Source organism: Phoxinus phoxinus (assembly GCF_949152265.1).
Source record: "Phoxinus phoxinus genome assembly, chromosome: 2".
Classification (NCBI taxonomy): Eukaryota; Metazoa; Chordata; class Actinopteri; order Cypriniformes; family Leuciscidae; genus Phoxinus; species Phoxinus phoxinus.
The window spans coordinates 16,291,415-16,352,362 of record NC_136877.1 but is presented as its reverse complement, the minus strand read 5'-3'; the positions used below and the strand labels follow the sequence as shown (position 1 = coordinate 16,352,362).

General features: G+C 36.6%; 2 protein-coding genes and 1 long non-coding RNA gene across 11 annotated transcripts; 1 reads left to right on the top strand and 2 right to left on the bottom strand.

Annotated features, from left to right (window-relative positions):
* Positions 1–748: 748 nt before the first annotated feature.
* Positions 749–16,252, top strand: LOC307012761 (uncharacterized protein). 5 transcript variants are annotated; one of them, XM_079639794.1, is made up of 28 exons: positions 749–900; positions 1,127–1,198; positions 1,416–1,516; positions 1,602–1,695; positions 1,796–2,080; positions 2,268–2,651; positions 2,942–3,040; positions 3,245–3,477; positions 3,573–4,116; positions 4,244–4,369; positions 4,502–4,618; positions 4,901–4,964; positions 5,923–5,977; positions 6,154–6,236; positions 6,416–6,533; positions 6,662–6,769; positions 6,857–7,298; positions 9,327–9,636; positions 10,349–10,573; positions 11,575–11,731; positions 11,942–12,034; positions 12,181–12,255; positions 12,560–12,646; positions 13,036–13,122; positions 13,226–13,252; positions 13,492–13,568; positions 15,225–15,268; positions 16,104–16,252. In XM_079639794.1, the coding sequence occupies exons 18-28, from the start codon at positions 9,592–9,594 to the stop codon at positions 16,138–16,140; spliced, it is 954 nt and encodes a 317-aa protein (XP_079495920.1). In that variant the 5' UTR covers positions 749–900; positions 1,127–1,198; positions 1,416–1,516; positions 1,602–1,695; positions 1,796–2,080; positions 2,268–2,651; positions 2,942–3,040; positions 3,245–3,477; positions 3,573–4,116; positions 4,244–4,369; positions 4,502–4,618; positions 4,901–4,964; positions 5,923–5,977; positions 6,154–6,236; positions 6,416–6,533; positions 6,662–6,769; positions 6,857–7,298; positions 9,327–9,591; the 3' UTR covers positions 16,141–16,252. The 5 variants fall into 5 exon arrangements, with proteins under 5 accessions (XP_079495920.1, XP_079495921.1, XP_079495918.1 ...); XM_079639793.1 differs by lacking the exons at positions 749–900; positions 1,127–1,198; positions 1,416–1,516; ... (12 more) ...; positions 6,662–6,769; positions 6,857–7,298 and adding an exon at positions 8,651–8,816; XM_079639795.1 differs by lacking the exons at positions 1,127–1,198; positions 1,416–1,516; positions 1,602–1,695; ... (12 more) ...; positions 6,857–7,298; positions 9,327–9,636 and having other exon boundaries at positions 766–900.
* A 3,022-nt stretch (positions 16,253–19,274) lies between these two features.
* LOC306989663 (uncharacterized protein) lies at positions 19,275–24,951 on the bottom strand. 4 transcript variants are annotated; one of them, XM_079595569.1, is made up of 14 exons: positions 24,724–24,951; positions 24,450–24,628; positions 24,269–24,320; positions 24,085–24,162; positions 23,832–23,957; positions 23,583–23,699; positions 23,237–23,300; positions 22,224–22,278; positions 21,965–22,047; positions 21,668–21,785; positions 21,432–21,539; positions 21,185–21,344; positions 20,903–21,073; positions 19,275–19,990 (listed from the first exon to the last, which is right to left on the bottom strand). In XM_079595569.1, the coding sequence occupies exons 7-12, from the start codon at positions 23,273–23,275 to the stop codon at positions 21,271–21,273; spliced, it is 477 nt and encodes a 158-aa protein (XP_079451695.1). In that variant the 5' UTR covers positions 23,276–23,300; positions 23,583–23,699; positions 23,832–23,957; positions 24,085–24,162; positions 24,269–24,320; positions 24,450–24,628; positions 24,724–24,951; the 3' UTR covers positions 19,275–19,990; positions 20,903–21,073; positions 21,185–21,270. The 4 variants fall into 4 exon arrangements, with proteins under 4 accessions (XP_079451695.1, XP_079451694.1, XP_079451692.1 ...); XM_079595568.1 differs by having other exon boundaries at positions 20,903–21,021; positions 21,155–21,344; positions 24,085–24,628; XM_079595566.1 differs by having other exon boundaries at positions 20,903–21,021; positions 24,085–24,628.
* A 3,651-nt stretch (positions 24,952–28,602) lies between these two features.
* LOC306989509 lies at positions 28,603–32,984 on the bottom strand. Of its 2 annotated transcripts, none has more exons than XR_013795654.1 (8): positions 31,584–32,984; positions 30,776–31,073; positions 30,478–30,549; positions 30,160–30,260; positions 29,981–30,074; positions 29,596–29,880; positions 29,025–29,408; positions 28,603–28,734 (listed from the first exon to the last, which is right to left on the bottom strand). It is a non-coding gene; the product is annotated as an uncharacterized lncRNA (long non-coding RNA). The 2 variants fall into 2 exon arrangements; XR_013795655.1 differs by having other exon boundaries at positions 30,782–31,073.
* Between the last annotated feature and the right edge of the window lie 27,964 nt (positions 32,985–60,948).

Below are 60,948 nucleotides of genomic sequence, written 5' to 3'. Positions count from 1 at the left end.
GACGGCGAGACGTCACACTTCCTTGCGCGCATCCTAGAATTTCTGCGGTTTTTCCAGTCATTGCGAGGATCCCATCTACAAATCGGTATGTATCTCAGACCTGCGTTGCTTATTTACTATCTATAAATGTTGAGTTATACGTTTTGATACGTTTTAGATGGGTTGTATTGTTCATTACTAAAAATTCGACAAGATATTGTGACTTTTTACATTACAAACATCTCGGCCTATGGAAGCATTTAGGCCGGATCCTGAAATCCATCTGACATTTATTTTTTCATCTTGTGTGTAAACATAAGTTTTGCACCTGGCTTTATCATATGTTCAGATTTATGTTACCGAAAATATATGCAAAATTGCGCATTTTTAATTAGATAATGCCTACTATGCATAATTAAACATACAAATTTCAAAAACTTGTAATACATTGTTTTTATATACTTGTGTATAGTAATCAACTGAGGACGTTTCATGGTGATATCTATTATTTTAAAATTGTACCCTATTCACCTGTCTAGTGTCTCGCGTTAATGTAGACATTATTATATATTTTCTCAGAGATATATCTAATGATGCTTTCTTGTCTGTTCTACAGATTTTTTGCTGTTCTACATCATATCTCCATATCTCTATCTCTTGTATACATAGAACACAAAGGCACTTTTAAGAGCCACTCTTTCAATCTCACTCTGTTTTTCTCTAGTTCTCCCTTTCTCTCTCTCCCCCACATCACCCCTGCCCCCCCCCCCCCCCCCCCTCTCTCTCTCTCACACACACACACACACACACACACACATCTTCATATCTGTATTGTGTGTCTATTATTGTCTGTATTTTTGTATTGTATCTGTGCATGTACCATGTCGGAAAACCACCCAGTCTTTGAAGATCAGGGTAAGGGTAAGACATTTTGATAATTTTACACCCATGTCTATGAAAATCACTATTGGTATTACATATTGTTCTCATAGTGTAATAACGATACTTATCTAAATGTTGTGAGTGAAAAGATGGTTTGAGCTCACTGAGCCAGATGTATGATTGAATTTTGTGAATTTTCGGGACTAAAATATATGATGCTTTAAGACCCTGATAGATAGATAACCAAATGTATTGGCCTTTACAGCTTCCGAAATTCAATTGAACACAGTGTCTGAGGAAGTCCCTTAGATAGAAGAAGAGTTGACTGCAAGTCTTGGTGAGTATGTCTATTTTATCACTATGACTACATTTCCTATTCCTCCATATCAACAACTTTTCTAATGACTTTGCTAAACTTTTCCTTGATTCATTGTTGTTGATGTCTCACACTTCTCCACCTAACTACATTAAAAGTGGATTGTGTTTGTATTTTGTTGTTGTAGACATGAATGTGCATTATATAAAGATTTTTGACAATTCTGCACTTTTTTCAGAGCTTTTGGAGAGGAGTTAATTCTTGCCTAGTTTGGGAAGTAATAGACACTCCAACTCCCCTTCATTTCAAACTGGTCTATTATTGGAAGCATATTACATGGTTTGTGATAACATTGTGATACAATGGTTCGTGATACCATGAGCAAGGCCATATACAGTACATTAAATGATGTTTTATTAACAAGGTTCGGGAGGAACACGTTCTAATGATCAAGCAATCAAGTAACTCCAACCAGCTGTCATCAATCAGTAATCAACAGATCCACTCAATCAGCATGAGTAAAGCCTATAAATATTCAGTGTCAACTCAACCTTATTCCTGTGTGTGATTAGAATTTTTTTTTATTTATTTTTTTTTTTTTTTTTTTTTGGGACCTAGATTGTAAACCTATCGTCTGATTCACACTCCGGAGCAGAAGGTGGCGGTAATGCACCGAAAGCTGGTTGCCAACCGCCGTTAAAAACAAAAAAGAAGAAGAAGAAGAACCTTATTCCTCGACAGTTTTCAGCATCCCTCCACCACCCCATCTCCTCACACTTGCATGGCTATCTTCCTAACCAGAGACGGGGGGAGTACTCTGGGTTCGGGCCCAATTTCCGAGCTCGGAGCCCTCCCCCCGGACAGCACGCCAAATACGCATAAACCTTTACTCTCTGATCATTCGTAAGTGTGAACTCGTGAAACCAACATTGAATGGACACTGTAGTGTGTGGCAAAATGTAACCAAATCAAAGTCAGTTTTTAGTCATAATTATTGTCGTACCATTCACTATTAAGTATCTTTTATCTATTGTGCCTTCACTCAATCGAAGGGTTGTTTAGTTATTTATTTATTTTCATTTATTTTCAGAAACACGTCTTCAAGAGTTGAGGGACACTCTTGACTCAGTTGAGGTAAATGTGGCAGCAGAAAAAACAGAATGGGCACAGCCGCAGCTACACGCTGATGCAAGGGCAAAAGCAGCAAGGCCAGTGCTGCTCGATGCTAAACTGTCCGCTGAAAGAGATGTCAACCAAAAATGCCACAGGTGCGGCGCTGGAGAGGCAGTAATTAGGTGCCTGGATTGTGTGCCACTGGACATGGAGTTTCTATGTGGAGAATGCGACTTGGAGGCTCACAAAAAGAATGTGTTCCACGGCAGGGAGGCACTATTCCATGGCTACCTGGAGCCTATTCCCCCCACTAAGGCTGTGGTGATGGGTGAAAATGGCCAGCCTCACTTTTGTGAGCAGGGTATGTGTTTATTATAAATTTCTGTTGACTAGTAAAGAGTTACACACATATTCTTGATTGATAGACTTTGTCAGTGGAAAAGGTTTAAACTCTTAATTTTAATCACTCTTTGACTGAAGAAATTGTTTTTGTTTTTCTTTGACTATGAAACGTGCTATTAGTAAGAAAACGGTGATAATGATATGGTAGAGTTGTCTATTTTGTACATGTTGGTTTTGAATCACTAGTATGACAAGTATAGATATACCTTCTCGATTAAGGAAAAATGTAACAACCTCTTTGCATTGCAGTATGTCAGTTGCCATTGCCTGCACGTAGGGCAATATGTGAGTGCACCCATGAGATTGAGGTCACCGCTGGCAAGCATATTTCTGTGGTCACCATGAATGGTAACTTTGGAATGTCCTGCTTTTTGTTTTGTTGTACCGCAGAAGTTAACAATTGCAATCAAGGCAAAGCTTTTCTCTTGAGAAATATGCCAATTACCAAATGTTAATGTGCCATATCAAATACTACAATGAATGTATACTGGTCAGTTGAGTTGGAAAAAGTTGATTCTGTGAAACACATTTAATGTGTTTCTTTTTTCACAGGACGATATGATGTCTGTTTGCCCCGTAAAGTTTGTCCTACCTGCCTTGTGGAATGGACCCCAGGGGTGAAAGAGCTCATTAGGTACCGTTACTGGCCAAGCACAACAAACTGCCAGACACTATATAGTTTTGACGTCTTCGAAGCTTTTGCTCACAATTAAGTATCGGCTCCTGCGATGTCAAGGCATGCCTTTTTTAAGCTACTGGAGCACCGTTCTGTTAAGGCTGGAAGGGTAAATATGCTTTAATCATTGTAACACATAATCATATTACTGTGTCTGTAATGTAATATTTATTTTCTGTAAACACAAATTTTTTTATGTCATAGCCGGGGAATGTCTGTGCAGATACGTTACAGAAAAGCTTTTTCAAATATTGTTTTTGCAAGCATACAAAAGAGGTGATGTGTGAAGTAAATCACTTTTATTGTCCAGCATGTCACCCAGACATGTTGGCAGTGTGTTGCGATGGCAATCGCAAACATTATCGCTTCAAAAAATCAAGGAGGTATGTTAATATTACACAAGCATTAATGTCAATATCAAAACCACAGCCTTGTCATAGAAATAGTTGCATGTAGAGTAATGTTTGGTCAGTTAAACGTGTCTTTTTTTTGTGATCAATTTTAATGGACAGGAATGAGGAACCCTCTTTGTACAAGGGGTTATTTCTTGCCAAAGATGAGGAGGTATCAGCCTTTATCAACAAAGTCAGAGGCTGCAGCCTGACAAGAGTATGTCTAATATTGCATTGACTTTATAGGCAGATAACAGTAGAACATGTGGTGTTTCAAGGTTCAGGGCGAGTAAGGAGACGTCAAAAAAATCATCATCCAAAATAGATGAAGAGGGGATTCAAGTGGCAGTCTGCAGGTATGTGGGTAGAGTGTGTGTGTGCAAATGGAATTAAGCTTTGAATAGAGGGTTTTGATTAGCTTTGTTTTCCACAGGTCTTATTGTGTAATTTGATCATTAACCATATTGTCCTCTTGTGTATCAGACACGGGATATTGCTGCGAGGACTGAACCACTACCGTGGCGAGGTCTTCGCCTACCCAATGTTTTTACAGAGGGAATTGTCAGAGAGGGCCAATGTCACTTTCTTCTGCATGGATGTTGTCTGCAGGTCATTTTTCTCTGTCATATTGAAACTCGGTCAACCTACTGTACATTAAATGACTGTTTTTTTTCAGTCGTTTTATATTGATGGCCAGGCAAAGTGTTAGTTAATGCCTACTAATGCTGTGCTTCTTTTTAGGTACTGGCCATACCTAAGCAAAGTGACTGAAGAATCATCAGATCTTCAACCGCTGATGGAAATGAGGCCATTTCTCACTGTGTGATGCATGCCAAAGCTCATACAGCAAAATGCGAGGTACCTCAAATTACTGAAATTCAGATGCAACAGTAGCCAGCAGGCAGCTAATGCGAAAAGTCGGGCAAGGATTGTTTTTTATTATTTTAATCTGGTATTAGTGGCAATAGACTAAATTGTTAGTCTGTGATTATGATATCTGGTGTAGTTTATTATGCAGATAAAATATGACATTTAATGTGAAAGTGATTTTAATGTGCATTTTATGTGCTTTAATCCATGATTGCATAACATTAGATTTTTAAAGTTATGGTATGAAACTAATCAAACACTATGTGTCAGGTGAGATGGGGCGGCAGGAATCAGGATGGAGCAGTGGAGCACTGTTGGAGAGGAAGTCGAGCAAGTATGTTATTACTGACATTATTGTAAATATATATAGGAGACTTCACTGATACATTTATGTGAGAGACAAGCAGAGTGTGAAGGATAAAGTACATCAGGGTATCAAACAAAGACATATGCTTGCTCGAATGACCATCAGAGCACGATCTGAACTATAGTTGCAACACACATTATGTCTGAGTAAAACGTGAAGTCAACAGTTGTGGTGTATGCATGATGCATCACTATTTCAAGCTATGTTCCCTCTGAGCTGCACTATTTAATTATATACACTCTTTTGATCCTGTTAGGGAAATTCAGTCTCTGCATTTAACCTGTGAATTAGAGATGCACATACACTGCACACAGTGAGGTAACACACACTAACTCCTAACCACTAGAGCAGTGGACAGTCAGCTGCAGAAGGGTTTGGTGCCTTGCTCAAGGGCACCTTAGCCGTCGAGGTGGACGGGACAGCGATGTTCAACAACTTTCCCCACTCACTTTCACTTTCCTCCTGGTCGGCATTCGAACAAGTAACATGCCCGAAGCCCTAACCAGTAGGCCATGGTTGACTTTCCAACCTACCAGTAGGACCCCATTTGAAAAACCAGCCTGGTGACAGTGCACAATCATCAAGTTTCATGGGTTTCTATGAAAATGCCGACTGTCACAGCTCTGGCATGCCATAGTGAGGTTTTAAAATGTAGACCCAATTGGCAAAATCCAGCGTTGCTCCCAACTTTGAAAAATTGGGCTCGATCTTTCCAAATTTGCTGTCTATGTCTATGGCTGAAAGGGTGTGTTGTTTTAGTTTCCATGGCATTCTAAGGTGGAGAGCTAGTTGACAATAATATATTAGTTAAACAATAAGTATGGCTACATGTTCACATATACATACTGTATGTTTTTGTTTATTTGTTATTGTTTGTTTGGTAATGTAATATGGAAATACATTCATTTCTATATTGTTTATCTAGGTAAACAGCTTTCTCTCCAGGGCAGCTCTTGTCACAAAGTACATGACAAAGGCAGGTTGGTATGACACATTACAAACCATACGCTATGATGAGGTATTTCTGACTTCTAAAATGTAATTTTCCTGTTCTCCTTGCACTAAAGTAATTGTTGTGTTAGGTCGTGTCTAACTGCAATGGTCTTTCCCATGTAAATTGATCCAATCACGCATGCAGATTAATTTTTTTAAACAGGGAGAGAATATGCTCACTCAACAGGCCATGGAGTGGAACAGAAAAAAAAACGTCACAAAGTCTTGGCCTGCAGATACATCAAAGTAAGGACATTTCTCAATGGTCCTCTTGCCTGACACAACATACATTTTAACAACAAACAGCAGAGCTGGAGTCCATCCATCTGTAATAAGCTCATTCATCCATTGATTTATAAACTGTAGATTAAGGAATTTCTTGATCCCGGTATTGGCTGAAAGCTTGCATGATATATTTTTTAAAGATCTCCGAGAGGGCAAAGCTGGAAACTACCAGCTTCAGTGATTTCTGCCAGAAGAATGACATCACTAAACAAACAGCACAGCAGTGGGTGTGTGATGTTCAGCACTGGGCAGTCACAGGTAAATCATGTGTAGCGCTCAGACTTTTCACAATTACAACTGTTAATTACTTTGTTCAAATATGAACTACATAAGGTGACCTGAAATTTTTTTAATGAAACAATCGCCTAATTGTGGTACCTATTTAGAGCCAGGGAGCACAACAGAACAGGGAGCAACAGAGGATCTCAGGGCTGAGATAGAGAGCATCATAGTGGCCCTGCTACGCAAGAAGCAGGACCTCTATCGTCAGAATGGTTGGTTGACTGATTTTCAAATGGCACATTGCAAATGCAAACAAACAAAAACTGTTTTCATGATAGTTTTCTTATTTCACTTTGCAGATAGCAACCAGACAAGACAAAGAAAAAATAAGAGAATTAAAAAAAAAATTGAAACAAAAGAGCCTGTAGTATAATGCTATTGCAGAGGATACAATTGACGAGGAGTTGGCCTCCAATTTGACAGAGGACTACATCCTGCCTTGGGAGAGATGTGAGGATGGTATGGTAGACCTGACATGTTCTCTAAAATGTATGCCTGTCTGTCTACAGTATTGCAATGAAAATCTCTCTCTCACTTTTTCATATTTCCATCAATTTCCTCTACCTAAAGGCCACTCCTTCAGGTTAAAACGATCTCTTTTTGACCAAATTATGCTAATTAGACGCTTAGACGACGAGGAGGAGCAGAGCATCCTGGTGAAGGAGATGTCTCAGCACATCACGTCTCTCCGTAAGGAGATAAAGGGAGTGGAGAAGCTGAAAGAGAACATCAGAATGGGCTGTAAGTCAAATTTGGATTTTTTTTTTTTTTTTCACCGAAAATATGTATAGTCCCTTTTCTACTTACTGGTGCCAGTTCAACTCACCTCACATGACTCTACTCGGTTTGGTTTCAAACTTTTAATTTTCCACTGCATAAAAGTACCATTTTTGCATTTTATTGCATTGCATTGCATTGCATAGCATTGCATTGCATAGCATTGCATAGCATTGCATTGCATTGCATTGCATTGCATTGCATTGCATTGCATAGCATTGCATAGCATTGCATAGCATTGCATAGCATTGCATACCAGAACTAACTCATTACCATGTGCATTAAAGATATGACATATGTGTTTTTGCATTGCAATAAACGATCTAAAATTGTGAATTGAAAAATATAAGTTATGCACTTGCATTGCATTGCATTTTATTGCATTGCATTGCATTGCATTTTATTGCATTGCATTGCATTGCATTGCATTGCATTTTATTGCATTGCATTGCATTGCATTGCATTGCATTGCATTGCATTGAATTGCATTGCATTGCATTGCATTTTATTGCATTGCATTGCATTGCATTGCATTTTATTGCATAGCATTGCATTGCATTGCATTGCATTGCATAGCATTGCATTGCATTGCATAGCATTGCATAGCATTGCATAGCATTGCATAGCATTGCATAGCATTGCATAGCATTGCATAGCATTGCATAGCATTGCATAGCATTGCATAGCATTGCATAGCATTGCATACCAGAACTAACTCATTCCCATGTGCATTAAAGAGATGACATATGTGTTTTTGCATTGCAATAAACGATCTAAAATTGTGAATTGAAAAATATAAGTTATGCACTTGCATTTCATTGCATTGCATTGCATTGCATTTTATTGCATTGCATTGCATTGCATTGCATTTTATTGCATTGCATTGCATTTTATTGCATTGCATTGCATTGCATTTTATTGCATTGCATTGCATTTTATTGCATTGCATTGCATTGCATTGCATTGCATTGCATTTTATTGCATTGCATTTTATTGCATTGCATTGCATTGCATACCAGAACTAACTCATTCCCGTGTGCATTAAAGAGATGACATATGTTTGTTGCATTTCAATTGCACAAACAATCAAACTTTGTGCATTGAAAAATAACATATTGTAATTGCATACCAGAACTAACTCATTCCCATGTGCATTAAATAGATGACATATGTGTTTTTGCATTGCAATAAACGATCTAAAATTGTGCATTGAAAAATATAAGCTATGGACTTGCATTGCAATGCATTGCATACCAGAACTAACTCATTCCCATGTGCATTAAAGTACTATTTTTTTTTAATGTTTTAATTGACAGATAGGCATATACAGACAACGAAAACAAAAAACAATGAAGACTAATAATAAATTAATATTAAATCGGACTAGTCTGTTGCCATGACGGCGAGACGTCACACTTCCTTGCGCGCATCCTAGAATTTCGCGGTTTTTCCAGTCATTGCGAGGATCCCATCTACAAATCGGTATGTATCTCAGACCTGCGTTGCTTATTTACTATCTATAAATGTTGAGTTATACGTTTTGATACGTTTTAGATGGGTTGTATTGTTCATTACTAAAAATTCGACAAGATATTGTGACTTTTTACATTACAAACATCTCGGCCTATGGAAGCATTTAGGCCGGATCCTGAAATCCATCTGACATTTATTTTTTCATCTTGTGTGTAAACATAAGTTTTGCACCTGGCTTTATCATATGTTCAGATTTATGTTACCGAAAATATATGCAAAATTGCGCATTTTTAATTAGATAATGCCTACTATGCATAATTAAACATACAAATTTCAAAAACTTGTAATACATTGTTTTTATATACTTGTGTATAGTAATCAACTGAGGACGTTTCATGGTGATATCTATTATTTTAAAATTGTACCCTATTCACCTGTCTAGTGTCTCGCGTTAATGTAGACATTATTATATATTTTCTCAGAGATATATCTAATGATGCTTTCTTGTCTGTTCTACAGATTTTTTGCTGTTCTACATCATATCTCCATATCTCTATCTCTTGTATACATAGAACACAAAGGCACTTTTAAGAGCCACTCTTTCAATCTTACTCTGTTTTTCTCTAGTTCTCCCTTTCTCTCTCTCCCCCACATCACCCCTGCCCCCCCCCCCCCCCCCTCTCTCTCTCTCTCACACACACACACACACACACACACACATCTTCATATCTGTATTGTGTGTCTATTATTGTCTGTATTTTTGTATTGTATCTGTGCATGTACCATGTCGGAAAACCACCCAGTCTTTGAAGATCTCAGTGAGGCCAGGGTAAGACATTTTGATAATTTTACACCCATGTCTATGAAAATCACTATTGGTATTACATATTGTTTTTTGTAGTTGCTGTTGAGGTATGATGTTCTAGACATTTAATTTACATTGAAGTAGTGTAGTATTTTATTTTATATTTAGTAGTTTTTGATTTGTGTTTTTTATGGTTACTTACTAAAAAAGCGGCCATCAAACATAACCATCAGTTAGTCTGACATTCAGATGTTTGGAGTAAATCCAGTGTCTTAAAATTGTATCATAACTGAACCAGGACAAAGTCATGTTTGTGACGCTGGTATATACCAGAGAAGGTGATAGATATAAGCATAAAACTTATAAAGACAAGTTAAACTAAAGCATAATAGACAGGCTTGTTGATGCAAATTTCAATCATCAAAAGGTTAAAAATGCAGCGGTGTTATAGCCCTACGTTTTGTCAGCACATCTGCAGTGCATATCTTTTTGTAGCATTAGGGGTGTAGCCTTACTACTAACATGTTTGATGTAGGCACAGAAAATCACAACGATTATACTGGATTCTCTGAATTAGTCACAAACGTACTTCGACATAACTGCAAAATAACTGTTAAAAGATTGACACCATTGTTGTGTAGTTAAAATGTCTTAGCAATAAAAGAATTTGTAGTTTTCTACAATGGTAATATACATGCCTTAATAATAGACAATATGCCTTCTGTCTGATTTACAGCATCAAAACATGTCAAAAGGTGGAGGGCTCAAGAAGACCTGCCCAGCGTGTAAAAAAAAAGTTTTTAATGGCTTCAAGAAGTGCCCCATGTGCAAGGCTCCACAGCCTAAAAATGTCCGCCTAAACAAAAAGATCGAAAAATTTGAGCAAAAAAAACAAACATGGGTTGCCAACACCAAAAAAAATCAGGTGACCTCACATTTGTGGGACGATGCCGTCATTTTGGTAAGTAATTTTTGTTGTTTTGTCACCATAGTCCAGTTATTTTTGGGTACTTGGGGGGACTTTCTGATTTTGACTGAGACAAGATAATGCATTAACATCTTTATGAAAGCTATTTATTCAACAGTTTTAGCATCTTAACTGTACTCTACTGTCATTGAAAAACGTTGCAAACAGACCAAAGACTCTCAGGATCACTGAGCTCAGAGCCTGCAGCACTGTAAGATGTTTCACAGTGCTTCATATGAAGAACAGTTGACTTTCCCCTGTGCACAACAAGCACCAGTATGTAAGCACATGGCGCTCGGTTGACATCACATTTTGTGAGCTATTTGACACGTGAACTGAACTTGGCCAATAAGACACAGGTGCATTAGATATCACACTGAAATCTAATGGTGCTACCATCTGACCTTGTTTGTGACTGTCAGTCAAACTGCATCTCATACGAAATGGCATTTAGTGTTCACCAAAAGTAATACTACTAACACTGTTCTTGATATGAAGCACTACTAACCTTGCGACATTGCTACTTAGACGTTTATGCAGGATGAACACGACACGTGCATGTGCATACTTTTACTCTTTTGGTCTTGTGTTCTTGTCTTGTAGTTTTCTCGCTTGTGTTTATTTTAGGCTTGTTTCAGATGGGTGACTGACTGGCTGTCTGTCTGGCTTAATGCAAAGCATTCTGTGGGTCAATAACACTATTTCAACAACAAAAAAGTCATACCTACCGGTAGTTAGCCTGCTATTCAGCTAAGTTGATCAAGCTAATTTTCTCTTGATCATGCCTGTTAAGTCAGCCATGCAAAGGGCTTCTGGGATCTTGAATACAGCTATTCCTTGTGATGTTACAAAAGTCTGCTTTGACCCTAAGTATTTCGTTTGGACCTGCATTTGTGTCCTAGCTTTGTGATATTGTGATAAACAGACAAAGATCCATACACAGCCACACCAAAGCACTTGTAATTGGTTTAATGTTTTTTATTTTGTATCTTTAGATAGAGAAGCTGCACGCAGTCGGCTGGAGGCCTTTGCTCCTGGTGGAATATCCACAAAAAAAGGCCAAAATGATCTTGCCTAAAGATCAAGTGTTGGGCAAAGGTGCACAGACCTGTGTGCAAAACATTTATGAAATTTTTAAAATGATGGTTGAAGGTAAGACTATATTTATATACTATAAACTTTATCTATGTATTTTTTTATATTATTATTTAGGAGTAGATGGTGTTGAGCAATGATTGGAAATAGTAAGGGCAACTGTGCTTCACTGAGTATCTGAGGCTTGTGGGTATTGTTTTATTTTGCCTTAGCTTTCACATTGTGACTTAATTGCGTATAATAAATTGTTTGTGTGTATTCTTCTAGTAAATACAGACCAGGCAACAGACAGTAGCCATGAACCTGGGGAGGCTACTGTCACTTTAAATTTTGAGATTACCCCATTAACAAGAGAACAAGGTGCGTTTGGCCCAGATTTGGTGCCTTCACTTTATTGTGTTCTCCTTGAGATTTTTGTGAGAATGTGCTTTAGCAGCAGATGTATTTTCACTACACCTATTTAAAATTTTTATGAGACACAACACCATCTCTCCGCTTATCTTCAGAATCAGTAGCCATAATATCCGTGGACCAGGGGGCTGGGACTGTGGCTGTGGCTGATCAACCTCTTACTGGACAAGGTCTTAAGCTCTTCAGCTTTATATCTGTTCTTTATATCCTTGTGAGATGTCCTTTAGCAGCAAATATCTATTTTGACCAGGGGCTGTATTCACAAAGAATTTCATTTTAGCACAAAAATAATTCCTACATGACGTTAAAATGTCCTCACTAAGGCTTAGCGCTAAATTTTCTCCTAAAATCTTGAGATACTTTTTATCCCTAAGATTCTTTGTGAATACAGCCCCTAATTGTACTGTATATTATGTCATCTGTGTATACACTTTGGAGAGACAACATCTTCTTTCCACTCATTCTCATCCTCAGATTTGACAGGCGGTGAGAGTTTGGACCAGGGGGCTGGGACTGAGGATGGTCCAGAATTGTTGCCTAGCCCTCCTCCTACAGTACAAGGTGTTACAGTGTCCGGAGTACTTCCAATCATAGCCCTGTCATTTGAGCTCACTATATGCTGTCAGTGGGAACAAGAACGAGATAATTTGGTACAACATGAGCCAAATAGAGAACAGGAACTTTACACTGAATGGTACCATAAGAAATTAAACTGAAAATTAGCTCATGGTGTCATTGTATTAGCGTAAACAGATGGTTTGCTATGTAGTCTATGCTGTATTAAATTATCTTGTTTTTCTTCCTACCAACAGCACTTGGGAGGCTCAAACAACAGGGCTATGGTTGGATGTACTCTGTAGTATCACTTTAAGCTCTTCTTTTTTTCCAGATCTCTGTTATGAACTAATTGTATATTATGATAGACAAAGCTATCTCTTCACTCATTTCAGATTCAGTAGCCATAATATCCGTGGACCAGGGGGCTGGGACTGTGGCTGTGGCTGTGGATGTGGCTGATCAACCTCTTAAAGGACAAGGTCTTAAGCTCTTCAGCTGTATTTCTGTTCTTTATCTTTGAAAGAATATGCTTAAGCTTCAAATCTCTGTACTGTTCTGAACCAAGTCTATTTGTTTATATAGGGAAAAGACGAAATCAGAGGAAGAGAGGTGAATTAAAATCTGACATCTGATATTCTGTCATCTTTTACATTATCAACTCAGAGTATTAATTGAATTGTTGTGCAGGTCTTCCTAATATTATTGGTTTTATTAATTTCCATATGAATTGTATGCATAGTGTTCGTGCTGTAGATACGTACGTTTTTCAAGTATTACATATTTTTCCAGGCTACATGCATTTGAATTATCATTTATCATTCACTACTCTATGTACTTATGTTTTACAGTGAGTACAAAAGATTGCCCCCACAACAATCGGGATGTGCACCCATACCGTGGGATAATACGGACAAGGCAGAGAAAGGTAGGATTGGAGAGGTAGTTAGATTGTGTTATCTGAAATTGTCTTCCCTACAGAAAATACATCTTGGCTAGCCTAAGCATGTTTTGAAGCTGGTTTGATCAGCCATTTTTTTACCAGTTGATGTTTTTGCATGAGATTTGATGGTTTAGTTGGTTTGACCATCCTATAATGGCCATTCTTAGCCTGATACACAAAACGCTTTCACAATCTTTCACTTTTTTTGCAAAGCACCTGGAACCTATCCATAGGGATATTTGCTTCCTGTTGGGCTTTCTGCTTCAACCAATCGCTACTTGGTCGTGACGTATGTTAAGCGCTGGAGTGCACCATTTTCTCTTTCAGCCCGCCCTAGCTTAGACTAGCTTAGACCATCCAGCAACCAGCATACTTTTTCTGCAAGGTTTAAACTGCAACTAAAATCATATAAAACTGTGAAAAAGGTATTTGATTTAAAAAATACAATCTTGGTGAAAAAAAAAACCTTAAGGCTCTTGCACTGCTAGTTTAGAAGTTGTCCTGTGACAAACTCAGAAAGTAACTGAGAATGCTAGTGCTCCTTCTTGGGCACACACTACTTGAAGCCCAGGTACCCCAGCAGCATGCCACTGAACCATATACAAGTACTCAGTTATCAAGTTAATCATAAATTGAACTAAGCGAACCTTAATTGGTGGGACCCGCATCATCTGCTTAGATGTTAGCAAAGCTAACCACTGTATCTCCTGTAGTCACAGTGGAGTGTGTCCTATTGCTGAATTTCGAATGCATGTCCATAGTGAAATTTAGTGGCAATTGTATGACCAGGGAATTCTTGTTGTCACTTCGATAAGATTTGCCCATGATCCATGTCTCTAAACATTTATTTTTAAATGCCTAGAAATATCCTTTAAAGGTCCTTATATTTTATGAGGAGAAAGGGTGGGAACCCTCTTCCCTGTTAACTACATGATGGTTGCTATCCTGACAGACTATTGCTTGCAAGTAATCAGAATATGGACCTGATTGTTGTTCTGGGAAATATTATTGTTCCTATTATCTTAAGTCTTGTAAGACTGGAAAAACTGGTTGAAGAACGACCACTGCTCAGTAAGACAAAGGACCTTGCTGGAAATGAACATTTGCACTCATGTAGTCTCACCTAATCTACATTTCATTCTCTCTCTAATGCTCAACAACAAATCACACAATAATACATATGGTTTAATGTGAATGATTATCATTGAGTATTATGTTTAGTATCATTTAAAATGTCTCAGAGTGAGTGGTACAAATGTCTAATTTACAAATAAGTAAAGCAAAATGTAATAAGGTTTTTAGAAGTTTAGAGAAAACTGGTACACAAAGGAAGGTAGGCAAAGTTTTTTTTAGATCAATTATTAAAAAGCACACTAAATTGAGTGAGAAATTGTTTGTGTAGGGAGGGAAACTAATTTGTATTGGTGCATTCTCAAAAACAATCATGCATTAGAGGCCCCCTCGAAAACTAGATGTCACATCTCAAGGGGTTTTCATCTTACAATAATTTTGAAATTACTGAAATTATTTGAAAATTGATCACCTAATGTCACTCCAAATCATTCAATTTAAGTTTGCATTGTAATTCTGTGTGCAATATTTTATGTAACACATTTCCATGTCTTTTTTTGCCTTCCACAGGGGAAGACCGAACTCCTGTACGACTGGATGCCCTGCGATCTATGGTATGGTACCCTTGCTTGGACAGTTCACCCTTAGTATACCCCATTTTACATTGCAATGCACAACACAAACCTTCCAGCAACTTCAAAGACAACACGTTGCATGGAAAGCAAAGGAAAATAAACATGTCTCAAGTGTATTTTGACATTTAGAGTCAAGTGGAACTGCTGAATAAGAACTACTGACCTATAGCCGTAGCTTGTGATCATGATGGTTGTAATGGATATACCTAAAGTTGTGTTTACCACACCCTTGTAACCGGGGGTTGGGGGGCGGAGACGTGAATATATAGGGTCGTGTTAATCTAATGACGAACGTTTTCAGCCGCGGCATTTATCAAGGGCAGGTATTGCGTACACCTGGGTTTCAAAGGTATGCACAGCTTCATAAATCAGGCAGTGAGAGGAGTGTAACCATAATCTTACGCCAACATATACGCCCGCTTCGACGCAAGATTGATAAATGAGGGCTTTAAGCGAGGCCAGACAAGATTGCATTATCAAAATTCTGTTTTTAAGTCTTTGTAATCTACTGTATACTACTGTATACTCTATACTACTATCTTAATTGTATTAGGTTATGAGTTACCAGTTACCAGTTGTAAACGGTGTTGTCTAGATATTTTCCTTTGTTTATTAAAAACTCTAGATGCTATTTAAAATGTTTAGGCCTATGGTTAATCTTAACATCTCTCCTATTGAACACCTTGACTTACATCTTAATTACTGTAGCCTACTCTAATATTGTGTAATAGTGTAGTGTAGACGTTACAGCATTGAATGGTAAGTCATTATTCATACCTTTTTCACTAACCACCTATCTCTTGTCTTTTTTCAGCGGGAAAACCTGGCCTCCAACCTGGCAGACGGCTTGAGACACACTCCAGTTTTATTTTTATGCAAATTGGTCCTTGTCTAGTTTAGTTTTTTTATGTTATTTGTTCATTTTTGTTAGGTTTGTATTGATTTAATAAAGATTTTTATTTACTCCATGTCATGTCTAACATCACTCACACTCATGTAAGTGACCTAGCAGAGATCATTGTGTAGTAATTTTAATACTAGGATGTACATGAAGACTTGAATGAATATACTAAGCTTTTCCTTTAGTCCATGTACTAAGGACATGTTCCTTTAGTACAGTCCATGTCATCATACTAACAGCATTTAGGCTTGTTGGTATGGAGAACTGGGGAATAGCAGGACTGGGGACGCATTTGTATTGCACATGGCAGTTTATTTTCTAATCTCTTGAATGTTGACAGTTTCTACATTCTGTTCTACTACAGTTTCTACTTCTAGTCAGTACTGGAACTCCTTTTCATTTCATTCCTTCCTCTTGCTGTCAAAGACTAGTACACACTATATAAAGTCCCTTTGAAGTCGCACACCAGTCTTCATTGTGGTACCAATGGTTACATTGCAGAAGAGTCTGGGCTGTTAAGTAACAAACGTTTACTTTAGTCTCTAAAATGGGAACTCGGGGTCCGGTTCTGTTGCCAGGTAAAAAAAGGACACGCCACTGCAACCAGGCTGTGGGCAGTTGACAGACAGTGACACATTGTCTCTCAAACATGGTTCAAGTTATGTATGAAATGGGGCTCAGCTCAGGTACAGTCAGTACATAATATAGCATCTGCATCCAAGCCTTACATCACCAAGTGCAATGCAAAGCGTGGGATGCAGTGGTGTAAAGCATGCTGTTACTGGACTCTAGAGCAGTGGAGACGTGTTCTCTGGAGTGACCAATCACACTTCTCTGTCTGGCGATCTGATGGACGAGTCTGGTTGCCAGGAGAACGGTACTTGCCTGACTGCATTGTACCAAGTGTAAAGTTTTGTAGAGGGAGGATTATGGTGAGGTTGTTTGGTTGAGTGGGGGGTAATGGTGTGGGGTTGTTTGGTTGAGGGGGGGGGGGGGGGGGGTAATGGTGTGGGGTTGTTTTTCAGGGGTTGGGTTTGCCCCTTAGGTCCCAAACGTTGGGTTAAATAAGTAATTTAAAAAAGAAAAACTGAATTTGTGAACCTGCCAAAAGGCTTCTCTACACCTTCATACACGCACATATATTTTTTATGTACAGTTCATGTCATTTTAAATAAGATTACTAAAGCAAATAATCTTGCTTTCTTCTCACTTCTCACATGTGCTCATGTGACCATATGTCAGAAAAGGACGTCCCACCTTTAAATGGTGCATGATAGTGACTTCCAAACCTTATTGGACTGTTTTTTGATACTTTTTCAAACATGCTAATTGGTTGCAATCATTTAAAGAAAAATGTACTGAACATAGGGCTTAAGAAATATTTCCGTTGCCTGAGGGCAACGCTGTGCAGTAGAGGGTTAATTAGGGGGGAAGGGGGACTACAACAAGACAACCTTTAAATATCCTTTCATAATTGTATTTTATTCACTGGAAATTATGCATATATATTTTTTTTTCTAAATACAGGAGCTTTTGTGTCATTCCTCTCTAATTTTCATCCAGTGCAACTGTCTGTCAGACCTTCCATACCAGGCAGTGATGAATAAGATATATGGCTTTAAAGAAAAGAGTTTGTTTATACATAACATTTCCAGATCATGTCTGATTAATGTTTTTTTTGTTTTTGTGCCTGTTTATAAGATGGGATGTTAATATCCCATTTCAATTCATTATGTCTGATGTGAGACGCCATAAATGTATGAGGTATCAGTGTTATGTACTTGGGCCTCCTTCTCAAGATGAAATTTGCTGTTCGTACTCCATTCTACATCACAATTCACCTCCATGGGGCACTGAGACTCATCTCTGATGGGACTGATGATGGGGGTATCACCTGCAAACTTGATCTTGACAGAGTGGTTGTTTCTCCTCCAGCAAGTCTTGGAGCAATAACTGTACTGTAGCCTACTGTTGCTGGTGGTTTGCACCACTTATTCACTGTCTCGTTACCTGTCCTGCGCCACTCATAAACTGTCTTGAGTATTGAGTTCATACATTTCCCTATAATTTCAGCAGCTAGTCTACACTACTATAGCTAGTTAGGGTTAGGGTTAGGGTAACCCTAACCCTCTGTGGGAACAAAGAGCTGTGGGGACATAGGGCTGTGGGACATAGGCATGCTCCCCACATGGGGCTATATTGCTGTTCATGACTTGCAGGCTGGAGAACAGATTGAGAGGATTTATCATGTTATATGCTAAGCTATGCACGCATGTGTTATTTGACTCCAAATGTAGCAGATTAAACAGCCAGGTTGATGGCATTTTCCACAGCCTGGTAAGCAAACTGATTGGGGTCCATGGGTGATGATACAATGGCGTGTAGCCTGAATGCAGCGGCAGCCCAATCAAGTCAATAAAAAAATGAGTATCCAAATCAAGTTAAATCAGAATCTACTTAGAGTTGGAGCTTACCATAGCCATAGAACCATAGAAAGACACATTCTACTTTGCGTTTTCTGTAAAAAGAGGGTGTCTGGCAGGTATAGGCCTACTCAATGAGGAGTTGGTCGACTGGTAAATTGAGTAATGTCCAGGGATGAGTGATATGAGGCTGTAAAACAACAGTGGTGGTGGACATCTGGCATGCAGCTTTATTATACTTTTAGACACTGGTTACGATCTTGTTGCCGTTTCTAACTCTGAACCTATCACCACCCTTACTGAAATGTAAATTTTTTTCATATTAATTTAAATACTATCCTGCTTAATTACATTGGTTTTGAATATATGAATAACAGATTCATGGCTTCTTATCAAAGCTCTAACCTGTCAAGTCCATCACAGCGTCTGTTAAATACTGCTAAGTGACACCAGGTCCCATGGACAATTAATGATTTTTTTTTTTTTAATTTCACCAGTGACATCAACATCCTGAAGAGTTTTTAGGGTTTTTTCTGTGACGGTATACTGTAAAATGTAGATTTTCAATGAAGACTACTAGGCAATTATGTAGTTTATGCACTTCAATTACAATCACAGATAATTAACGACATTTTCAAATTTATTCAAGTTTATTGTAGCCATTTTCACAGTTGAATCAGTAGAAATCTCTTTGTGTGCTCACATGTACCACAACACACAAGAAAATTCAATAGAGCATAAATGAGCCCCATATTGTCCTTTAAGTGCTGAAGTTGAAGTTGAAAAAGCCCAGTCCCGAATGCATAATACAGTCCATGTTCAACAGTCCATGCAGAGGGCCAATCCATTCAGTAGATATTGCATTGATATAGTGTACACACTCGTGATTGTAGTATATGAAGTTGCAGTGCAAAATAATTCCACATTTAACAACACCTAATGTTGATAACTTAATTATCATAGGATTAGTGCATATTTACATGTCTGATAGCCTGGGGGTAGATACTATCCCTGAATCATAATGTTCCTGCTAGTGATGCCTCTGTATCTTTTGCCTGATGTGTGAGGAATGAACAAGCAATGTTCTGGGTAGGAGTTGTTATTGTTCAGGGGGTGAGAGATAATGGAAAGTTGACAGATTTTAAAAACAAAACAAAACAGAGTGGTCTCCTTCCTAATCTTCTTCTGACTCTGGACTACTAAGGTCATACTCGTCATCAGTGTCCGTTCTGCATTCTGTGTTCTGTATCTGGAGGTCATGAACTATAGCACTATACGTGCTCACAGCTTGTTGGCATAAACTCTCCAGTGCAGACGACCTCCGCATGAGAACACTTTTCAAACCAGATGCAGCATCCTCTGACATGTCACCAAAATCTGTAACATACATAAACATAAGAATTACAAGTATTGTTCCAAAATTATAGCATGTAGAACCACATATGACAGAAAGTTACTCAATTTCTATTTATTTATTTTTTTGTTGCAAGAAAACTTATACACAGAATACAATGACATTTTATTGTCATATGCATATAGTTACTGGGTGTAAGAAATTCATTGAAATGGCATGTGTTTGACATCCTATACTTTGCATAAATTGGGGGTATATAGTGCAGTCGGGGAGGGATGGGGGTTTGCAGAAGGTTTGACTGTCTGTGTGTGATGGGAGGGGGGGCTGTGTTGAGGTGAGGATAGGGCAAACAAAGTGTCAGGGTGGAGCAGAGTGGTATGACTATTATGGGTGTGGGAAAACACAAAAGAAAAAAAAAGAAAACTTGTGGCTCTTTTCCACTGAGTTGTACCAGCTGCACTTGACTCTGGTACCAACTACTTTTGGTTACACCTCTGTTGAAGTTCCAACAATGATGTGTAAATATTGGAGATTACACTGTGGTCATTGTTATTGCTAGCATCATAATGTTAACGTACCGAGCATGCCCTCAACAGCAGCTCAGTGTTAGCACAAAAGAACGGCTGATAGAGTAAATATTGCCATCTCCCCAAAACCGTGTCTGTAGTGTGATGAATTCAGAATACTGTTGATTTTATCTGCTGTAGTGATTGCTGTTACCACCTTTTCCACATTGTTGATGCTAAGGTAGTTTAGTTCAGTGTCGCTATAGCAACCAGTTACATGAAATGGTACTTTTATGCAGTGGAAAATTAAAAGTTTGAAACCAAACCGAGTAGAGTCATGTGAGGTGAGTTGAACTGGCACCAGTAAGTAGAAAAGGGACTATACATATTTTCGGTGAAAAAAAAAAAAAAAATCCAAATTTGACTTACAGCCCATTCTGATGTTCTCTTTCAGCTTCTCCACTCCCTTTATCTCCTTACGGAGAGACGTGATGTGCTGAGACATCTCCTTCACCAGGATGCTCTGCTCCTCCTCGTCGTCTAAGCGTCTAATTAGCATAATTTGGTCAAAAAGAGATCGTTTTAACCTGAAGGAGTGGCCTTTAGGTAGAGGAAATTGATGGAAATATGAAAAAGTGAGAGAGAGATTTTCATTGCAATACTGTAGACAGACAGGCATACATTTTAGAGAACATGTCAGGTCTACCATACCATCCTCACATCTCTCCCAAGGCAGGATGTAGTCCTCTGTCAAATTGGAGGCCAACTCCTCGTCAATTGTATCCTCTGCAATAGCATTATACTACAGGCTCTTTTGTTTCAATTTTTTTTTTAATTCTCTTATTTTTTCTTTGTCTTGTCTGGTTGCTATCTGCAAAGTGAAATAAGAAAACTATCATGAAAACAGTTTTTGTTTGTTTGCATTTGCAATGTGCCATTTGAAAATCAGTCAACCAACCATTCTGACGATAGAGGTCCTGCTTCTTGCGTAGCAGGGCCACTATGATGCTCTCTATCTCAGCCCTGAGATCCTCTGTTGCTCCCTGTTCTGTTGTGCTCCCTGGCTCTAAATAGGTACCACAATTAAGCGATTGTTTCATTAAAAAAATTTCAGGTCACCTTATGTAGTTCATATTTGAACAAAGTAATTAACAGTTGTAATTGTGAAAAGTCTGAGCGCTACACATGATTTACCTGTGACTGCCCAGTGCTGAACATCACACACCCACTGCTGTGCTGTTTGTTCAGTGATGTCATTCTTCTGGCAGAAATCACTGAAGCTGGTAGTTTCCAGCTTTGCCCTCTCGGAGATCTTTAAAAAATATATCATGCAAGCTTTCAGCCAATACCGGGATCAAGAAATTCCTTAATCTACAGTTTATAAATCAATGGATGAATGAGCTTATTACAGATGGATGGACTCCAGCTCTGCTGTTTGTTGTTAAAATGTATGTTGTGTCAGGCAAGAGGACCATTGAGAAATGTCCTTACTTTGATGTATCTGCAGGCCAAGACTTTGTGACGTTTTTTTTTCTGTTCCACTCCATGGCCTGTTGAGTGAGCATATTCTCTCCCTGTTTAAAAAAATTAATCTGCATGCGTGATTGGATCAATTTACATGGGAAAGACCATTGCAGTTAGACACGACCTAACACAACAATTACTTTAGTGCAAGGAGAACAGGAAAATTACATTTTAGAAGTCAGAAATACCTCATCATAGCGTATGGTTTGTAATGTGTCATACCAACCTGCCTTTGTCATGTACTTTGTGACAAGAGCTGCCCTGGAGAGAAAGCTGTTTACCTAGATAAACAATATAGAAATGAATGTATTTCCATATTACATTACCAAACAAACAATAACAAATAAACAAAAACATACAGTATGTATATGTGAACATGTAGCCATACTTATTGTTTAACTAATATATTATTGTCAACTAGCTCTCCACCTTAGAATGCCATGGAAACTAAAACAACACACCCTTTCAGCCATAGACATAGACAGCAAATTTGGAAAGATCGAGCCCAATTTTTCAAAGTTGGGAGCAACGCTGGATTTTGCCAATTGGGTCTACATTTTAAAACCTCACTATGGCATGCCAGAGCTGTGACAGTCGGCATTTTCATAGAAACCCATGAAACTTGATGATTGTGCACTGTCACCAGGCTGGTTTTTCAAATGGGGTCCTACTGGTAGGTTGGAAAGTCAACCATGGCCTACTGGTTAGGGCTTCGGGCATGTTACTTGTTCGAATGCCGACCAGGAGGAAAGTGAAAGTGAGTGGGGAAAGTTGTTGAACATCGCTGTCCCGTCCACCTCGACGGCTAAGGTGCCCTTGAGCAAGGCACCAAACCCTTCTGCAGCTGACTGTCCACTGCTCTAGTGGTTAGGAGTTAGTGTGTGTTACCTCACTGTGTGCAGTGTATGTGCATCTCTAATTCACAGGTTAAATGCAGAGACTGAATTTCCCTAACAGGATCAAAAGAGTGTATATAATTAAATAGTGCAGCTCAGAGGGAACATAGCTTGAAATAGTGATGCATCATGCATACACCACAACTGTTGACTTCACGTTTTACTCAGACATAATGTGTGTTGCAACTATAGTTCAGATCGTGCTCTGATGGTCATTCGAGCAAGCATATGTCTTTGTTTGATACCCTGATGTACTTTATCCTTCACACTCTGCTTGTCTCTCACATAAATGTATCAGTGAAGTCTCCTATATATATTTACAATAATGTCAGTAATAACATACTTGCTCGACTTCCTCTCCAACAGTGCTCCACTGCTCCATCCTGATTCCTGCCGCCCCATCTCACCTGACACATAGTGTTTGATTAGTTTCATACCATAACTTTAAAAATCTAATGTTATGCAATCATGGATTAAAGCACATAAAATGCACATTAAAATCACTTTCACATTAAATGTCATATTTTATCTGCATAATAAACTACACCAGATATCATAATCACAGACTAACAATTTAGTCTATTGCCACTAATACCAGATTAAAATAATAAAAAACAATCCTTGCCCGACTTTTCGCATTAGCTGCCTGCTGGCTACTGTTGCATCTGAATTTCAGTAATTTGAGGTACCTCGCATTTTGCTGTATGAGCTTTGGCATGCATCACACAGTGAGAAATGGCCTCATTTCCATCAGCGGTTGAAGATCTGATGATTCTTCAGTCACTTTGCTTAGGTATGGCCAGTACCTAAAAAGAAGCACAGCATTAGTAGGCATTAACTAACACTTTGCCTGGCCATCAATATAAAACGACTGAAAAAAAACAGTCATTTAATGTACAGTAGGTTGACCGAGTTTCAATATGACAGAGAAAAATGACCTGCAGACAACATCCATGCAGAAGAAAGTGACATTGGCCCTCTCTGACAATTCCCTCTGTAAAAACATTGGGTAGGCGAAGACCTCGCCACGGTAGTGGTTCAGTCCTCGCAGCAATATCCCGTGTCTGATACACAAGAGGACAATATGGTTAATGATCAAATTACACAATAAGACCTGTGGAAAACAAAGCTAATCAAAACCCTCTATTCAAAGCTTAATTCCATTTGCACACACACACTCTACCCACATACCTGCAGACTGCCACTTGAATCCCCTCTTCATCTATTTTGGATGATGATTTTTTTGACGTCTCCTTACTCGCCCTGAACCTTGAAACACCACATGTTCTACTGTTATCTGCCTATAAAGTCAATGCAATATTAGACATACTCTTGTCAGGCTGCAGCCTCTGACTTTGTTGATAAAGGCTGATACCTCCTCATCTTTGGCAAGAAATAACCCCTTGTACAAAGAGGGTTCCTCATTCCTGTCCATTAAAATTGATCACAAAAAAAAGACACGTTTAACTGACCAAACATTACTCTACATGCAACTATTTCTATGACAAGGCTGTGGTTTTGATATTGACATTAATGCTTGTGTAATATTAACATACCTCCTTGATTTTTTGAAGCGATAATGTTTGCGATTGCCATCGCAACACACTGCCAACATGTCTGGGTGACATGCTGGACAATAAAAGTGATTTACTTCACACATCACCTCTTTTGTATGCTTGCAAAAACAATATTTGAAAAAGCTTTTCTGTAACGTATCTGCACAGACATTCCCCGGCTATGACATAAAAAAATTTGTGTTTACAGAAAATAAATATTACATTACAGACACAGTAATATGATTATGTGTTACAATGATTAAAGCATATTTACCCTTCCAGCCTTAACAGAACGGTGCTCCAGTAGCTTAAAAAAGGCATGCCTTGACATCGCAGGAGCCGATACTTAATTGTGAGCAAAAGCTTCGAAGACGTCAAAACTATATAGTGTCTGGCAGTTTGTTGTGCTTGGCCAGTAACGGTACCTAATGAGCTCTTTCACCCCTGGGGTCCATTCCACAAGGCAGGTAGGACAAACTTTACGGGGCAAACAGACATCATATCGTCCTGTGAAAAAAGAAACACATTAAATGTGTTTCACAGAATCAACTTTTTCCAACTCAACTGACCAGTATACAGATGGTACTCAACCAGAATGAGACTTTTACCGCCGCCGTTCCCGCGGCGGTAAAATTGCGGGTGTGTATTTGCTGGCTTTGACCGCTAAGAGGCGCTACAATCGCAGACTTTGAAAAGTGTCAGTTTATTCTCTCTATTGTGTAATCTGCCGCCGCGCCGCGGCTCATTGAGAGTGATTGAAATGTGGTAAAACAGATCAATTCAAGTTAAACATGTAGTTAAATTAATTCATATAATCACAAGACTGAAATTAAATGTAGGCCTAATACATTTAATAAATAATGAAAACATTTCAACACAAAACATTGCAATAGAAAAATATTAGGCTACATCAATGAAGCTTTGCAAGATCAACTTCTCATCAGCGGACCGACGGTAGTGCAGTGGACAACGCACCAGCACGAGCTTCACGGAGCTTCAAGCGATGCGAGATCGAATCTCACTAGCTTTGGCTGACAGCGTTAAATGTTTTACCATTCTTGATGCTTAGATGGGTAACTGTTTATTGAAGTCAAGCGTTTTGTTTAATTATCAATGGCACATTACAAAATAAATTATTGTTTTGTGAATCATCCACGAAATAGAGATGACTGACAATTGATACCTGTCATAGCAAAGGAAGAAATTTTTAAAAACAGATCCTGGACATTTCAAGGTTTAAATAAAGTGTCGGGGCAGTTTATTTATTTAAAACAGGGTTGCATCGAGTTAGAGTTTATTAAGTAAGAAACAGAATCTTATTCTTGCAACATTTAAAATCTGTATTGCCAAAGAAATTGCAGCTAAATAAACAATTAAAACAGTAGGCTATAGTCTACAAAACGAAAATAGTTCAAAGCAACATAAATTAAGATTTTCTTTGCTTCTCTCTCGCGCTGGATCTCTTTTATTTTAGTTTATGTCTCCCTGCACTGCGCGCGCCGGCTCTCTCGAAATTAAACAAGATTTCAGGGTAAAACCCCATTATACAGCTGATAATACTGATGTCGCTGTGTGTCATCCAGACAAATCACGAAAAAAAAACTGTAACATGATTGAGTCTTGCTTCAAACAGAATGCCTGGTTGAATTCACCGTACAATAAAACGAGGTGGATCGCGAATAAGCGCTCTGTATCTGCTGCTCTGCATTCGTTTAGTTGGCAAGAACGCGTTTCGTCGATAGTTCCAACCCGAACGTGTTAAAATTCTACAAAACCGGTTGAAACAAATGGATTGAACACTTCAACTGAAAGTGTGTGTGAAACCCCTTTAAATACAATAGCCTACATAAAACTACAATATTTATAATTTAAGGGCCTACATTTGGACACATCGAGAGATTTATCTTTAAAAGTATTTTGCCTTTGCCTGGTAATCAGGCTCACTCTCCATATGAAAGACGGAACATTTAACACCTCCTGAACCCCCAACCCCCCACAGGCGATCTGAGCTCGAGACCGACTCAAAACAAAGAGAAGTCGCAATTCACACTTAATTCTAGACATAGCATTAGGCTAGTAAAGTGTTGATAATGAAATAATTTAATTATTTAGGCTACATGTAGGCTAATAGGCTAATATTTCTGTCATAAAAGTTTATTAATAAACATTTAATTATTTCAATAATTGAAGAAATAAAACGCTACCTCGGTTTGGGCCAGCTTTTTCCAAGCAAGCCTAAATACAAACGCATGCTAATTTGTTCAAACGCATGTTCATTTGTTGTCATGAATACAATGTTCAACTCAATGTTAAATTCCACGGGGAACTTTGGATCCTTACAACCAGGGTGCGCGATTTGTGAATTATCTATTTTTTTTTTATATATATATATAAATCTCGAACCACAGTGCTTTGTGCTGCTGCTAAACTAAATAACATTTATATAATATTTATGAACTTAAATGAAACAATATCGCAACATTTCGACAAATAAATTATCTGATCTATTTTTACAATTTAATTCAGGGCGATTTAGCCTAGAGACTACATTTAATTATAGCGAGATTTTCACCCTTGTCCGTTCATCATTGGGAAGCGCTCACAGCTTTTGAGTAGATCTGCACCTCTCGGTTTCATACGGATTACCTAATCAGATAACATTTATTAAATATTTAGACATTTAAAAGCTTTAGACATAGCCGATTTCTTATCGTGACTGAGCGGAGGAAAGTGGCTTTCGGTTCATTTTTGTGACGCGCAGTTCCCGAGACAGAGACGACAGATAAACTTTTGAATAAAAGTTTGAATATGAATACAAGTTTACAGTTTTGACCGATGTAGGCTAGGCTACTCTACTCTGATCTGTATGACTAAAAAACTACGGAGTAGCCTATTAGAGCCTAAGTTATTTTAGATGTCTGTTATGAGAAAAATAAATCCAAATGAACGCGCAGCCGCGTCTGCCGAACACTAATTCAACATGCCAGAATAAAACCCGACTTTAGAACAATGGATAGCGCCACTCGGTGTGGTGTGCCAAAATACTTAATTAAAAACTTCAATATTTCATTCAAAATAATCTCAAAACGCTTTGTGACATTTTGAAAGCCGTGCATGCATTAAGGCCACATGGAACCATGAACTGAAACTGGTTCTGATTTTATTGTTTGTCGTTTAAACGTGCCTGTTGCATATCTTTATTTTATATATTTTAAATGGTCTATTGGTGAAGTAATTTATAGCATTGGTTACTGTGGAGGGAGGGGGGATTAAAATAATTCAGCAGAAGCAGGGATGTTTAGACCAGAAGGAAATCCCCGTCCCCCCTGGCAAATCGCACCTTATTAAAACCATGTTTTACAAACTCTATATGAACCAAAAAAAAGGCTATCCTGTATCAAAAAAATGTTTTGTTTGTTTGATTGTCTGCATTAATAATAGGCTATGACATGCATTAATAGGCTAATATAAAATGTACAATAATCTTTGTTTGTACGGGATTCGAACCCGTGTCATCCAAATGACCGATACGCAAGTTCTACGACTCGGCCATGAATATACTCATTTAAAAATGCCCGGTTTATCCAATCTCTTCCAGAAAAGCGCTCATCATTCGTCTCATTCCTCAGTTGAGTAGTAAACAAATAATCAGCTTCTTTGCACCTAATTTATTTTTGTTCGTTATTTTTGTTATTATTATTATTTTATCACGCTGCTCCCAACGGGCAATAGGCTTATGTCGCCCACCGACGTCTAGGCTACAATATGAAATAAAGGCTATATTGTTCTCGTCTCTATTTTAAAATTATGATTCTATTTTTCTGTCCTAAACAATGTTCTATAGTAGCCTATTTCATCTGTTAATTGACATTAACCCCGCTTACATTTCAAAATACGGCAATAGCGGCTGTTTTGCACAATGTCCCTCTGCGCCACCTGGCGGTCATTTCGCGAATGACTTTGAAATGCGACTGGATTATTTTTACCGCGGTAGTTTCGCCGCGGTGCCTGTCGCGGCGGTAATAGGCATTCTGGTTGAGTACCATCTGTACATTCATTGTAGTATTTGATATGGCACATTAACATTTGGTAATTGGCATATTTCTCAAGAGAAAAGCTTTGCCTTGATTGCAATTGTTAACTTCTGCGGTACAACAAAACAAAAAGCAGGACATTCCAAAGTTACCATTCATGGTGACCACAGAAATATGCTTGCCAGCGGTGACCTCAATCTCATGGGTGCACTCACATATTGCCCTACGTGCAGGCAATGGCAACTGACATACTGCAATGCAAAGAGGTTGTTACATTTTTCCTTAATCGAGAAGGTATATCTATACTTGTCATACTAGTGATTCAAAACCAACATGTACAAAATAGACAACTCTACCATATCATTATCACCGTTTTCTTACTAATAGCACGTTTCATAGTCAAAGAAAAACAAAAACAATTTCTTCAGTCAAAGAGTGATTAAAATTAAGAGTTTAAACCTTTTCCACTGACAAAGTCTATCAATCAAGAATATGTGTGTAACTCTTTACTAGTCAACAGAAATTTATAATAAACACATACCCTGCTCACAAAAGTGAGGCTGGCCATTTTCACCCATCACCACAGCCTTAGTGGGGGGAATAGGCTCCAGGTAGCCATGGAATAGTGCCTCCCTGCCGTGGAACACATTCTTTTTGTGAGCCTCCAAGTCGCATTCTCCACATAGAAACTCCATGTCCAGTGGCACACAATCCAGGCACCTAATTACTGCCTCTCCAGCGCCGCACCTGTGGCATTTTTGGTTGACATCTCTTTCAGCGGACAGTTTAGCATCGAGCAGCACTGGCCTTGCTGCTTTTGCCCTTGCATCAGCGTGTAGCTGCGGCTGTGCCCATTCTGTTTTTTCTGCTGCCACATTTACCTCAACTGAGTCAAGAGTGTCCCTCAACTCTTGAAGACGTGTTTCTGAAAATAAATGAAAATAAATAAATAACTAAACAACCCTTCGATTGAGTGAAGGCACAATAGATAAAAGATACTTAATAGTGAATGGTACGACAATAATTATGACTAAAAACTGACTTTGATTTGGTTACATTTTGCCACACACTACAGTGTCCATTCAATGTTGGTTTCACGAGTTCACACTTACGAATGATCAGAGAGTAAAGGTTTATGCGTATTTGGCGTGCTGTCCGGGGGGAGGGCTCCGAGCTCGGAAATTGGGCCCGAACCCAGAGTACTCCCCCCGTCTCTGGTTAGGAAGATAGCCATGCAAGTGTGAGGAGATGGGGTGGTGGAGGGATGCTGAAAACTGTCGAGGAATAAGGTTCTTCTTCTTCTTCTTTTTTGTTTTTAACGGCGGTTGGCAACCAGCTTTCGGTGCATTACCGCCACCTTCTGCTCCGGAGTGTGAATCAGACGATAGGTTTACAATCTAGGTCCCAAAAAAAAAAAAATAAATAAATAAATAAAAAAAAATTCTAATCACACACAGGAATAAGGTTGAGTTGACACTGAATATTTATAGGCTTTACTCATGCTGATTGAGTGGATCTGTTGATTACTGATTGATGACAGCTGGTTGGAGTTACTTGATTGCTTGATCATTAGAACGTGTTCCTCCCGAACCTTGTTAATAAAACATCATTTAATGTACTGTATATGGCCTTGCTCATGGTATCACGAACCATTGTATCACAATGTTATCACAAACCATGTAATATGCTTCCAATAATAGACCAGTTTGAAATGAAGGGGAGTTGGAGTGTCTATTACTTCCCAAACTAGGCAAGAATTAACTCCTCTCCAAAAGCTCTGAAAAAAGTGCAGAATTGTCAAAAATCTTTATATAATGCACATTCATGTCTACAACAACAAAATACAAACACAATCCACTTTTAATGTAGTTAGGTGGAGAAGTGTGAGACATCAACAACAATGAATCAAGGAAAAGTTTAGCAAAGTCATTAGAAAAGTTGTTGATATGGAGGAATAGGAAATGTAGTCATAGTGATAAAATAGACATACTCACCAAGACTTGCAGTCAACTCTTCTTCTATCTAAGGGACTTCCTCAGACACTGTGTTCAATTGAATTTCGGAAGCTGTAAAGGCCAATACATTTGGTTATCTATCTATCAGGGTCTTAAAGCATCATATATTTTAGTCCCGAAAATTCACAAAATTCAATCATACATCTGGCTCAGTGAGCTCAAACCATCTTTTCACTCACAACATTTAGATAAGTATCGTTATTACACTATGAGAACAATATGTAATACCAATAGTGATTTTCATAGACATGGGTGTAAAATTATCAAAATGTCTTACCCTTACCCTGATCTTCAAAGACTGGGTGGTTTTCCGACATGGTACATGCACAGATACAATACAAAAATACAGACAATAATAGACACACAATACAGATATGAAGATGTGTGTGTGTGTGTGTGTGTGTGTGTGAGAGAGAGAGAGGGGGGGGGGGGCAGGGGTGATGTGGGGGAGAGAGAGAAAGGGAGAACTAGAGAAAAACAGAGTGAGATTGAAAGAGTGGCTCTTAAAAGTGCCTTTGTGTTCTATGTATACAAGAGATAGAGATATGGAGATATGATGTAGAACAGCAAAAAATCTGTAGAACAGACAAGAAAGCATCATTAGATATATCTCTGAGAAAATATATAATAATGTCTACATTAACGCGAGACACTAGACAGGTGAATAGGGTACAATTTTAAAATAATAGATATCACCATGAAACGTCCTCAGTTGATTACTATACACAAGTATATAAAAACAATGTATTACAAGTTTTTGAAATTTGTATGTTTAATTATGCATAGTAGGCATTATCTAATTAAAAATGCGCAATTTTGCATATATTTTCGGTAACATAAATCTGAACATATGATAAAGCCAGGTGCAAAACTTATGTTTACACACAAGATGAAAAAATAAATGTCAGATGGATTTCAGGATCCGGCCTAAATGCTTCCATAGGCCGAGATGTTTGTAATGTAAAAAGTCACAATATCTTGTCGAATTTTTAGTAATGAACAATACAACCCATCTAAAACGTATCAAAACGTATAACTCAACATTTATAGATAGTAAATAAGCAACGCAGGTCTGAGATACATACCGATTTGTAGATGGGATCCTCGCAATGACTGGAAAAACCGCGAAATTCTAGGATGCGCGCAAGGAAGTGTGACGTCTCGCCGTCATGGCAACAGACTAGTCCGATTTAATATTAATTTATTATTAGTCTTCATTGTTTTTTGTTTTCGTTGTCTGTATATGCCTATCTGTCAATTAAAACATTAAAAAAAAATAGTAAATTAGTCCAAATATTATTTACACTAAGATGATGGATGGGAGTTTGATAAATCAAGCCTGCCTCTAGTGATCCGGTTATCCGTGTGTCCACCACGAAAGAATCCGTGGTGCCATCACAGAATTTGACAATAAGCAAAAGGCTATACAAACTGATCGAGATAAGATGTTCAGTTTAATTAGGATACATTGCATCGCAAACACAGACAACTTGAATAGCCTACTTAAAATGTCAAAATCAGCAATTTAGGCAATATCGTCCAGTGAATGTGAAAACATCTGTGGCGACCACTGAATATTCCGTGGTCCCGTCACGGAAGAAGAATCCGTGGTGCCATCACAGAATTTGGCAATAAGCAAAAGGCTATAGCCTACAAACTGATCAGGGGAGATAAGAGGTTCACATTTTAATTAGGCTACAGTGCATCGCAAACTAATATGGAATAGCCTACTTAAAGTGTTAAAATCAGCAGGTAATATCGTCCAGTCAGTGAATGTGAAACAATCCATGGCGACCACTGAATATTCCGTGGTTCCGTCACGGAAGAGTTTCGTGGTTCCGTCACGGAAAAAGAATCCGTGGTGCCATCACAGAATTTGACAATAAGCAAAAGGCTATACAAACTGATCAGGGGAGAATAGGTTCACAGTTTAATTAGGCTACATTGCATCGTAAACTCAGACAACTGGAATAGCCTACTTAAAGTATTAAAGTCAGCAGGTAATATCGTCCAGTGAATGTGAAACAATCCATGGCGACCACTGAATATTCCGTGGTTCCTTCACGGAAGAGTTCCGTGGTTCCGTCACGGAAAAATAATCCGTGGTGCCATCACAGAATTTGACAATAAGCAAAAGGCTATAGTTACAAACTGATCAGGGGAGAATAGGTTCACAGTTTAATTAGGCTACATTGCATTGCAAACTCAGACCACTGGAATAGCCTACTTAAAGTGTTAAAGTCAGCAGGTAATATCGTCCAGTGAATGTTAAACAATCCATGGCGACCACTGAATATTCCGTGGTTCCTTCACGGAAAAATAATCCGTGGTGCCATCACAGAATTTGACAATAAGCAAAAGGCTATACAAACTGATCAGGGGAGAATAGGTTCACAGTTTAATTAAGCTGCATTGCATTGCAAACACAGTCAACTGGAATAGCCTACTTAAGTGTTAAAATCAGAAGGTAATATCGTCCAGTGAATGTGAAACAATCCGTGGCGACCACTGAATATTCCGTTGTAACGTCACGGAATTAAGGGTGACCAGAAGTTATCCTAGCGATCAAACGACGACAGAACAATGCAATATCAAGTTAAAATCACTTTAAAACTAAATATTTAAAGTAAAGTACTTTAAGTGAACTAAGAATATTTAAAGCGATACCTTTCCAAATTATAAAACGACGTCTAGTGGGGAACGCATGTGTTGTAACAGTCCGTGTGTGGACCACGGATGCTGCCTGTCATTGACTTACAATAGGCATCACATCCGTGGGCACATCACGGAATTTTCGGCGATTCCGTGAAACTGCCACAGATTTTGAGTTAAGGGGCCGTGTTCATTTCACGGAATTCTGTGAGATCAGGTTGTTCAAGATCGAGGACTCTTTTGCTAGAAAAATGTTCAGTAGATAATTTATGGGCTGCTGTGTGGCTGATGAATCATCATAAGGAGTCTATGAAGCATGTATAAAAAGTTCAAAATTGAGGACTGTTTTACCAGAAATTTTTTCAGCGGGTAAATTATAGCTTGTCTGGCTACTATAACATCGCAAGAAGTCAATCTGTATATATGGAAGTTAAAGTTCAAGAACTCTTAAGTCAGAAATATGTTCATCTGTTCAAAAAGGGACCTCTGTATTACCGATTTAACATCAGAATGATCGCAAGCTTATATCAGTTAAAACCTTTTGAGGACCCTTTGATCAGAAATAAGTTCAATATGGACTTCTATACGGCTTATGGAGCATCAGGAGGAGTCTATATAGTAAAATCAAGATTGAGGACTCTTTGGCCAGAAATATATTCCTTGGGTCAATTATGGACTTCTTTATGGCTAACAAAACCTCAAAAGGAGTCAACGAGTATGTATAGAAAGTTCAAGAACTCTTAGGCCAGAAATATGTTCAGTAGTTAGAAAAGGGGCCTCTGTATTACTGATTTAACATCAGAATAAGTCTATGAGTTTATATCGCTTAAAACCTTTTGAGGACCCATTGACCAGAAATAAGTTCAATGGGTCAGATTTGGAATTTTAAAGAGCTTATGAAGCATCAGAAGGAGTCTATAAGTAGAAAGTTCAAGATCAAGGACTCTTTGGCCAGTAATATTTTCATAAGGTCGATTCTGGTATGGAAAGTTCAAGTTCATGGACTCTTGGACCAGAAATATGTTCAATAGTGAAATATGGACAATTGTCTGGCTAATGTACTACTACCTGAAAAAGTCTATAATCATTAATAGAGAGTTCAAGATCAATCACACTTCAGTCAGAAATATGTTCAATAAGTCAAATCTGAAATACTGCATGGCTGAAGAAACATCAGATTCTAGAGTCTATGAGTGTGTTTTGATTGTTCAAGATCGAGGACTCTTTTTTTCAGAAAAATGTTCAGTAGGTAATTTATGGGCTGCTGTGTGGCTGATGAATCATCATAGGAGTCTATGAGCATGTATAAAAAGTTCAAAATCGAGAACTGTTTTACCAGAAATATTTTCAGCGGGTCAATTATAGCCTGTCTGGCTACTATAACATCGCAAGAAGTCAATCTGTATATATGGAAGTTAAAGTTCAAGAACTCTTAAGTCAGAAATATGTTCATCTGTTCAAAAAGGGACCTCTGTAGTACCAATTTAACATCAGAATGATCGCAAGTTTATATCGCTTAAAACCTTTTGAGGACCCTTTGACCAGAAATAAGTTCAATATGGACTTCTATACAGCTTATGGAGCATCAGGAGGAGTCTATATAGAAAGTTCAATATTGAGGACTCTTTGGCCAGAAATATATTCCTTGGGTCAAATATGGACTTCTTTATGGCTGACGTAACCTCAAAAGGAGTCAACGAGTATGTATAGAAAGTTCAAGTTCAAGAACTCTTAGGCCAGAAATATGTTCAGTAGTTTAAAAAGGGGCCTCTGTATTACTGATTTAACATCAGAATAAGTCTATGAGTTTATATCGCTTAAAACCTTTTGAGGACCCATTGACCAGATGTACTACTTCCTGAAAAAGTCTATAATCAATAATAGAGAGTTCAAGATCAATCACGCTTCTATAAGTTCAATAGGTCAGATTTGGACTTTTAAAGTGCTTTTGAAGCATCAGAAGGAGTCTATAAGTAGAAAGTTCAAGATCGAGGACTCTTTGGCCAGTAATATTTTCAGTAGGTCGATTCTGGTATGGAAAGTTCAAGTTCATGGACTCTTGGACCTGTCTTGCTACTATAACATCGCAAGAAGTCAATCTGGATATATGGAAGTTAAAGTTCAAGAACTCTTAAGTCAGAAATATGTTCATCTGTTCAAAAAGGGACCTCTGTAGTACCGATTTAACATCAAATTGATCGCAAGTTTATATCGCTTAAAACCTTTTGAGGACCCTTTGACCAGAAATAAGTTCAATAGGTCAGATATGAACTTCTATACGGCTTATGGAGCATCAGGAGGAGTCTATATAGAAAGTTCAAGATTGAGGACTCTTTGGCCAGAAATATATTCCTTGGGTCAATTATGGACTTCTTTATGGGTGACATAACCTTAAAAGGAGTCAACGAGTATGTATAGAAAGTTCAAGTTCAAGATCTCTTTGGCCAATAATATTTTCAGTAGGTCGATTCTGGTGTGGAAAGTTTAAGTTCATGGACTCTTGGACCAGAAATATATTCCTTGGGTCAAATATGGACTTCTTTATGGCTGACATAACCTCAAAAGGAGTCAACGAGTATGTATAGAAAGTTCAAGTTCATAGACTCTTATGCCAGAAATATGTTCAGTAGTTCAAAAAGGGGCCTCTGTATTACTGATTTAACATCAGAATAAGTCTATGAGTTTATATCGCTTAAAACCTTTTGAGGACCCATTGACCACAAATAAGTTCAATAGGTCAGATTTGGACTTTTAAAGGGCTTATGAAGCATCAGAAGGAGTCTATTAGTAGAAAGTTCAAGATCGAGGACTCTTTGGCCAGTAATATTTTCAGTAGGATGATTCTGGTATGGAAAGTTCAAGTTCATGGACTCTTGGACCAGAAATATGTTCAACAGTGAAATATGGACAATTGTCTGGCTAATGTACTACTACCTGAAAGAGTCGATAATCATTAATAGAGAGTTCAAGATCAATCACGCTTCAGTCAGAAATATGTTCAATAAGTCAAATCTGAAATACTGCATGGCTGAAGAAACATCAGAATCTAGAGTCTATGAGTGTGTTTTGATTGTTCAAGATCGAGGACTCTTTTGCCAGAAAAATGTTCAGTAGGTAATTTATGGGCTGCTGTGTGGCTGATGAATCATCATAAGGAGTCTATGAGCATGTATAAAAAGTTCAAAATCGAGAACTGTTTTACCAGAAATATTTTCAGCGGGTCAATTATAGCCTGTCTTGCTACTATAACATCACAAGAAGTCAATCTGGATATATGGAAGTTAAAGTTCAAGAACTCTTAAGTCAGAAATATGTTCATCTGTTCAAAAAGGGACCTCTGTAGTACCGATTTAACATCAAATTGATCGCAAGTTTATATCGCTTAAAACCTTTTGAGGACCCTTTGACTAGAAATAAGTTCAATAGGTCAGATATGAACTTCTATACGGCTTATGGAGCATCAGGAGGAGTCTATATAGAAAGTTCAAGATTGAGGACTCTTTGGCCAGAAATATATTCCTTGGGTCAAATATGGACTTCTTTATGGCTGACGTAACCTCAAAAGAAGTCAACGAGTATGTATAGAAAGTTCAAGTTCAAGAACTCTTAGGCCAGAAATATGTTCAGTAGTTTAAAAAGGGGCCTCTGTATTACTGATTTAACATCAGAATAAGTCTATGAGTTTATATCACTTAAAACCTTTTGAGGACCCATTGACCAGATGTACTACTACCTGAAAAAGTCTAATCATTAATAGAGAGATCAAGATCAATCACGCTTCTATAAGTTCAATAGGTCAGATTTGGACTTTTAAAGTGCTTATGAAGCATCAGAAGGAGTCTATAAGTAGAAAGTTCAAGATCGAGGACTCTTTGGCAAGTAATATTTTCAGTAGCTCGATTCTGGTATGGAAAGTTCAATATGGACTTCTATACGGCTTATGGAGCATCAGGAGGAGTCTATATAGAAAGTTCAAGATTGAGGACTCTTTGGCCAGAAATATATTCCTTGGGTCAATTATGGACTTCTTTATGGGTGACATAACCTTAAAAGGAGTCAACGAGTATGTATAGAAAGTTCAAGTTCAAGATCTCTTTGGCCAATAATATTTTCAGTAGGTCGATTCTGGTATGGAAAGTTAAAGTTCATGGACTCTTGGACCAGAAATATGTTCAATAGTGAAACATGGACAATTGTCTGGCTGATGTACTACTACCTGAAAGAGTCTATAATCATTAATAGAGAGTTCAAGATCAATCTTGTCTTTATTTCTTCTTTATTCTTATTTCTTCTTATTTCAATCTTTATTTCAGTCAGAAATATGTTCAGTATGTCAAATCTGAAATACTGCATGGCAATGTCAATGAGTATGTATAGAAAGTTCAAAATCGAGGACTGTTTTACCAGAAATATTTTCAGTTATGGACTCCTGTCTGGCTAATATAACATCGCAAGAAGTCAATCTGTATATATTATAGTAAGTTAAAGTTCAAGAACTCTTAGGTCAGAAATATGTTCATCAGTTCAAAAAGGGGCCTCTGTATAACCGATTTAACATCAGAATGAGTCTATAAGTTTATCTCGCTTAAAACCTTTTGAGGACCCTTTGACCAGAAATAAGATCAATAGGTCAGATATGACCTTCTATACGGCTTATGGAGCATCAGGAGGAGTCTATATAGAAAGTTCAAGATTGAGGACTCTTTGGCCAGAAATATATTCCTTGGGTCAATTTTGGACTTCTTTATTGCTGACATAACCTTAAAAGGAGTCAACGAGTATGTATAGAAAGTTCAAGTTCAAGATCTCTTTGGCCAGTAATATTTTCAGTAGGTCGATTCTGGTATGGAAAGTTAAAGTTCATGGACTCTTGGACCAGAAATATGTTCAATAGTGAAATGTGGACAATTGTCTGGCTGATGTACTACTACCTGAAAGAGTCTATAATCATTAATAGAGAGTTCAAGATCAATCACGCTTCAGTCAGAAATATATTCAGTATGTCAAATCTGAAATACTGCATGGCAATGTCAATGAGGATGTATAGAAAGTTCAAAATCAAGGACTGTTTTACCAGAAATATTTTCAGTTATGGACTCCTGTCTGGCTAATATAACATCGCAAGAAGTCAATCTGTATATATTATAGTAAGTTAAAGTTCATAAACTCTTAGGCCAGAAATATGTTCAGTAGTTTAAAAAGGGGCCTCTGTATTACTGATTTAACATCAGAATAAGTCTATGAGTTTATATCGCTTAAAACCTTTTGAGGACCCATTGACCACAAATAAGTTCAATAGGTCAGATTTGGACTTTTAAAGGGCTTATGAAGCATCAGAAGGAGTCTATAAGTAGAAAGTTCAAGATCAAGGACTCTTTGGCCAGTAATATTTTCAGAAGGTCGATTCTGGTATGGAAAGTACAAGTTCATGGACTCTTGGACCAGAAATATGTTCAATAGTGAAATATGGACAATTGTGTGGCTAATGTACTACTACCTGAAAAAGTCTATAATCATTAATAGAGAGTTCAAGATCAATCACGCTTCAGTCAGAAATATGTTCAATAAGTCAAATCTGAAATACTGCATGGCTGAAGAAACATCAGATTCTAGATTCTATGAGTGTGTTTTGATTGTTCAAGATCGAGGACTCTTTTGTCAGAAAAATTTTCAGTAGGTAATTTATGGGCTGCTGTGTGGCTGATGAATCATCATAAGGAGTCTATGAGCATGTATAAAAAGTTCAAAATCGAGGACTGTTTTACCAGAAATATTTTCAGCGGGTCAATTATCGCCTGTCTGGCTACTATAACATCGCAAGAAGTCAATCTGTATATATGGAAGTTAAAGTTCAAGAACTCTTAAGTCAGAAATATGTTCATCTGTTCAAAAAGGGACCTCTGTAGTACCAATTTAACATCAGAATGATCGCAAGTTTATATCGCTTAAAACCTTTTGAGGACCCTTTGACCAGAAATAAGTTCAATATGGACTTCTATACGGCATATGGAGCATCAGGAGGAGTCTATATAGAAAGTTCAAGATTGAGGACTCTTTGGCCAGAAATATATTCCTTGGGTCAAATATGGACTTCTTTATGGCTGACGTAACCTCAAAAGGAGTCAACGAGTATGTATAGAAAGTTCAAGTTCAAGAACTCATAGGCCAGAAATATGTTCAGTAGTTTAAAAAGGGGCCTCTGTATTACTGATTTAACATCAGAATAAGTCTATGAGTTTATATCGCTTAAAACCTTTTGAGGACCCATTGACCAGATGTACTACTACCTGAAAAAGTCTATAATCATTAATAGAGAGTTCAAGATCAATCACGCTTCTATAAGTTCAATAGGTCAGATTTGGACTTTTAAAGGGCTTATGAAGCATCAGAAGGAGTCTATAAGTAGAAAGTTCAAGATCGAGGACTCTTTGGCCAGTAATATTTTCAGTAGGTCGATTCTGGTATGGAAAGTTCAAGTTCATGGACTCTTGGACCAGAAATATGTTCAATAGTGAAATATGGACAATTGTCTGGCTGATGTACTACTACCTGAAAAAGTCTATAATCATTAATAGAGAGTTCAAGATCAATCACGCTTCAGTCAGAAATATGTTCAATATGTCAAATCTGAAATACTGCATTGCACTGTCAATGAGTATGTATAGAAAGTTCAAGTTCATAGACTCTTAGGCCAGAAATTCAAGGTGTCTTGAAATATGTTCAAAATATAACATTTGAACTACTGTATGGCTGAAGATACATCGGAAGCAGTCAATGAGCATGTACAGAAAGTTCAAGATCATGGTCTCTTTGACCAGAATATGTTCAGTTGGTCAAATATGGACTTTTGTATGGCTAATGTATTATCAAGAGGAGTCCATATGCATTGAAAGTTAATGTTCAAAGACTCTTTGGACAAAAATATGTTGAGTAGTTCAGATATGGACTATGGACTTCTAAATGGCTTATGAAGCATCAGAAGGAGTCAGAACTCTTTTTCCAGTAATTAGTAGGTCAAAAATTTGTCAACTTTCTGCCTGATTTAATATTGAGAGAAGTCAGTTAGTAAGTTAATATTCAAGGTTTGTGGCCAGAAATATGTTCAGTTGGTAAAACATTTATGGCTGATATAACATCCGAACGAGTCAACAAGAATATTTAGAAAGTTCAAGTTCGAATACTCTTTGGCCAGAAATATGTTGAGTAGGTAAAAAATGGACCTCTGTATGCTTGATTTAACATCAGAAGTAGTCTGTGAGTGTATATATTTTAAAACCTTTTGAGGACCCATTGACCAGAAATATGTCAGATAAGGAATTCGAAATGGCTTATGAACCATCAGAAGGAGTCTATGAGTGTGTTTAGAAAGTTCAAGATCGAGAAATCTTTTTCCAGTAATATGTTCAGTAGTTGAAATATGGACTTCTCTGTGGCTGATTTAACATCAGAAGGAGTCTAAAAGTTTATAATAGTAAAAACATTTTGAGGACTGTTTGGCCAAAATAGTGTTCAATAGGTCAAATATGGACTGTATTTGAGTATATTTGAGTAAGTTAATATTCATGGTCTCTTGGCAGAAACATGTTTAGTAGGTCAAAAATTGAGTTTTGTATGGGTAATGTAACATCAGTAGGATTCTATAGCCTATGTCCTTCTGAGGTTTAAAACCAGGGTCCTCTGTCCAAAGAACTCTTTGGACAGAAATATGTTCAGTAGGTCAAAGAGGGACCTCTGTATACCTGCTATGACACATATAACTATACAACAACAACAACTAACTTATTCATTTTTGCATTGACGGGAAATTGCATTAGCTTCTGCGTTACAAATAACATACCTCATGTGCAAGGAAAAGATAACACGATCTAATAATGATGCGTTCAATAATAATGTATTGTTATATCTAACTATATAATTTAGATCTTTTATGCAATGGAATGTTACTCCAAAAATGGTATCTCTTCAATGCACAATCGGAACGAGTTAGTTACTGTATGTATGCAATGCACTCATAGCTTATATGTTAATCTCTTTAATGGACATGGGAATGTTTTTTGTCAATGCACAAAGTTAGATTGTTTGTGCAATGCAATTCAACAACATATGTTGTCTCTTTAATGCACATGGGAATGAGTTAGTTCTGGTATGCAATGAGTGGATTGTATTTTATTTTTCAATGCACAAAGTTAGATCGTTTGTGCAATGCAACAACAGATGTTAATTTCTTTAATTCAAGTGCATAGCTTATATTTTTCAATGCACAATTTTAGATCGTTTATTGCAACACAAAGACACATATGTCATCTCCTTTATGCACATGGGAATGAGTTAGTTCTGGTATGCAATGAAACAAGTGCATAGCTTATATGTTATTTTTCAATGCGCAAAGTTAGATCGTTTGTACAATTGCAATGCAACAAACATATGTTATCCTTTAATGCACATGGGAATGAGTTAGTTCTGGTATGCAATGCAATGCAATGCAATGCAATGCAATGCAAGTGCATAGCTTATATTTTTCAATGCACAATTTTAGATCGTTCATTGCAATGCAAAAACACATATGTCATCTCTTTAATGCACATGGGAATGAGTTAGTTCTGGTATGCAATGCAAGTGCATAGCTTATATTTTTCAATGCACAATTTTAGATCGTTTATTGCAATGCAAAAACACATATGTCATCTCTTTAATGCACATAGGAATTAGTTAGTTCTGGTATGCAATTACAATATGTTATTTTTCAATGCACAAAGTTTGATTGTTTGTGCAATTGAAATGCAACAAACATGTCATCTCTTTAATGCACACGGGATTGAGTTAGTTCTGGTATGCAATGCAATGCAATGCAATAAAATGCAATGCAATGCAATGCAATGCAATAAAATGCAATGCAATGCAATGCAATGCAATAAAATGCAATGCAATGCAATAAAATGCAATGCAATGCAATAAAATGCAATGCAATGCAATGCAATAAAATGCAATGCAATGCAATAAAATGCAATGCAATAAAATGCAATGCAATGCAATAAAATGCAATGCAATGCAATGCAATGCAATGCAATGCAATGCAATGCAATAAAATGCAATGCAATGCAATGCAATGCAATGCAATGCAATGCAATGCAATAAAATGCAATGCAATGCAATGCAATGCAATGCAATGAAATGCAAGTGCATAACTTATATTTTTCAATTCACAATTTTAGATCGTTTATTGCAATGCAAAAACACATATGTCATCTCTTTAATGCACATGGGAATGAGTTAGTTCTGGTATGCAATGCTATGCAATGCAATGCAATGCAATGCAATGCTATGCAATGCAATGCAATGCAATGCAATGCAATGCAATGCAATGCAATGCAATGCAATGCAATGCAATAAAATGCAATGCAATGCAATAAAATGCAATGCAATGCAATGCAATAAAATGCAATGCAATGCAAGTGCATAGCTTATATTTTTCAATGCACAATTTTAGATCGTTCATTGCAATGCAAAAACACATATGTCATCTCTTTAATGCACATGGGAATGAGTTAGTTCTGGTATGCAATGCATTGCAATGCAAGTCCATAGCTTATATTTTTCAATGCACAATTTTAGATCGTTTATTGCAATGCAAAAACACATATGTCATCTATTTAATGCACATGGGAATGAGTTAGTTCTGGTATGCAATTACAATATGTTATTTTTCAATGCACAAAGTTTGATTGTTTGTGCAATTGAAATGCAACAAACATATGTCATCTCTTTAATGCACACGGGAATGAGTTAGTTCTGGTATGCAATGCAATGCAATGCAATAAAATGCAATGCAATAAAATGCAATGCAATGCAATGCAATGCAATGCAATGCAATAAAATGCAATGCAATGCAATAAAATGCAATGCAATGCAATGCAATAAAATGCAATGCAATGCAATAAAATGCAATGCAATGCAATGCAATGCAATGCAATAAAATGCAATGCAATGCAATGCAATGAAATGCAAGTGCATAACTTATATTTTTCAATTCACAATTTTAGATCGTTTATTGCAATGCAAAAACACATATGTCATCTCTTTAATGCACATGGGAATGAGTTAGTTCTGGTATGCAATGCTATGCAATGCTATGCAATGCTATGCAATGCTATGCAATGCTATGCAATGCTATGCAATGCTATGCAATGCTATGCAATGCTATGCAATGCTATGCAATGCTATGCAATGCTATGCAATGCTATGCAATGCAATGCAATGCTATGCAATGCAATGCAATGCAATGCAATGCTATGCAATAAAATGCAATGCAATGCAATGCAATGCAATAAAATGCAATGCAATGCAATGCAATTCAATGCAATGCAATGCAATGCAATGCAATGCAATGCAATGCAATAAAATGCAATGCAATGCAATGCAATGCAATAAAATGCAATGCAATGCAATGCAATAAAATGCAATGCAATGCAAGTGCATAACTTATATTTTTCAATTCACAATTTTAGATCGTTTATTGCAATGCAAAAACACATATGTCATATCTTTAATGCACATGGTAATGAGTTAGTTCTGGTATGCAATGCTATGCAATGCTATGCAATGCTATGCAATGCTATGCAATGCAATGCAATGCAATGCAATGCAATGCAATGCAATGCAATGCTATGCAATGCTATGCAATGCAATGCTATGCAATGCAATGCAATGCAATAAAATGCAATGCAATGCAATGCAAGTGCATAGCTTATATTTTTCAATGCACAATTTTAGATCGTTTATTGCTATGCAAAAACACAAATGTAATCTCTTTAATGCACATGGGAATGAGTTAGTTCTGGTATGCAATGCAATGCAATAAAATGCAATGCAATGCAATACAATGCAAGTGCATAGCATATTTTTCAATGCACAATTTTAGATCATTTAATGCAATGCAAAACCACATATGTCATCTCTTTAATGCACATGGGAATGAGTTAGTTCTGGTATGCAATGAAACAAGTGCATAGTTAATATGATATCTTTCAATACACAAAATTAGATCGTTTGTGCAATTGCAATGCAACAAACATATGTTATCCTTTAATGTACATGGGAATGAGTTAGTTCTCCTATGCAATGCAACAACATATGTTATCTCTTTAATGCACATGGGATTGAGTTAGTTCTGGTATGCAATGCAATGCAAGTGCATAGCTTATATTTTTAAATGCACAATTTTAGATCGTTTATTGCAATGCAAATGCAACAAACATATGTTATCCTTTAATGCACATGGGAACGAGTTAGTTCTGGTATGCAATGCAATGCAATGCAATAAAATGCAATGCAATGCAATGCAAGTGCATAGCTTATATTTTTCAATGCACAATTTTAGATCGTTTATTGCAATGCAAAAACACAAATGTCATCTCTTTAATGCACATGGGAATGAGTTAGTTCTGGTATGCAATGCAATGCAATAAAATGCAATGCAATGCAATAATATGCAATGCAATGCAATGCAATGCAATGCAATGCAATGCAATGCAATGCAATGCAATGCAATGCAATGCAATACAATGCAAGTGCATAGCATATTTTTCAATGCACAATTTTAGATCATTTATTGCAATGCAAAAACACATATGTCATCTCTTTAATGCACATGGGAATGAGTTATTTCTGGTATGCAATGAAACAAGTGCATAGTTAATATGATATCTTTCAATACACAAAATTAGATCGTTTGTGCAATTGCAATGCAACAAACATATGTTATCTCTTTAATGCACATGGGAATGAGTTAGTTCTCCTATGCAATGAAACAAGTGCATAGCTTATATGTTATTTTTCAATGCACAAAGTTAGATCGTTTGTGCAATTGCAATTGCAATTGCAATGCAACAAACATATGTTATCCTTTAATGCACATGGGAACGTGTTAGTTCTGGTATGCAATGCAACAACATATGTTATCTCTTTAATGCACATGGGAATGAGTTAGTTCTGGTATGCAATGAAACAAGTGCATAGCTTTATATGTTATTTTTCAATGCACAAAGTTAGATCGTTTGTGCAATTGAAATGCAACAAACATATGTTATCCTTTAATGCACATGGGAACGAGTTAGATCTGTGCAATGCAACAAAATATGTTATCTCTTTAATGCACATGGGAATGAGTTAGTTCTGGTATGCAATGCAATGCAATGCTATGCAAAACAATGCAATGCAATGCAATGCTATGCAATGCTATGCAATGCTATGCAATGCTATGCAATGCTATGCAATGCTATGCAATGCTATGCAATGCTATGCAATGCTATGCAATGCTATGCAATGCTATGCAATGCTATGCAATGCTATGCAATGCTATGCAATGCTATGCAATGCTATGCAATGCAATGCAATGCAATGCAATGCAATAAAATGCAATGATATGCAATGCAATGCAAGTGCATAGCTTACATTTTTCAATGCACAATTTTAGATAGTTTATTGCAATGCAAAAACACATATGTCATCTCTTTAATGCACATGGGAATGAGTTAGTTCTGATGCAATGCAATGCAATGCAATGCAATAAAATCCAATGCAAGTGCATAGCTTATATTTTTCAATGCACAATTTTAGATCGTTTATTGCAATGCAAAAACACAAATGTCATCTCTTTAATGCACATGGGAATGAGTTAGTTCTGGTATGCAATGCAATGCAATAAAATGCAATGCAATGCAATACAATGCAAGTGCATAGCATATTTTTCAATGCACAATTTTAGATCATTTATTGCAATGCAAAACCACATATGTCATCTCTTTAATGCACATGGGAATGAGTTAGTTCTGGTATGCAATGAAACAAGTGCATAGTTAATATGATATCTTTCAATACACAAAATTAGATCGTTTGTGCAATTGCAATGCAACAAACATATGTTATCTCTTTAATGCACATGGGATTGAGTTAGTTCTGGTATGCAATGCAATGCAAGTGCATAGCTTATATTTTTAAATGCACAATTTTAGATCGTTTATTGCAATGCAAATGCAACAAACATGTTATCCTTTAATGCACATGGGAACGAGTTAGTTCTGGTATGCAATGCAATGCAATGCAATGCAATGCAATGCAATGCAATGCAATGCAATGCAATGCAATGCAATGCAAGTGCATAGCTTATATTTTTCAATGCACAATTTTAGATCGTTTATTGCAATGCAAAAACACATGTCATCTCTTTAATGCACATGGGAATGAGTTAGTTCTGGTATGCAATGCAATGCAATAAAATGCAATGCAATGCAAGTCCACAGCTTATATTTTTCAATGCACAATTTTAGATCGTTAATTGCAATGCAAATACACATATGTCATCTCTTGAATGCACATGGGAATGAGTTAGTTCTGGTATGCAATGAAACAAGTGCATAACATATGTTATTTTTCAATGCACAAAGTTAGATCGTTTGTGCAATTGCAATGCAACAAACATATGTTATCCTTTAATGCACATGTGAATAAGTTAGTTCTGGTATGCAATTCAACAAATGGATAGCTTGTATGTAATTTTTTAATGCACAAAGTTAGATCGTTTGTGCAATGCAATGCAACAACACATGTTATCTATTTAATGAACATGGGAATGAGTTAGTTCATGTATGCAATGCAATGCAACAAGTTTATAGCGTATAAGTAATTTTTCAAGGCACAACGTTAGATCGTCTGTGAAATGCAATGCAACAGCGTACAGTTTATCTCCTCAGAGCACAACGCAATGAGTATGTTATCTCTTTAATGCACATGGGAATGAGTTAGTTTGGTATGCAAGGCAATGCAACAAGTGCAAAGCTTATACGTCAGCCATACAGATGTCCATATTTGACCCAAGGAAAATCTTTCTTGCCAAAGAGTCCTCGATAGACTCCTTTTAATGTTAAATCAGCCATGCAGAAGTCCATATTTGACCTACTGGACATATTGCTGGAAAAAGCCTCCTCAATCTTGAACCTTCTCTACATACTCATAGACTACTACTACTTATTTCTGGTCAAAGTTTCTACAAAAGTTCTTAAACTAAATAAACGAATAGACTCTTTCTGATGTTAAATCAGCTTTACAGAGCTTCCTTTATGAACTGCTGAAAATTTTGTTGACCAAAGTGTCTTTGAACTTTCTCCACAATATAACTTTCTATACATGTTGACTCCTTTTGATGTTCAATCTTGAACATTAGCCATACAATAGTCCATATTTGACCTACTGAACATATTTCTGACCAGAGACCTTGAACATTAACTTACTATGAATACTTCTCGTACTATAAAGACTTCTCGTGATGTTTTACCAGCCAGACAGTAGTCCATATTTGATCGATTGAACATATGTTTGGCCAAAGACTCCTCAAAATGTTTTTTACTATTGTCCATATTTGACATTCTGAATTTTTTTCTGGCCAAAGGTACTCGATCTTGGACTATCTATACATACTCATAGACTCCTTCTGATGCTTCATAAGCCATTTAGATGTCAATATCTGAACTATTGAACTTATTTCTGCTCAAAGGGTTCTCAAAAGTTTATAAACTATATAAAGTTATAGACTCATTCTGATGATAAATCATCAGGTCCCCTTTTTGACCTAATGAACATCTGGCCAAAGAGTTCTTGAACATTATCTTGCTATACATACAGATTGACTTCTTGTTATGTTATATTAACCAGCCAGTAGTCCATATTTGACCCAAGGAAAATATTTCTGGTAAAACAGTCCTCAATCTTGGACTTTCTATACATATTCATAGACTCCTTCTGATGCTTCATAAGCCATATAGATGTCAATATCTGACCTATCGAATTTATTTCTGGTCAAAGGGTCCTAAAGAGGTTTTAAACTAAATAAACTTATAGACTCCTTCTGATGATAAATCAGCTATACAGTGGTCCCTTTTTGACATAATGAACATATTTCTGGCCAAAGAGTTCTTGAACATTATCTTACTATACATACAGATTGACTTTTTGTGATGTTATATTAACCATCCAGTAGTCCATTTTTGACCTACTCAACTTATTTCTGGCCCTAGAGTACTCAATTATTGAAATTTGTATACATTCTTGCAGACTCCTTTTGATGTTACATCCGCCATACAAAAGTAATTTTTTTACCAACTTAACATATTTCTTGCCAGAGTCCTTGAACATTATCTCACTATACATACAGACTGACTTCTCGTAATGTTATATCAGGCAGAGAGTAGTCCCAAATTTGACCGATTGAAACATTTTTAGTCCAAAGAATTTTCTTTACTATTATAAACTTATCAACTCCTTCTAATGTTACATTTTTAACATTAACTTTCTATACTTATAGACTCCTTTTGACCTGCTGAACACATTTCTGGCCAAAGATTAACTTACCATAAATTCAGATCAGCCAGACGCCAGTCAAAATTTTAACTACTAAAAATATTTCTGGCCAAGGAGTACTCGAAACTTTAACTTTCTACACATACTTGTTGACTCCTGATGTAAAGCCATACTGAAGTTCATATTTGACCCAACGAACATTTTTCTGGCCAATGAATCCTCGATCTCAAACTTTCTATACAAGACCCCTTTTGATGCTTTATAAGCCATATAGATGTTCTTATTGAAGTCCATATCTGACTGATTAAACATATTTCTGGTCAAAGGGTCCTCAAATGCTTTTAAATTATATACGCTTTGAGACTCCTTCTGATGATAAATCAGGCAGACAGAATTCCATATTTGACCTACTGCAGATTTGACCTAATTTGATATTACTGAGATTTTTATTGTGTTTACAGGGGCAATGCACATTAATAAACATAAATGTAAATGTGCCAGAATTAGCCTAAAAGGCTATTTTACATCTGTAGACCCTTGACAGAATGTTAAGAAAAAGTCACCCTAAAAACAGAGACAAAACATCACACATATACACATCATATGACCATATATACATATACACATAAATACACACATATATACGCATATACATATATCAGCCTGAAAAATTTAATATTTGGCCTACTTAACATTTTTCTGGCCAAAGAATACTCGAAACTTGAAATTTCTATACATACTCATTGACTTCTTCTTATGTTATATCAGCCATACAGAAGTCCACTGTTGGCCCAAAGAACATATTTCTGGCCAGAGTTCTCAATCTTGAACTTTCTCAATCTGAACTTTCATAGACTCTTTCTGATTCGTCATAAGCCATATAGGTGTCCATATCTGGCGAATTGAAAATGTTTTTGGCAAAAAGGGTCCTCACAAGTTAGCTAACTGAATACTGATAGACTTATTCTGATGATAAATCACTTAAATCACTATGTGACCCTCTGAATGTATTTTTAGCCAAAGAACCATAGAACATTAACTTCATATACATATTGATTCAAGAGTCAAAATTTGACCTCTGTATGGCTGATTTATTATCAGAAGGAGTCTATGATTTTACATAGTTTAAAAACGTTTAAGGAACCTTTGACCAGAAATAATAATAGGCCATTTATGGACATATATATGGCTTATGAAAAATCAGAAGGAGACTATGAGTATGTATAGAAAGTTCAAGATTGAGGACACTTTGGCCAGAAAAATGTTCCTTGGGTCAATTATGGACTTCTGTATAGCTGACCTAACATCAGATGGAGTCACAGAGTATGTATAAAAAAGGTCAAGTTTCGAGTACTCTTTGGCAAGAAACATTTTCAGTAGGTCAAATATGAATATGTAGTAAGTTAATGTTCAAAAAATCTTAGGCCAGAAATATGTCCAGTAGTTCAAAAAGGGGCCTCTGTCTGGCTGATTTAACATCAGAAGGAGTCTATGAGTTTAAATAGTTTAAAACCATTTGAGGACCCATTGACCAGAAATGACTCTTTGGCCAGTAATATTGTCAGTAGGTCGATTCTGGTATGGAAAGGACAAGTTCATGGACTCTTGGACCAGAAATATGTTCAATAGTGAAATATGGACAATTGTCTGGCTGATGTACTACTAACTGAAAGAGTCTATAATCATTAATAGAGAGTTCAAGATCAATCACGCTTCAGTCAGAAATATGTTCAATATGTCAAATCTGAAATACTGCATAGCAATGTCAATGAGTATGTATAGAAAGTTCAAAATCGAGGACTGTTTTACCAGAAATATTTTCAGTTATGGACTCCTGTCTGGCTAATATAACATCGCAAGAAGTCAATCTGTATATATTATAGTAAGTTAAAGTTCAAGAACTCTTAGGTCTGAAATATGTTCATCAGTTCAAAAAGGGGCCTCTGTATAACCGATTTAACCTCAGAATGAGTCTATAAGTTTATCTCGCTTAAAACCTTTTGAGGAACCTTTGACCAGAAATAAATTCAATAGGTCAGATATGGACTTCTATATGCCTTATGGAGCATCAGGAGGAGTCTATATATAAAGTTCAAGATTGAGGACTCTTTGGCCAGAAATATATTCCTTGGGTCAAATATGGACTTCTTTATGGCTGACATAACCTTAAAAGGAGTCAACGAGTATGTATAGAAAGTTCAAGTTCAAGATCTCTTGGCCAATAATATTTTCAGTAGGTCGATTCTGGTATGGAAAGTTCAAGTTCATGGACTCTTGGACCAGAAATATATTCCTTGGGTCAAATATGGACTTCTTTATTAACCTCAAAAGGAGTCAACGAGTATGTATAGAAAGTTCAAGTTCATAGACTCTTATGCCAGAAATATGTTCAGTAGTTCAAAAAGGGGCCTCTGTATTACTGATTTAACATCAGAATAAGTCTATGAGTTTATATCGCTTAAAACCTTTTGAGGACCCATTGACCACAAATAAGTTCAATAGGTCAGATTGGGACTTTTAAAGGGCTTATGAAGCATCAGAAGGAGTCTATAAGTAGAAAGTTCAAGATCGAGGACTCTTTGGCCTAAATATTTTCAGTAGGTCGATTCTGGTATGGAAAGTTCAAGTACATGGACTCTTGGACCAGAAATATGTTCAATAGTGAAATATGGACAATTGTCTGGCTGATGTACTACTACCTGAAAGAGTCTATAATCATTAATAGAGAGTTCAAGATCAATCACGCTTCAGTCAGAAATATGTTCAATAAGTGAAATCTGAAATACTGCATGGCTGAAGAAACATCAGATTCTAGAGTCTATGAGTGTGTTTTGATTGTTCAAGATCGAGGACTCTTTTGCTAGAAAAATGTTCAGTAGATAATTTATGGGCTGCTGTGTGGCTGATGAATCATCATAAGGAGTCTATGAGCATGTATAAAAAGTTCAAAATCGAGGACTGTTTTACCAGAAATTTTTTCAGCGGGTAAATTATAGCCTGTCTGGCTACTATAACATCGCAAGAAGTCAATCTGTATATATGGAAGTTAAAGTTCAAGAACTCTTAAGTCAGAAATATGTTCATCTGTTCAAAAAGGGACCTCTGTATTACCGATTTAACATCAGAATGATCGCAAGCTTATATCGCTTGAAACCTTTTGAGGACGCTTTGATCAGATGTACTACTACCTGAAAAAGTCTATAATCATTAATAGAGAGTTCAAGATCAATCACGCTTCTATAAGTTCAATAGGTCAGATTTGGACTTTTAAAGTGCTTATGAAGCATCAGAAGGAGTCTATAAGTAGAAAGTTCAAGATCGAGGACTCTTTGGCCAGTAATATTTTCAGTAGGTCGATTCTGGTATGGAAAGGTCAAGTTCATGGACTCTTGGACCAGAAATATGTTCAATAATGAAATATGGACAATTGTCTGGCTGATGTACTACTACCTGAAAGAGTCTATAATCATTAATAGAGAGTTCAAGATCAATCACGCTTCAGTCAGAAATATGTTCAATATGTCAAATCTGAAATATTGCATGGCAATGTCAATGAGTATGTATAGAAAGTTCAAAATCGAGGACTGTTTTACCAGAAATATTTTCAGTTATGGACTCCTCTCTGGCTAATATAACATCGCAAGAAGTCAATCAGTATATATTATAGTAAGTTAAAGTTCAAGAACTCTTAGGTCAGAAATATGTTCATCAGTTCAAAAAGGGGCCTCTGTATAACCGATTTAACATCAGAATTAGTCTATAAGTTTATTTCGCTTCAAACCTTTAGAGGACCCTTTGACCAGAAATAAGTTCAATAGGTCAGATATGGACTTCTATATGGCTTATGGAACATCAGGAGGAGTCTATATATAAAGTTCAAGATTGAGGACTCTTTGGCCAGAAATATATCCCTTGGGTCAAATATGGACTTCTTTATGGCTGACATTACCTCACAAGGAGTCAACGAGAATGTATAGAAAGTTCAAGTTCAAGAACTATTAGGCCAGAAATATGTTCATCAGTTCAAAAAGGGGCCTCTGTATAACCGATTTAACATCAGAATGAGTCTATAAGTTTATCTCGCTTAAAACCTTTTGAGGACCCTTTGACCAGAAATAAGTTCAATAGGTCAGATATGAACTTCTATACGGCTTATGGAACATCAGGAGGAGTCTATATATAAAGTTCAAGATTGAGGACTCTTTGGCCAGAAATATATTCCTTGGGTCAAATATGGACTTTTTTATGGCTGACATAACCTCAAAAGGAGTCAACGAGTATGTATAGAAAGTTCAAGTTCATAAACTCTTAGGCCAGAAATATGTTCAGTAGTTCAAAAAGGGGCCTCTGTATTACTGATTTAACATCAGAATAAGTCTATGAGTTTATATCGCTTAAAACCTTTTGAGGACCCATTGACCACAAATAAGTTCAATAGGTCAGATTTGGACTTTTAAAGGGCTTATGAAGCATCAGAAGGAGTCTATAAGTAGAAAGTTCAAGATCAAGGACTCTTGGACCAGAAATATGTTCAACAGTGAAATATGGACAATTGTGTGGCTAATGTACTACTACCTGAAAAAGTCTATAATCATTAATAGAGAGTTCAAGATCAATCACGCTTCAGTCAGAAATATGTTCAATAAGTCAAATCTGAAATACTGCATGGCTGAAGAAACATCAGATTCTAGATTCTATGAGTGTGTTTTGATTGTTCAAGATCGAGGACTCTTTTGCCAGAAAAATTTTCAGTAGGTAATTTATGGGCTGCTGTGTGGCTGATGAATCATCATAAGGAGTCTATGAGCATGTATAAAAAGTTCAAAATCGAGGACTGTTTTACCAGAAATATTTTCAGCGGGTCAATTATCGCCTGTCTGGCTACTATAACATCGCAAGAAGTCAATCTGTATATATGGAAGTTAAAGTTCAAGAACTCTTAAGTCAGAAATATGTTCATCTGTTCAAAAAGGGACCTCTGTAGTACCAATTTAACATCAGAATGATCGCAAGTTTATATCGCTTAAAACCTTTTGAGGACCCTTTGACCAGAAATAAGTTCAATATGGACTTCTATACGGCTTATGGAGCATCAGGAGGAGTCTATATAGAAAGTTCAAGATTGAGGACTCTTTGGCCAGAAATATATTCCTTGGGTCAAATATGGACTTCTTTATGGCTGACGTAACCTCAAAAGGAGTCAACGAGTATGTATAGAAAGTTCAAGTTCAAGAACTCATAGGCCAGAAATAAGTTCAGTAGTTTAAAAAGGGGCCTCTGTATTACTGATTTAACATCAGAATAAGTCTATGAGTTTATATCGCTTAAAACCTTTTGAGGACCCATTGACCAGATGTACTACTACCTGAAAAAGTCTATAATCATTAATAGAGAGTTCAAGATCAATCACGCTTCTATAAGTTCAATAGGTCAGATTTGGACTTTTAAAGGGCTTATGAAGCATCAGAAGGAGTCTATAAGTAGAAAGTTCAAGATCGAGGACTCTTTGGCCAGTAATATTTTCAGTAGGTCGATTCTGGTATGGAAAGTTCAAGTTCATGGACTCTTGGACCAGAAATATGTTCAATAGTGAAATATGGACAATTGTCTGGCTGATGTACTACTACCTGAAAAAGTCTATAATCATTAATAGAGAGTTCAAGATCAATCACGCTTCAGTCAGAAATATGTTCAATACGTCAAATCTGAAATACTGCATTGCACTGTCAATGAGTATGTATAGAAAGTTCAAGTTCATAGACTCTTAGGCCAGAAATTCAAGGTGTCTTGAAATATGTTCAAAATATAACATTTGAACTACTGTATGGCTGAAGATACATCGGAAGCAGTCAATGAGCATGTACAGAAAGTTCAAGATCATGGTCTCTTTGACCAGAATATGTTCAGTTGGTCAAATATGAACTTTTGTATGGCTAATGTATTATCAAGAGGAGTCCATATGCATTGAAAGTTAATGTTCAAAGACTCTTTGGACAAAAATATGTTGAGTAGTTCAGATATGGACTATGGACTTCTAAATGGCTTATGAAGCATCAGAAGGAGTCAGAACTTTCTGCCTGATTTAATATTGAGAGAAGTCAGTTAGTAAGTTAATATTCAAGGTTTGTGGCCAGAAATATGTTCAGTTGGTAAAACATTTATGGCTGATATAACATCCGAACGAGTCAACAAGAATATTTAGAAAGTTCAAGTTCGAATACTCTTTGGCCAGAAATATGTTGAGTAGGTAAAAAATGGACCTCTGTATGCTTGATTTAACATCAGAAGTAGTCTGTGAGTGTATATATTTTAAAACCTTTTGAGGACCCATTGACCAGAAATATGTCAGATAAGGAATTCGAAATGGCTTATGAACCATCAGAAGGAGTCTATGAGTGTGTTTAGAAAGTTCAAGATCGAGAAATCTTTTTCCAGTAATATGTTCAGTAGTTGAAATATGGACTTCTCTGTGGCTGATTTAACATCAGAAGGAGTCTAAAAGTTTATAATAGTAAAAACATTTTGAGGACTGTTTGGCCAAAATAGTGTTCAATAGGTCAAATATGGACTGTATTTGAGTATATTTGAGTAAGTTAATATTCATGGTCTCTTGGCAGAAACATGTTTAGTAGGTCAAAAATTGAGTTTTGTATGGGTAATGTAACATCAGTAGGATTCTATAGCCTATGTCCTTCTGAGGTTTAAAACCAGGGTCCTCTGTCCAAAGAACTCTTTGGACAGAAATATGTTCAGTAGGTCAAAGAGGGACCTCTGTATACCTGCTATGACACATATAACTATACAACAACAACAACTAACTTATTCATTTTTGCATTGACGGGAAATTGCATTAGCTTCTGCGTTACAAATAACATACCTCATGTGCAAGGAAAAGATAACACGATCTAATAATGATGCGTTCAATAATAATGTATTGTTATATCTAACTATATAATTTAGATCTTTTATGCAATGGAATGTTACTCCAAAAATGGTATCTCTTCAATGTACAATCGGAACGAGTTAGTTACTGTATGTATGCAATGCACTCATAGCTTATATGTTAATCTCTTTAATGGACATGGGAATGTTTTTTGTCAATGCACAAAGTTAGATTGTTTGTGCAATGCAATTCAACAACATATGTTGTCTCTTTAATGCACATGGGAATGAGTTAGTTCTGGTATGCAATGAAACAAGTGGATTGTATTTTATTTTTCAATGCACAAAGTTAGATCGTTTGTGCAATGCAACAACAGATGTTAATTTCTTTAATTCAAGTGCATAGCTTATATTTTTCAATGCACAATTTTAGATCGTTTATTGCAACGCAAAGACACATATGTCATCTCTTTAATGCACATGGGAATGAGTTAGTTCTGGTATGCAATGCATTGCAATGCAAGTCCATAGCTTATATTTTTCAATGCACAATTTTAGATCGTTTATTGCAATGCAAAAACACATATGTCATCTCTTTAATGCACATGGGAATGAGTTAGTTCTGGTATGCAATGCTATGCAATGCTATGCAATGCTATGCAATGCTATGCAATGCAATGCTATGCAATGCAATGCAATGCAATGCAATGCAATGCAATGCAATGCAATGCAATGCAATGCAATAAAATGCAATGCAATGCAATACAATGCAATAAAATGCAATGCAATGCAATAAAATGCAATGCAATACAATGCAATGAAATGCAATGCAATGCAATGCAATGCAATGCAATGCAATGCAATAAAATGCAATGCAATGCAATGCAATGCAATAAAATGCAATGCAATGCAATGCAATGCAATAAAATGCAATGCAATGCAATGCAATGCAATAAAATGCAATGCAATGCAATGTAATAAAATGCAATGCAATGCAAGTGCATAACTTATATTTTTCAATTCACAATTTTAGATCGTTTATTGCAATGCAAAAACACATATGTCATCTCTTTAATGCACATGGGAATGAGTTAGTTCTGGTATGCAATGCTATGCAATGCTATGCAATGCTATGCAATGCTATGCAATGCAATGCAATGCAATGCAATGCAATGCAATGCAATGCAATGCAATAAAATGCAATAAAATGCAATAAAATGCAATGCAATGCAAGTGCATAGCTTATATTTTTCAATGCACAATTTTAGATCGTTTATTGCAATGCAAAAACACAAATGTAATCTCTTTAATGCACATGGGAATGAGTTAGTTCTGGTATGCAATGCAATGCAATAAAATGCAATGCAATGCAATACAATGCAAGTGCATAGCATATTTTTCAATGCACAATTTTAGATCATTTATTGCAATGCAAAACCACACATGTCATCTCTTTAATGCACATGGGAATGAGTTAGTTCTGGTATGCAATGCTATGCAATGCTATGCAATGCTATGCAATGCAATGCAATGCAATGCAATGCAATGCAATAAAATGCAATGCAATACAATGCAATAAAATGCAATGCAATGCAATAAAATGCAATGCAATACAATGCAATAAAATGCAATGCAATGCAATGCAATGCAATAAAATGCAATGCAATGCAATGCAATGCAATAAAATGCAATGCAATGCAATGCAATAAAATGCAATGCAATGCAATGCAATGCAATAAAATGCAATGCAATGCAATGCAATGCAATAAAATGCAATGCAATGCAATGTAATAAAATGCAATGCAATGCAAGTGCATAACTTACATTTTTCAATTCACAATTTTAGATCGTTTATTGCAATGCAAAAACACATATGTCATCTCTTTAATGCACATGGGAATGAGTTAGTTCTGGTATGCAATGCTATGCAATGCTATGCAATGCTATGCAATGCTATGCAATGCAATGCAATGCAATGCAATGCAATAAAATGCAATAAAATGCAATAAAATGCAATGCAATGCAAGTGCATAGCTTATATTTTTCAATGCACAATTTTAGATCGTTTATTGCAATGCAAAAACACAAATGTAATCTCTTTAATGCACATGGGAATGAGTTAGTTCTGGTATGCAATGCAATGCAATAAAATGCAATGCAATGCAATACAATGCAAGTGCATAGCATATTTTTCAATGCACAATTTTAGATCATTTATTGCAATGCAAAACCACACATGTCATCTCTTTAATGCACATGGGAATGAGTTAGTTCTGGTATGCAATGAAACAAGTGCATAGTTAATATGATATCTTTCAATACACAAAATTAGATCGTTTGTGCAATTGCAATGCAACAAACATATGTTATCCTTTAATGTACATGGGAATGAGTTAGTTCTCCTATGCAATGCAACAACATATGTTATGTCTTTAATGCACATGGGATTTAGTTAGTTCTGGTATGCAATGCAATGCAAGTGCATAGCTTATATTTTTAAATGCACAATTTTAGATCGTTTATTGCAATGCAAATGCAACAAACATATGTTATCCTTTAATGCACATGGGAACGAGTTAGTTCTGGTATGCAATGCAATGCAATGCAATAAAATGCAATGCAATGCAATGCAATGCAAGTGCATAGCTTACATTTTTCAATGCACAATTTTTGATTGTTTATTGCAATGCAAAAACACATATGTCATCTCTTTAATGCACATGGGAATGAGTTAGTTCTGATGCAATGCAATGCAATGCAATGCAATGCAATGCAATACAATGCAAGTGCATAGCATATTTTTCAATGCACAATTTTAGATCATTTATTGTAATGCAAAACCACATATGTCATCTCTTTAATGCACATGGGAATGAGTTAGTTCTGGTATGCAATGAAACAAGTGCATAGTTAATATGATATATTTCAATACACAAAATTAGATCGTTTGTGCAATTGCAATGCAACAAACATATGTTATCCATTAATGTACATGGGAATGAGTTAGTTCTCCTATGCAATGCAACAACATATGTTATCTCTTTAATGCACATGGGATTGAGTTAGTTCTGGTATGCAATGCAATGCAATGCAATGCAAGTGCATAGCTTATATTATTCAATGCACAATTTTAGATCGTTTATTGCAATGCAAAAACACATGTCATCTCTTTAATGCACATGGGAATGAGTTAGTTCTGGTATGCAATGCAATGCAATAAAATGCAATGCAATGCAATGCAATGCAATGCAATGCAAGTCCACAGCTTATATTTTTCAATGCACAATTTTAGATTGTTTATTGCAATGCGAAAACACATATGTCATCTCTTTAATGCACATGGGAATGAGTTAGTTCTGGCATGCAATGCAAAAATATGCAATGCAATGCAATAGAATGCAAGTGCATAGCTTATATTTTTCAATGCACAATTTTAGATCGTTAATTGCAATGCAAATACACATATGTCATCTCTTGAATGCACATGGGAATAAATTAGTTCTGGTATGCAATTACAAAATGTTATTTTTCAATGCACAAAATTACATCGTTTGTGCAATTGCAATGCAAAAACAAATGTTATCTTTTTAATGCACATGGGAATGAGTTAATACTGGTATGCAATGCAATAAAATGCAATGCAAGGCAATGCAATGCAATGCAATACAATGCAATACAATGCAATGCAATGCAATGCAATGCAAGTGCATAGCTTATATTTTTCAATGCACAATTTTAGATCGTTTATTGCAATGCAATAACACAAATGTCATCTCTTTAATGCACATGGGAATGAGTTAGTTCTGGTATGCAATGCAATAAAATGCAATGCAATGCAATGCAATGCAAGTGCATAGCATATTTTTCAATGCACAATTTTAGATAATTTATTGCAATGCAAAAACACATATGTCATCTCTTTAATGCACATGGGAATGAGTTAGTTCTGGTATGCAATGAAACAAGTGCATAACATATGTTATTTTTCAATGCACAAAGTTAGATCGTTTGTGCAATTGCAATGCAACAAACATATGTTATCCTTTAATGCACATGTGAATGAGTTAGTTCTGGTATGCAATGCAACAAATGGATAGCTTGTATGTATTTTTTTAATGCACAAAGTTAGATCGTTTGTGCAATGCAATGCAACAACACATGTTATCTATTTAATGAACATGGGAATGAGTTAGTTCTGGTATGCAATGCAATGCAACAAGTTTATAGCGTATAAGTAATTTTTCAAGGCACAACGTTAGATCGTCTGTGAAATGCAATGCAACAGCGTACAGTTTATCTCCTCAGAGCAGTAAGTAAGTAAGTAAGTAAGTAAAATGTATTTTTATAGCACATTTAAACACAGCTCACGCTGACCAAAGTGCTGTACATAGCGCAGTAGCCACTGAATAATAAAAGTAAAAAAAATACAAATACAATAAGTAATTACACTTTCAATCAGTAATTTAAGCTAAAATCAAGAGGAAAACAATTACTTACAGACATAGCAAGGTAAGACAGTTAAAACACAGGGAAGGCCAATGTAAACAGGTGAGTTTTGAGCACAACGCAATGAGTATGTTATCTCTTTAATGCACATGGGAATGAGTTAGTTTGGTATGCAAGGCAATGCAACAAGTGCAAAGCTTATACGTCAGCCATACAGATGTCCATATTTGACCCAAGGAAAATCTTTCTTGCCAAAGAGTCCTCGATAGACTCCTTTTAATGTTAAATCAGCCATGCAGAAGTCCATATTTGACCTACTGGACATATTGCTGGAAAAAGCCTCCTCAATCTTGAACCTTCTCTACATACTCATAGACTACTACTACTTATTTCTGGTCAAAGTTTCTACAAAAGTTCTTAAACTAAATAAACGAATAGACTCTTTCTGATGTTAAATCAGCTTTACAGAGCTTCCTTTATGAACTGCTGAAAATTTTGTTGACCAAAGTGTCTTTGAACTTTCTCCACAATATAACTTTCTATACATGTTGACTCCTTTTGATGTTCAATCTTGAACATTAGCCATACAATAGTCCATATTTGACCTACTGAACATATTTCTGACCAGAGACCTTGAACATTAACTTACTATGAATACTTCTCGTACTATAAAGACTTCTCGTGATGTTTTACCAGCCAGACAGTAGTCCATATTTGATCGATTGAACATATGTTTGGCCAAAGACTCCTCAAAATGTTTTTTACTATTGTCCATATTTGACATTCTGAATTTTTTTCTGGCCAAAGGTACTCGATCTTGGACTATCTATACATACTCATAGACTCCTTCTGATGCTTCATAAGCCATTTAGATGTCAATATCTGAACTATTGAACTTATTTCTGCTCAAAGGGTTCTCAAAAGTTTATAAACTATATAAAGTTATAGACTCATTCTGATGATAAATCATCAGGTCCCCTTTTTGACCTAATGAACATCTGGCCAAAGAGTTCTTGAACATTATCTTGCTATACATACAGATTGACTTCTTGTTATGTTATATTAACCAGCCAGTAGTCCATATTTGACCCAAGGAAAATATTTCTGGTAAAACAGTCC

Coding starts and splice junctions, on each gene's coding strand:
- LOC307012761 (XM_079639792.1), top strand. CDS start 9,301: ATGATGCTTTCTTGTCTGTTCTACAGATTTTTTGCTGTTCTACATCAT. Junction 9,637..10,348: donor AAGATCTCAGTGAGGCCAGG/GTAAGACATTTT, acceptor TCTGATTTACAG/CATCAAAACATGTCAAAAGG. Junction 11,732..11,941: donor TTTTAAAATGATGGTTGAAG/GTAAGACTATAT, acceptor GTATTCTTCTAG/TAAATACAGACCAGGCAACA.
- LOC306989663 (XM_079595567.1), bottom strand. CDS start 23,275: ATGGAGCAGTGGAGCACTGTTGGAGAGGAAGTCGAGCAA. Junction 22,279..23,236: donor TTGGAGAGGAAGTCGAGCAA/GTATGTTATTAC, acceptor TTGTTTATCTAG/GTAAACAGCTTTCTCTCCAG. Junction 21,786..21,964: donor TGGCCTGCAGATACATCAAA/GTAAGGACATTT, acceptor TATTTTTTAAAG/ATCTCCGAGAGGGCAAAGCT.